The 65,155-nt window shown below is 33.3% G+C and overlaps 1 protein-coding gene across 1 annotated transcript; it reads left to right on the top strand.

Annotated features, from left to right (window-relative positions):
* The first annotated feature begins 7,004 nt into the window (after window positions 1-7,004).
* Window positions 7,005-56,140, top strand: LOC132719210 (uncharacterized). The gene is made up of 23 exons (XM_060702961.1): window positions 7,005-7,154; window positions 8,276-8,343; window positions 8,683-8,817; window positions 9,346-9,437; window positions 9,983-10,151; window positions 10,733-10,863; window positions 11,804-11,927; window positions 14,643-14,693; window positions 17,053-17,261; window positions 17,785-17,791; window positions 19,312-19,537; window positions 20,015-20,220; window positions 21,109-21,273; window positions 21,543-21,675; window positions 23,607-23,848; window positions 29,590-29,610; window positions 31,670-31,696; window positions 41,035-41,114; window positions 45,067-45,252; window positions 46,191-46,320; window positions 49,186-49,345; window positions 52,435-52,583; window positions 54,225-56,140. Exons 1-23 carry the CDS (start codon window positions 7,145-7,147, stop codon window positions 54,477-54,479), a joined length of 2,976 nt encoding a protein of 991 aa, XP_060558944.1. The 5' UTR covers window positions 7,005-7,144; the 3' UTR covers window positions 54,480-56,140.
* The last annotated feature ends 9,015 nt before the right edge of the window (window positions 56,141-65,155 follow it).

The following is a 65,155-nucleotide window of genomic DNA, read 5'->3' on the forward strand; positions in this document are numbered from 1 at the left end:
CAATATAATTTCATACAATGGTCAATCACACTTAGAGGAAGTGCAGCATACATGAACCATAATTCCATCTTGACTAATTACAGAGTTATCGCCCTTTGTTACTTTTCCTTGTGCGGACCATTACTTGAAAACTACTGGTTGTAATTCAATACAACTTCATACAGTTGTCAAGCACAATAAGAGGAAGTGCAGTGCACAAGAACCATAACACTATTTTGACAAATAACAGAGTTATTGCCCTTTGATACTTTTCCTTGTCCAGAGCATAACTTAAAACGTACTGGTTGGAATTTAAAAAAAAAACTTCATACAATGATCAAGCACAATAAGAAGAAGTGCCCTTTGTTCCTTTTCCTTGTCTTTCTGGACTTATTGCAGAGTTATTCAATAAAACTTCATCAATGGCCAACCACATTGAAAGGAAATGCAACATACAAGAACCACAACTATCTTTAATTGCCCACAACCATAACTGTATTTCAATTGTTTTACAAGGTATTCTGTTACTAGTAACATCCTCATTTCCGAAGCAGTCTTGAGATATTAATCACATTTAGTGATAGTTCTAGTTTAATTAGTTCTAATATCCATGCCATGTGTTGTATTAATGTAAATACATTTATCACATAAACCGTGGCGCAGGTGTGTTATAAAGCCGTTTAATAATCAAAGCACAGAAGGCCCTGAATTTGTTTGGGTCTCAGAATGTCAGAAAGGTAAAGGTTGTGAGATTATAAACCAATTTGTTTTTGTATAGTGCCACCAGTGCTTTCCAGCGTTTTAATTGTAGTTAATTGGCTTTAAGACTAATTGCAACACTGATATTCAATTCAATGTTTTTTTGACTTAAACAATTTGAAAAAAAAGAGTTGCCTTCCTGGATTTGAACTCCAGACCCCTCGGCCACGGTGAAGTTATATGTAAAAGACCTGAAGAAAACCATATTATTCTATATTAGGGTTTGTAACCCTTATTATTTCGACGCTAACTGTTGTTTAACACAGATGTTAATAATCATGGAGTTTATTATAAGCATGTATATCTATAAAGAATAAAACAATATTAGAAATCTTCGACCATTCGGGAATTTTTTTGCTTGAAAATTAATGCGCCTGTCATTTGACCATCTTTATGCAGTGATCTCCCCTAAATTTTTTCGGCGTTAGTGTACATAAAAAGGGAAGTAACCGCTTCAAAAAAGCGGCCTACTTTCGGCATTGGCAATTAACAGCATCAGACTCTGAAATTTCGCTACCATTATTTGTTATTACAATAAGCTATGAAAAAATGCCATATTGTTTCCAATTTTACGTGTCGTCTGCTAGAGAGATGTCATACCTGTAAAATTATGGGATAGTACATGTACATGTCAGAGGGAAAATACAATGTCGCCGTACGTAATAAAAAACACATAAATTGTATCTAAAATGAGTTATGTAATACTTTTATTGTCTGTATACAACATATTAAAATTAGTTAGTATTAAATACTATATTATAGCTGTGTTTAAAAATAGTCTAGCTCCGTGAATGAATTATATTTTAGAAATTAAAAAAAAAACTAGAATGAATCTCGCTGTTTCAGTAAGCAGACATTATTCCAAAAGGATCCGTCAATGATTCTTTCATATCCAGTTGTTGGTATCCATAACAATTGTCGTCTGCTGATTTTTTTTTGTATTTCTCCATGATGGATTTGTGCAGTTTGAAAACTTTTCTGCAGGTAAGTAAACATTATTGTTTGAACATTTGACAGGCACGGAAATATAAAATTTATAGATTAAGTCTATCCAGTGCATGAAAGGGTGTATTCCTTTAAATGGCAGAGACAATGTTGGCGTTCGTGAATGCATGTGCATAGTGGCTCTTGAATATCTTACATGCAGATGTCTTTCTTTTATGATCATTGACATGCCTTTTGTAACTATACGTCACAACTCGGGCTTAAATTTGACACATTCATATGGTTTCGGATCTGGACATGTCAATACATTGCTAGCAGTTGAAATATGGCGAAAACGTGCCATTATTGCGGTCGGTCTATTTACCCCAAGACACCCCAAGACATCCCAAGACTACTCCAAGACTACTCCAAGACACCCCAAGACACCCCAAGACTATCCCAAGACACCCCAAGACTACCCCAAGACACCCCAAGATTATCCGAAGACACCCCAAGACACCCCAAGACTTTATAAATATACGACCCTGTAGGAGATAATCTCAGGGGAGTAACTAGGTACAACCGATATCATTATTGGAATTAACTCTTGGGTGTCTTGGGGTAGTCTTTGGGTGTCTTGGTGTATTCTTGGGGTGTCTCGGGGTAGTTTTTGGGTGTCTTGGGGTAGTCTTTGGGTAGTCTTTGGGTGTCTTGGGGTAAATAGACCGACCGCAATAATGGCACGTTTCCGGCTTTTACATTTAATAGTTGCTGGTCTAACACCAAAACTGTAAAACCTCTCGCGTTGCACACCATCTCCCCTTTCGGAATATTTGATGTAAACTTTCGGTTTTTCTACATGTCTAAGGAAAGCGTCTACACTGTTGCAAAACTCGTAATATGAACGGGTTCGTTTCACCGCATGCTTTCTAGCTTTTTAATTAACTTAACAAGTTATCTACCTTACGTGCCATGTTTCCTTCATCGACTCTTACGGATTTCTTTACAATTAATTTCCCTTTCCTCTTCGGCCCGACGCTCCAGCTTTCTGTTTTTCTAGAACGCTGGCATACTAGTAGGTTACAATGCCGTGACACGAAGCATCAACTTCCGTTCCTTGATCAGCATCAACATCTGATTTATTAACATCTTTGTCATGACCGTCTCCAACGCCATCACTGTGTTTGAAGTGACAAAAGATTTCACTGCTGTCCTGACAATCTCTGACTGGTATAGCAATTCTGAGATTAGAAGAAAATTGATTTTCATTTTTAGAAAATTACTTTGCAGAAAGATATTACTTGCATGATTCGTTGAAATTAATTAAGATACATAAACGGAGTAAAACATTAATTTGAAAATCGATTTCGGTAAGCCTGTTGCATTAAATAGAGCTTCATGTCCACTATAATACTCTCAAACATCTTTGTTTCTTTTTTTAAAACAAATATTTCGTATACAATTTAAAGACAACATTGCCGTCTTCGTTTTTAAATAGCTGAAATCTGAATCAAATATTTTTTAATATTCCGCTGTTAAAAAGCAACTGTCTTTGTGGGTAATGTATAGCGTATTGAAAACCACAGAGCTAACGTCTTTTTTACGCTAATTTGACGTTATTCTCAAAATATGTGCAAGGGCGACAATTTTGTAAATGTTTCTTGTGCGTTGCGCATGAGTATCGAGAACGTAATTTTAAGTCATACAAAAAGTTTAACTCATTAATGCAGCATAAAATAATTTGTAAGAGGATGCATTGTAATGTGTAGGAGAAGGCACGGTTAAACAGAACTTAAGTATCTGAAATTTAACTTGAAAGTAAAAGAACTTAATGAATGTATATTACTATTTGTTTACATGTTTATAGAGGCTATATTGACAACATATTGGTGATGATTTAAAACTCTTTTTATTAAATTTAAAATATGTAAAATGAACAAGTACGTTATATATACCATAAGACTTTTCTAATATTTATAATTGATTTTTTTTTGCAGCACAAATTTGTTATTTTGCGACTTTCAAATCGATGCTATAGCAACAAATCTCCCGTGTTCAGTAAATTTTAAACTAAAAAAAAGCAACAAACAAACAAACCAACAAACAAAATCAAAGCACAGAAGGCGCTGAATTTGTTTGGGTCTCAGAATGTCAGAAAGGTGAAGGTTGTGATTATAAACCAATTTGTTTTTGTATAGTGCCACAAATGCTTTCCAGTGTTTTAACTGTAGTAAATTGGCTATAAGACTAATTGCAACACTGATAGTCAATTCAATGTTTATTTGACTTAAAATTAAAAATCGAGACCTCTCGATTCATAAGCGAGCATGCAAACCCCTCGGCCACGGTGAAATTATAAGTACACGACCTGAAGAATACCAGATTATTCTAAATTAGGGTTTGTAACTCTTATAATTCGACGCTAAACACAGATGTAAATAATCATGGAGCTTACTGTAAGCATGTATATCTATAAAGAATGAAACAATATTAGAAATCATCGACCATTCGGGAACTACTTTGCTTGAAAATTAATGCGCCTGTCATTTGACAATCTTTACGCATTGATCTCCCCTGAATTTTTCGGCGTTAGTGTACATATAAAGGGAAGTAACCGCTTCAAAAAAGTGGACTACTTTAGGCATTTGCAATTAACAGCATTAGGCTCTGAAATTTCGCTACCATTATTTGTTTGGTCTGACGACCCAAACAAATAAAAACGATATTACACTAGTGTAATAACATTGTTGACGTAAGGTCATTGCGTTATATATAAACTTATATAGCGTTAAAGCGCGCTAATGTTAGTGTTTCACTATAGTCGCATCATTGAAAAATTACTCTATGTAACAATTTACGTTTTTATTTTATATATGTGATATATAGAATATTATATTCATGTAGATTCAATACTAAATTTATTGAACTTGTTTAATTAAACCATATAATGCTCATTCAATATCCTCTATGTATGTAAGTTATGATGTTATTAAAAGATCACACAGGGGTCAAACTCAACCTGATATGGCTAAAACAGAGAGTTTTTTATCAATGGAAGTTCCATGCATAGCAAATGTTTTTCTTCATATTGAAGAAAGCCCTGACAATTTTTAATTTATTGAAATATATCCAGTCACTTGATGCCAAAAGATCTGTAATAGATTTGCGTCAGTTTATATCACTGAAATAATGCAAAAAATTGTGTACAGGAGCGTAGTTTGGCCGACTTTAAGGTGGCATTACATCATCAAGACATTTTCTTTGCTCTTGAGTGTCAGAGGTAAACTTTGGTAAATATTTAGTACAATAAATATATTCAGGAGATACATGTAATATGAATTGCAGGTAGACAAATATTTTCACTTTCTTGGGGAAAAAAGTACAGGCCAGGTTTTTAGCTCACCTGACCAGGAAGTGGTCAAGGTGAGGTATAGTGATGGGGCTTTGTCGTGCGTCGTCAACAATTGGGTTGTTAACAGTCTAGCAGTCACAGTTTTGATTGCATCATCACCAAATTTTGTCAGAATGTTTGTCTCAATAAAAAACAGATCGAGTTTGGTTTGAAGATGTTATGTCGGGTCTAAAACTAGGTCACAGGAGCTCAAAATAGAAAAATCTTGTTAACACTCTAATGGCCGCAAGTTTGATCTTAATATTCTAGAATTTTGTCAGGAATGTTGTTTTGATGATTGTTAGGTCGAGTTCGAGGATGCGTCATTTCCGGTAAAACAATTAGGTCACAGGAGCTGAAAATAGAAAAGACTTGTTAACATTCTAGTGGCTGCAATTTTGATCCAAATTTTCTGGAAATCGGTCAGGAAGGTTGTTTTGATGACTTCTAGGTCAAGTTTGAATATGGGTCGTCTCCGGTCAAAAAAAAAAAAAATAGGTCACACTGCCCAAATAGTGAAAAAGCTTTTTAATACACTAGAGGCCACACATTTGACTCAATTTTCATTAAACTTGACCAGGATGCTTGTCTAAGACATTGCTTGGATGCGGTTGATGGGTCAGGGGAGCGATCTAGGGCCATATCATGGCTATGCCACTGATGTTAAACATAACCAGATAAATGAAGGCATTTTAAAACTTTCAATTTTATCATAAAATATATCATTCAGTCAATCGAATTTTGTATTATTATTAATTTTAATCTATATGTGGCATGTTCAGTTGTTAAACTGATAAGTCTTTTAGTTCCATTGAATACAATACTTTAAGTGTTGAAGATTTAATAATGCTTAATCAAACGGAGTCAGCAATGGTCAATTTAAAATGTTTGATCGTGATATCATAAGTGAGTCGCTGTGTATAATCGTACGGAATTATAATCGAGATATCTATGCAATAAATAGTTGAGAATAAGATTTACATGGTTCATAACTTATATTAAAAATAGTATTAACTTTATTTTTAATGATTTTGCAAATAAATTTTAAGAATTAAATGTTCTCTTATAAGATAATAAATGTTTGTGGTGAAAAAGTATCAAAATAAAAGAAAGAACAAGTGCAAAAATAACCTGAAACAACGACAACGAAAATAAGATCTAAATCTATATAAGAATATGTACCGTACGAAAATAAAATCTAAACAGTACTCTACGAAAATAAGATCTGTAAGAAAATAAAAGCTGTATGAAAATAATGTTAATACGAAAATAAGATCTGTTAGTAAATAAGGTCTGTAAAACCAATTAAAACCTGTATGAATTGATTATCATTTATTTGAAAATAAAACCTGTATGGAAATACTATATATGTACGAAAATAAGATCATATTGAAAATAAATCTATACGAAAATAAGATCTGTATGAAAATAATGCCTGTATTCGTCTTAGATTTTACAAATGTAAGATCTGTGAAATGAAAATAATATCCTTACAAAAATAAGATACATATGAAAATAAGATGTATGAAAATACTATATGTACGAAAATAAGATCCTATAGAAAATGTGATCTATACGGGAAAAAAATATCTGTAAGGAAATAATACCACGAATATGAGATCAATACGAAAATAAGATCTGTATGAACATAATGCACTATTTCAAAAATAAATCTTATTTTCGTAGCGCGATCTTATTTTCGCGAAAATAGCTTATTTTCGGTATCCATCTATACCGGTAGCTTTGTGAGAATTTGAACTTTTAGTATTTAAAAAAATGATGACACATATCTTTAACATATGACAAATCTTTAATATTTATGTAAGATCTTCGAAATGTCCAGAAATAGACATCTGATTTCTTGTGTACATGTAAATGTTTAAAGTTTTTAATAGACGTTTTCCTTTATTATTTTGTTAAGCGACGAAGACGATTTCAATAAAAGTGGAAAATTAGACATGGCCAATTTGGTCACGTGACTAGCAACTTGACAGTTTACAAATGGCGGCCACCATCGTTCAACAGGAGTAAATAGTTTCAATTGTTGTTCGCGATTCTATTTTAGCGTGAAATAGACTTTTCACTGCAACAATGGATAGAGGTTAGAATTGTCTTTACATTTGAAACGGAAAAAAATGTCTGAGAAATGAAAATATCATGTTAATAAAGCAAAATATCAGATTAATTGAAGACAGGTGCCCTATTTACAATAGTAAATCTTTATATACCTCCATGAATATATTAAGTCCCCAACAATCTCCTGTCTGTTAGTATGTTTTTACATAAATAGAGAGAAAATACGTGCACGTGACCATTTCTCTGATAGTTAAAGACCTGATAGTCAAACTTTTAAAGGGGGTTACAACAGACAATTAACTTTACTGAATTAAAACTTTATTTTGTTTATTTGTTTTTAATTAATCACTGCAATAGAGAAAGACATATTGTAAATCACTAAATGCAATATCCTTAAATGCATATAAATCCTGCAAAGATTGGTGGGAAAACAAGTAACTATGAGAAAATCAAAAATGAACTTTACACTAAATGAAATATTTAATAAACCTTTTAAAATTATTTTATTAAAATAAGAATTTAGTAAATGTATCTTCCATTTCATCAAAACCCTCCATGTGACTTTTCGGGTCACCAAGAATTAGAGCAGGTTTAAAAAGCTGTTAAACGTTTAAAGATAGGTGAAAAAGGGCAGATCTGTGTTAAGGGTGACACATGATTTACTTACAGCCTGATTAGACCCAGACAAGGTGACAGAACCTAGGGTGGTGGGGGGCATTCTAGGAATAAATTGCTCCAGGGGAGAATTAATCTTTTGAGTTATTTATAACTTAGGCCAAATGAACACTTAATAATACAGTTAACAACAGCTTTTGAAATTGCCCTGTCCTCCCGTCTGTTGCTTTATACAATTTTACACCATGCACTCTCACACATGGACAGCTGATTAAAAATATATAGTATCGAGTGTCCTTAAATTCATATTTAGTAAATATATAAATCGTTTTGAAATGGATATATTAAAATTGCCAATACAATGTACCAACTTAGTGATTCAATTAACCACTTTTCAATGAATAACCTTTTTTCAAATTTTAGAGCTTTTATTTAAGCATGTTTGTTTTTTATAATTGTGGGCAGAAGATATATATTATTTGAGATTCTTAAAACATTTTTATTTATGTGATGTATCCTGGTTATTTTTAGGCCGTAACTTGGAAGCTTTGGCAGAGGAAGATGATGAGGAGGAGATGGAGGAAGAACACAGGAGGGATGTAAGAAACTTCAGTTATTGATAAGATAAAGATAAAAGTACTTTATTCTTTATTCATAAATCTTAGGAAACATAATTTAAAAGAAGCTAAAAGGTTTCTGAACTCTTAGAAAAATTTATATTCTTCTTTTGGTCATATATAATTATATAGTAGAATTGTTGAATTGAGGCTCGTCAGTTTCCTTTAAAGCTGCAGGTTGAGTCAGTCACTTGTATCTAGTGAAGTAAACTAAATGCTAAAATTATATATCATGTTTGCTTGAAATCAAATCAATATTAAGTATGTAATTTATTGTACAATGATCAGCTTTAGATATGACAATTTATTTTTTATTGTCAGAGTGACAGTGATTCCAGTACCAGTGATGATGATGCTCCAGATGAAGGCACTAAACGTGGTGAACCAAACAAGTTTGATATTCTCTGTGATGGCGTCAACAATTCAATGGCATTGGTCCACACTGCCATGGAAGAGGTAATTTTTGTATTTTAAAAACTCAGATAAAATCAGTAAACCAAACAACACATGATTAATATCTCATTAACAACCAGTCAGATTGATAATACATGAAAAGGATTTATGTATATTCACTTGTATCATAGATAAAACAATGTGTAGTTTACAGAATTCATTTTAGCTCGGTCTCTAATTAAGTGCTTCTTGCAATCAGGAAAGCCAACTAATATGAGCCAGGTCAGTCTGCACATCAGTCCCTTACACAATAATTGTAGCTGGATAATCTATTTGATTTGGTTCTAAGTCCTACTAACCCTGTAAAGGTCCTCTGGTGATTTGCAAGCTAACATGGTGGAGGAAGACTTTAGGTGCCTCTAAGTGCATTATTTCATTCACAAGCAACCAGAACTGATGACATTCCATAAGTTTCCTGGATAGTGTAGTAAAATAAAGGCTAATTAAAGACATTAGTTCTGTTATACCCAAGTATGAAGTTAATGAAATACAATGTGAATATATTAAACTATATGTTGTATTTTGTTACAGCTTCTGGAGATGAAGGATGAGATGTTAAGACATCAGTTACCACCAACATTGCTGATTAAACTAGCAACAACCACTGGCAAAGTCTTCAGAAGGTTTGATATAACTATATATTTTATCTATTTTGTTGTGTTCTATGTCATAGCAAACGATGGTCATTTTGAACTACTATGTAGTTGAAATCATCAGTTCAGAGACCTTTTTTATCTAGCAGTTATGGTTCCTGATTTGAATTTACTTGCGGATTGCATAAGAACTTTGAATGAAGAGGCTAAAATCCAGCAAGCTTATGGAAGGTCTGCAGTTTAACATAGGTGCTGGTCTGAGAAGCATAGAGGTCTCCCTCAACCATTAAATCTGGAAAGAATCGATATAACTTCTACAGTGTAGGTTTAAGTCAAAACTGTTTACAGATATAAATATTGGGAGATATCAAAATATTGTCCTTATATATGTATATGATAATTTCCTTATACTCCTGAACAAAATAAAAGGAATCTGTTTGTAGCTTGTAGCCTTATGTAAAACATTTTGTACTTTTGAAAACAGAATAAAATTATATTGTTTTTGACCTTGCAAATGTTAACACATAAAAGATCAAAGAATAATCCAAGTTAAATTAACTTTTTTTTTCAAACAGTGTCAGTGATTTAAACATGCCAGTAAATGAGCTTCTAAGACTTGTAAGAGTTTATTCTACACCATGGGAGGAAAAAAGTGCTGCACTGAAGAAACTTCATGAAGATTATGAAGCCAAACAAAGACAGCTGAATATAGCCATCAAACGTTTACAGCTTGTTGATGCCCATGTAAGATAAAAATTGTTACTTTTAATCTTTACACTGAACATGTGACCATTTCAGACCAAGATCAGCTGACAAGTGTCATGGTCTACACTGTTTGTTATTCAGTACTCAAAATTTTGAAATTTTCCCTAAAATTGATGAATGATTTTGTCCAGATTGAAAGATGGACAAGTCGATTTGAAATGTTCAGCATTGTATGGGTCAAAAAATGTTTTGCAGTATTCTCCCTTGGATCACACTTGTGGAAAATGTTTTAAAACAAAATAATAAATATATTAACAAAAACTAATAACAGAATTAATAATATTGAAAAAAAATACATAAAGGCGGTTTTCAAAAATTTTTGTTTGAAGTTGCTCATTTCTAGATAAAGAATACCCTCACCGAAAAATTGTGTACTTATACTTGACCATTAAAATATTTACAACAATTGAAATGAAACAGTCTGTGGGTTCATTTGCTTTACAACAAAACTCCATTCTTAACCTTTCATACTGATATTATTTCTATATTGAACTTCATAAATAGATTTTTAAGAGTGGATATAATAATTTATCATTAGTTGTATGTTTTATATCTTATAGTCAAAAAGAATTGCCAGGGAGAAGCGTGTAATGAATTGGGAAAAGTTGTTTGCCAAGGTCATGAGTAACAAAGGTCATGGAAGACGTTGGAAATTTCTTATCGAAACTATCAAACAGAAGGCAAAGCTTGGGTAAGAGACAAAAATGTGTGAAAAAATTCCCATGATACTTAGAGAAATATTGTTTTCTGCATACTTAAGGTCAGTTCTTAGTGATCTTATTTGATATTGTTCATTTACTGATAGTAGATCTAAATGCTAAATTTTTTTCTATTCATGACCAAGAAATATTAGTTTTAATTATGAAGTTTGTCTCTTTTATGATTAAAAACATTTCATGAGGTTTCCCGTTACAACCAACCAAATTATCACACTCGTTCAATATCCCCTATTATTCTATATCAATTATCAGTCAATTGCTGCGTTTAACTTTTAACACATGACCATCCAATATATTTCCATATTTTGGCTTGTCCAATATAGTTCCACCACTCTACTGTGTACTCGTCCAGTATATTCCCGCATTGTACAGTTCAATCGTCAATATCCTATATTTATAGTACATTTCAGTAAAACGTATAAAGACACTGAACAAAATTGAATAAAATTTTTTTACATATTCTGGTTCTGCACCAAGGTGATCAGTTGTTGTGATTGGAATAAGAATATAAAATCAATACAAATTCATGATTTAACGACTTGAGCAATGCAAAGTGGGAAACATAGAAAAATTGATCAGGGTGTTTGTAATTCTTAATGAGTTGAAAATGACCATACTTTTGTTAGAAACCTGGTAGGTGTACATTCAAGATTTAACAACTTGAGCAATGTACATAGCGTTAAACATAGAAAAATTGATCACGGTGTTTGAAATTCTTAATGAGATGAAAATGACCATACTTTCATTAGAAACCTTATAGGTGTACATTCATGATTATACAACTTGAGCAATGTATAGTGTGAAACGTACACAAATAAAATTTATCTTGGTGTTTGTAATTCTTAAATTGAAAATGACCATACTATCATTAGAAATCTTATATGTGCATAATGAATTAATATATTTATATAGATTGGAGCACGTTCAAGAGTTTACACGTCAGTTAGACGAGTCGGACGATGAAGAGGAAGATGATATGCCTACAATACAGTTTAAACATGGTGGCGAGAGTCCGTCTGCTAGTGACAAAGTCTCGGTAAGATGTTGCCTGTTCTTTTTATATCTCATGATCGAAATATAGACAATTCCATTCATTTATTTTTTTCTACTTCTTCCCTTAAGGATGTTTTCAGGAATTTTCATATAGACACATAATTATAGGCAGAATTAAAACTGTTCAATAGAAGTTTTTTAAACTTGACGTGTTGTCGAATTATTTTGAGCGAAAAAAAAGTTCGGTGTGAAGAAATTCTATTGAACAGTTTTAATTTTGCCCATAATGTCTTTGTGAAATTCCCAAAAACATCCTTAAGGGAAGAAGTAGCTAAAACTCCTGAAAACATCTTTAACCTATAACCTGCTGGATTCAAAACTGATTAATCTCTGCCACCAGTATAAAGCCAAGCCAGCTTGCACATCTGTGCAGTCTGACCAGGTTCAATACTGGTGGCTGACTATATAATATTATCACCTTAGTGCAATAACTGGTTAATGTCTATCAAACTTTGACGGATTTAACCAATTACTGCACTAAGGTGACAATATTTTTAAATTTTCATCTTTCAACACTAAAACTGGTAATGGACTGTCCCCAGAAATGATACCTGGGCAAGTTCTTTCAGAATTTTAGCAGAGTAAAGGTTAATGGAAGTTAATGATGCGTCTTTGATTGTGTTTTACCATTTGTGTTTGTTTGATTTTATGTTTGATTGTATGATAGTTAATATCAGAAGCAAATTGTTTTGATTTTATGATCACCTGATTGGAAATGCAAAATATTCAAAGGAACATTCATAAATTTGATATAAATATTGTTTGTAATAAAGCCCCATTTAAAAATTGTTTGTTTCTCACTTCTGATCTATTCTTTTTTTGTGCTTTACGTTTTGGTAGGGTTAATTGATGTACTTATATATAAACATATGACTTAAGTTGAAAGTATTTCAATATTAGTGATGGGAGACCAAAAAAATATTTGAATTTCTGCACAGTACTTTAAAACTGTTTAGGAGTGTTTTGATAATTGAAAAATACAATTGCAATTGTTGTTTATATTAACATCAAACTTCATGCAGGAAAATCATAATAATAATTCTGCTATTAATGTTTACAGAAAAAATCAGAGGTACTCCTAAGGGAAATAGAAAATAATGATTTTGCTACAGCTACTGTTAATGCATTCTGTTGCTTGCTTTTCATAAATTAAAAGCTTTAAAGATGTTTTATAAATGAGTTATAATGATTGTTTTATATAGTACACTTGGTGATTTACATAATTTATAGTGCACTTGGTGATTTACATTTACTGTACTGGTTTTGTACAAATGAATATGAATAATCATTAATTTATGGGTTGTTTTTTTTTAAACTAAATTTATGTGTTTATGTAAAGATTTATTCCATGCATTAATGAGATGTATTGCTCAAATGAATGTCAGATCAGTCATTAAATAAGACTTTCATTTCTATTATCTGTATAAACTTTTCAGTCATCAGTATTAACAGCAGAAATTTCTAGAATTGTAACAACTTGTATCAGGGTCTTTAAAAAAGAATGGTCTGGTAACGCGCTATGTAAACCCTTTCTTTTACAATTAAACATGTTTCGGTATAACTCGGTATAGTTTGCTATTCAATTTGAAAGACCCTGCTTGCATAAATATATTTAATCAGGTTTTATATTGATCATATTTAATGTCAACTTAGGTTTATGCAATATATTTAGCCAAGAATTTAAGTGTTCTACCACTGAAGGAAGCATTCCTTTGGTGTGAGATGACAAAACATTTTAGAGCTTCTTTTTGGCTAAATTATCTTATATGACCTATGCAATATGCATAATTGAGTTGTTAAAATATTGTCATATTTAATAACTTCATGGTGTGAAGAATATTTTGGGTATATATGTCATACACACCTGGCATGTGTGTGTATTTGCGTTTATTTCTACTCGCCACCGGTTGCCCATATTGGCAAATCCTCCAGAAGAGTATTAGTCATTTTATATTTTGGAGGATAGTGCAAAATACAGAAAGATGCCCCAATTCCAGAAGCTTCTCCTAGTTCTTTAACATGCCAAGTGTTTAAGCACTCATACACAGGAATTGGATTAAAAGTCTCATCCAAAAGACTGATTAGTTATTTTAGTTGGCCAGCCTGAGAATCAAACCCACAATGTCGAGATTACAAGTCCCGCGCACTGACTGATAGAGCTATGCGGGTTGGCTTGCACCTGACATAATACTGGGTTAAAGTTTTATACTTATCTTCTTATTTCATTTACCACTGAGAAAATTGACACTGATGGACCTTCATATATATTTTGGTGGTCGTAATTGTACGTTAATGCAAAGGTTAATAACTGAAGCATAAATTTTGACTGAATTATTGCCCTTTTTGAACTTAAATATTCCTGGTTAACAATTATGTGTGCAAGATCAGTCTTGACATTTGACAACTACTGTAGGATTCATTATTCTCTTGAAACTGCCTTCCGAATCATAATTAAAGTACCATTCAAGGCCCATGATTCTACCATGGATTTTTAGTTTAAAATATTTACCATGCTTCGTACACTATCTTGGCCCTTGTTATACTATCAAGCTCTGAGAATTGTCGAGAGTGCTCTCTAATTGGTAGATTTTGCTTTTATGAAGCTATCATGGATATATGACATTTAGAAAATATTATGTCTTCATGATTATTATAATTGATTATTGTTTATTAAATTTGGAAAATGTCTTTTTACTAGAAAAAGAAAGCTTCAAAATTGAAAAAAGCTTCAAAGGCAAAACCAGTGAAAGTAAGTTCAAATAGAGCAGGCCTTACTAGTACTTATATTGTATCTAGACAGGTAGTTAGCCCCCTCCTATTTTATTTATTATTATTCTATTTTTATTCAATCATTTTTATTGTCTAGTCTATAGCTGCACTTAGGTTTAATTTTATATTATGCATGTGATTGGCTAGAGTAATTATGTTTTTGTATTTTTTTTTTTTTTGTAGAAAATTTTGTTTTCTTTTTTTATATTGTTTGTAGTACAGCTTTTGATAAGTTTGACAAGTTATATTATTAGTTACTGGTTACATCATTCTGGCAGCAACAGACTTACCGTCAATGTGACCAGCCAGCACAGACCAAAATCATGGTCTTTGGTCATTACTGTTGATGTCCCCCTATAAATGATCAATGGCTTTGTCCAAATTGAAACATGGACAAGTCCATTTAAGATACCAAGTGTGGTTAGGAATAAGCAGTTACAAATTAAATAAGCTCTTACATGTATAACCTAAGCCATTTTAGAATGTACAGCATATAACCTGTTAATAAACTATATATGTATAGTCATATTTTAAATTTATACATGATGATGAACAACAGTCATGTATTTAAAGATGATATGAGCATCACAAACATCCAATGAAAAATGATGTAACAAGCATAATGTCTTATAAATATTCCATAATATTATTTTTTATAATCATAATAATTATTAAAAAAATTGCTTGATTTTATTTTTGCCTATTACCTCATATTATGCATTCACAAAGTATTGTCAAATTTGGAAATAATGAGCCGAGAACTTAAATTTTTAGAATGAATGTTATGTTAGGAGTGATTTTTGTAAATAAGAAATCTGCTTTAATACCTTCTCATTGAAGATAATATATACTCCAACTTTTAAAGCTTTGTTTTAATTTACATTTATTAGATTTTTTCTTTACTTTATTAGATTTTTTCTTTACTTTATTAAAAGATCAAAGTTTTGTATACATTAACTGTAAAGATTTCTTGTGATTATTATTTTAAGACTTGTACATGTATATAGACAGATTGTCTTATTTTAGCTAGTTATATATTTTGCTAAAATTTTCAATGAGAGTCAAATGATACATCAACATCACGGTAATTTGTAGATAGCATTTTAGTTATGTTAGCTTTTTATAATTACTGCAATTCAAAAAGATATAATGATTGAGAAATGAAATTTCTTTAATTTTTATATTTAACCTTTAGCCGCACAGCTGTGGGCAACTGAATATACCCATGCAACTAGTGCAGACCAAGATCAGCTGGCACAGTTGTGCCATGTTGTCTGCACTGGTAGCCATTCAGTCTGTTCTTATTTTGAAATTTTCTCTAATAATAATGAATGGTTTTGTCCAGATTGGAAGATGGACAAGTTAATTTATGATATTTAGAGTGGTAATGCCGGAGAATACTGTGAATGCAAAAAATGTGTTTGCATCTCATTGTGCTTAATATTTAAGTCATGTTATTATTTATTGAATTATAAAGGATATTGAATGAGTGTATTAAGTTCAATACTGGTTTTATTGCACAAGTTGAATAAAATTATATTATGGGAGCCAGTGTATATAAAAACGGAGTTACAGCTATGACTTTCATTATGAAATATCTCAAATGACCTTATTGACCTATTGCTGAAACTATCACAAGTGCTTAATTAATCTTTTGCACAAGATCTTTTTGCAATTGATCTATCAATTTAGATAAATGTTCAGTTGAGTTTATAATTGCATGTAAATAATTAATTTTTCAATCTATGAAAATGAGATCAGAATGTTGATATACATTTTCAGAAATAGATAAGTTGCTATAGGGAAAATAGTAAGTTGTTTAAAAGATCAAGTTTATTTGTTTTTGCAGTTTGAGAGAATTGATCCGGAGGATAACTTTAATTTCTCAGTTTTGTCTCAAATCTCAGGATTTTTATTGGACAGTGTACATTCTGTTAAATCATGTCCAGACAGGGACTTTGAGTGAGGAAGCTATCCACCTAGCTTACTCACTCAGGATGTCAGTGGTTCTACTCTGGTGCCCATTTGTGCCTGAAATAATGCACAGAAGGGCACCTGAGGTCTTCGCTTTAAAGTCACCTCATGACCTATACTGCGTCAGTGTGATGTAAAACCTAAACAAACAAAATTCCTGAGATTTGAGTTTGAGGTGAGAAAATTTCTTTATAAACACCGGCCCAACTTTGGTCTGTACCTGTTGGTATAATAGATTATAGTGCACATTAAAAAAGTCTGTGTGCTTATTATAAAACATACTATATAATAACTTAAGAGGGTTAAAGATAAAAATCAATAGATGAGTTATGATAATAATCGCCTCAACTTTTATGTTAATATAGGAAGCAGAAGATACTGAGGTTGAGGAGGAGGAAGGGGGCGGAGCTGAGAAGGCGGAGTCAGAGTCTGTTGCTGGAAGTGAGGCAGAGAAAGAAATTCCCAGTATTAAGATAGAGAGTGGAGTACAGGAAGAGGATGAGGATGAAGAAGAGAAGAAGGAGAAGAAGAAGAGGAAGGGGAGGACACTGAAGCTGATTCACAAGCTGCAAAGGTCGGAATTTAGGATGTTCTTAAAATAGATCAAATAAAATTTGTGTACCGTATTCCAAATCAGTTTCAAATCTGGTATTATATTTCATCCTCTTTTATTATACCCCCACAAACGAAGTTTAGGGAGGTATATAGGAGTCAGCTTGTCAGACGGTCCATCCGTCGGTTGGTCCACATCATGGTTTCGCGACGATATCTAGAGTTTGGAATGAGAAATTTTAATCAAACTTGGTATATAGGAACCTTATAATTGAAGACCCCGGTTGGTATTGCATTTGGACCCCCTGGAGTCAAGGTCACCATTACTTAAAATAGAAAAATGGTTTCTGGACAATAACAAGAGTTAGGATTGAGATATTGTAATCAAACTTGGTGTATAGCAAGCTTATATGAAGACCATGATTGGTTGTGCATTTGGACCCCCTGGAGGTCAAGGTCACCATTACTAAAAATAGAAAAATGGTTTCCGGACAATAACTAGAGATAGGAATGGGATATTGTAATCAAACTTGATGTATTATAAGCAAGCTTGTATGAAGAGCCTGGTTGGTATTGCATTTGGACCCCCTTGGGTCAAGATGAAGGTCACCATTATTAGAAATAGAAAAATTGTTTCCAGACAATAACTAGAGTTAGGAATGAGATTTTGTAATCAAACCTGGTGTATTGCAAGCTTATATGAAGACCCCGATTGGGATTGCAATTAATTGAAATATTTCTTGTACACAGTTGATACTTCATTTACTATTATCAGTTTTGACTGTAGTCAGTATCAGTTGATAAACCATAGGCGGCGGACTCCCGGACTCAACTATAGGTTGAGTTCAAATTTTTCTTCAGACCACTTATTTTTCAAAAAGTCAAAGTTGCTGGTGGGGGTATTAATCACCTTCGGTGATAGGTCAGTGTAAACTTTTTATGCCACCGCAGCATCTGCGATGCGGTGGCATATAGCGATTCACCTGTGTGTTTGTTTGTGTGTGTGTGTGTGTGTGTGTGTTATATAGATTATATAGTGAACTTAAAAAATCTTCTTGTGAAAAACCACTAGTCCAATTTCAACCAAACTTGGCAGGATTGTTCCTTGGGTGAAGGCCTTCCAAAGTTGTTCAAGGAATTTCATTCCATGCAGAATTCTGGTTGCCATGGCAACCAAAAGGAATTATAAGAATAAATTTAAAAAATCTTCTTGTAAAGACCCAAAAGGCCTAGAGCTTAGATATTTTGCATAAGGCATTGTCTGGTAGACCTCTACCAAGATTGTTCAAATTATATCCCTGGGGTCCAAATCGGCCCCGCCCCGGGGGTCATTGATTTTCACTATATGTACATATAGTAAAAACCTAAAATACCTTCTTGTCTGAAGGTACCAGGCTTAGAGGTTTGATATTTGGTATGTGTTTTTATCTATATTAGGTACTTTACCAAAGTTGTTCAAATTTTGCCTCTAGTGTCAAAATTAGCCCTGCCCCGGGGGTCATAGGTTTTCCTCATATGTATTAAATTAGTAAAAACTTAAAAAATCATCTTCTCTAAATTGACAAAGGCTAGAGGTTAGATATTTTGCGTGAAACATTGTGTAGTGAACCTCTAGCAAGATTGAACAAATTATAGCCCTGGGGTCAAAATTGGCCCCACCCCCGGGGGTCATTGATTTTCACTATGTACATATAGTAAAAAATTAAAAAATCTTATTGTCTGAAGGTACAAGGCTTAGAGCTTTGATATTTGGTATATGATATCATCTATAGGTACTCTACCAAAGTTGTTCAAATTTTGCCTCTAGTGTCAAAACTAGCCCTGCCCCGGGGTCATAGGTTTTCCTTACATGTATATAGTAAAAACTTTAAAAAATCACCTTCTCGAATTGACAAAGGCTAGAGGTGAGACATTTTGCAGTAAACATTGTGTAGTGAACCTTTAGCAAGATTATTCAAATTAAAGCCCTTGGGTCAAAACAAAAAAAATGTGTTCCTACATTACTATTTTAGTGTTGTATTTATGCGGTGGCATAGCATTTTTAACAAATGCAATCTTGTTTATGTCTACAGAAAGTCAGATTTGCTGAGGAGACTCAGGTACCAGTAGTAAAGAAAGAGACAAAAGATGCTGAAGTGTCAACACAGGACCCAGAGTATGATCACTTTATGTTCGTCCGTCTGTACAGTCCGATAGGAATGACTCAAAGTGACATAAAATGTTCAGTGACATTTGGCAAACAATTTTTCAAAACAAAGAGGCTGGATAATGAAGCTGATGCAGAAAAAGATAAGAAAGGTAATTTTCATGTAAGAAAATCTTTCACTACAGAGAATGTAATGGTACTTTTTAACAATGCCAGAGTGAGAAGTTTCTTAGAATTGACCTTTTTGCACTAAATATGCATTGTTGATTGATATAGTTGTTTATTCACATTGCATGCTGGATTTAGAATCGTGAATTTTGACAGTCATAGTAATTTTATGATAAAGTGAAATTTATTGAATGGCATTGTTACTTATATATTAGATAATGGGCAGTGACTGTTCTAACCTGCCTTTTTGAATTAACCTATAACTATCTTAAGTTACTTACCAACACAAGGAACATATGGTTTGTGATTTCAGATAATATTATTTTTTTTTAAATAATCGCCTGTATTTCACAGGTAATTTGAGCGATATACACCTTTTATGAATTTTCTGAAAAATGATACATGTATTTTCTTTGAAAATGCACATCCTAATTAATTTTATTCCAATTTTTTCTTTACAGTTGAGCCAAAACTAAGTGATATCAAGAAAAGACAGTATGAAGAAGCTATGTTTAGTCTCCCAGACCCTATTCCTGAGGGTATATGGATAAAAAACAAAAGTTCCCTGCCAACCCCACCACCAAATTTCCAAATCTCAATACACACTGGAGCAACGGACACTATGACTGCCATGGCAACAATAGAACTTGCAGATTTAAAAGATATCGTAAGTGCATGGTATATACCTAAAAATTTTAAATTCCTGATGATATTTCAGTAGAGCATAATAGTTGCTGGTTTGACATTCTGTCCGTTTGCTTGTCAGTCACATGTTTTTTGTAACTTACTTTTTCTTATAGCATCTTCATTTACTGACTGATAGCTGGAATATTTTGAGTCTGTCTGTTTAGCTCATTGGGAGAGCTATGGATTTATAATCCTGGGGACATTAGTGTGATTCTCGGGCGATTGACAATTGATTTCAGACATTCAATCCAATGGTCATTTGTCTTTCAAGGCTGGCTCCAAAATCATATTGGATAATAGTAGTAGACTCTCTGTCACTTGCCGAGAAATTGTTATTACTTGGGAGAGCTATGGATTTATAATCCTGGGGACATTAGTGCGATTCTCGGGCGATTGACAATTGATTTCAGACATTCAATCCAATGGTCATTTGTCTTTCAAGGCTGGCTCCAAAATCATATTAGATAATAGTAGTAGACTCTCTGTCACTTGCCGAGAAATTGTTATTACTTGTAAGTTACCAAGGATAGCCGGTTAGGTGGACTGAGTGCCATGATAAGATAAAAAATGTATCAAACAAACATGTAAATATATTCTTTTGATTGTTTGTCCATTACATGAACCTCAACATGTGTAGAATTGTGTAGAATATTGAAAGGTTTATGATTACGTCTATAGATGAAGCTCAGTGTTTTTGAATGCATCAACTGGTAGGCTGCTTCTGGTCTCCCAAGATGGCTGCTCATTTTAAGTCCCTGTTTGTATACATCCTATACAAGTCAACCTTTCAATGCTTCCATATTGATTGTAAAAGTCATTATTTGTAAAATTTACTTTTTTCTGTAAAAAAAATTACCTTTTTTTCCAGAATCTTAAGGAGGTCATCCTGCCAGGTCCTCATGGCGATGATGATGTTCCAAAAACACCTGAGCCCCCAGATGATGATGACCTTGACTCTCTATCATCAGAGATTGATATACCCCTCCCAGGGGATGAGAAGAAACCAGACCCACCCCAGGAAGATAGAGTTAAGGTAAGGCTTAATGGATCCTACATTATCTTTCTTTAGTTTATACAGAATTTATTTCATTTCAATTATGTAGGGAGCTTTATACAAATAAACACACTTTCAAATCTGTTCCTGGAACCAACAAGTACTGAGCAAACAGTGTAAAGTTTCTTGACTAAGGAAAGAATGGCTGCCCCTCCCCTCCGCCCATTAATTTTGCATTTAATCAAAACATTGTTTTCTCACTTCATATGCTTGTACTTCTTAAATCAGTTGAACTATGACTTTTACAGGATGTTGACCCTATGATGTACCCGCTTTACTCACTAGATGGCAGTTCAGCTGTTCATAAACCATGTGGTAGTCTGCCATTGATCATATACTGGGGCAAGAAGGTTAGGCCTCAGACTTTCAATAGGCAATCAGGTATTTATATTATATGATATTGGCCACATGGCAGCATGACAAATGTGTATTAGTAACAGCATTCCAGGGATTATTTCAGGCTACTACCAACAGTCTAAATATACTGTCTTTTGTTTACTGTTCCATTCTGGAATGCTGTACTTTGTGATCCCTTTAATAAACTGGTTTTATTTTGGAAAAATGTTCATCATATTATTATTGATGATGGACAGTTATGCTAGGAATGAAATTGTTCTTTTCTCATGTTGCATTATTATCAAATAAATTGTTGTTGTTGTTTTATATAATACAAAAAAGGGTGGCAATGGTCTTCTTTAAGGCAATTCTGACTGTCATTAAGACATTTTGACCTCAAACTCAAACAAAAATGATGAATTATCATGGAATAAGACTACTTTCATGCATTTTCTTCGACATTTAATAGTTATTTAATATTCCATATAATTATGCCCCCACTTCGAAGAAGAGGGGGTATATTGCTTTGCACTTGTCGGTCTGTCGGTCCGTAGACCAAATGGTTTCCGAGTGATAACTAAAGAACCCTTAGGCCTAGGAACTTCAAACTTGGTATGGTGATTGGTCATGACCAGTAGATGACCCCTATTGATTTTGGGGTCAAGGGGTCAAAGGTCAAGGTCACATTGACCTTGTATGTTAAAACGGTTTCCGATCAATAACTAAAGAACGCTTAGGCCTAGGAACTTCAAACTTGATATGGTGATTGGTCATGACCAGCAGATGACCCCTATTGATTTTGGGGTCAAGGGGTCAAAGGTCAAGGTCACATTGACCTTGTAGGTAAAAACGGTTTCCGATCAATAACTAAAGAACCCTTAGGCCTAGGAACTTCAAACTTGGTATGGTGATTGGTCATGACCAGCAGATGACCCCTATTGATTTTGGGGTCAAGGGGTCAAAGGTCAAGGTCACATTGACCTTTTAGGTAAAAACCGTTTCCGATCAATAACTAAAGAACGCTTAGGCCTAGGTACTTCAAACTTGGTATGATGATTGGTCATGACCAGCAGATGACCCCTATTGATTTTGGGGTCAAGGGGTCAAAGGTCAAGGTCACATTGACCTTGTAGGTAAACACGGTTTCCGATCAATAACTAAAGAACGCTTAGGCCTAGGAGCTTCAAACTTGGATTGATGATTGGTCATGACCAGCAGATGACCCTTATTGATTTAGGGGTCAAAGGTCAAGGTCACATTGATCTTGTAGGTAAAAACGGTTTCCGATCAATAACTAAAGAACCCTTAGGCCTAGAGACTTCAAACTTGGTAAGATGATTGGTCATGACCAGCAGATGACCCCTATTGATATTGGGGTTAAGGGGGAAGGTCAAGGTCACATTGACCTTGTAGGTAAAAACGGTTTCTGAACGCTAAGGCCTAGGAATTTCAAACTTGGTATGATGATTGGTCATGACCAGCAGATGACCCCTATTGATTTTGGGGTCAAGGGGTTAATGTCATAGTGACCTTGTACTTAATGACCGTTTCTGACCAATAACTCAACAACTCAAGTTGCCTTGGTTGATATTTTTATGTGCTTTTGGTATACACATTTGAAGGTCTTATGTAATATAACAACTTGGCTGTCATTAATGAGGCCTATGTGATTCATAAAATTTATGTATATATTATTTGGTAAGATTTTTAATAAATTTAATTGCTGCACACAACCTATGGGGTCACAATAATTATTACCATGTGACTAGTCATGACCAGTAGATACTAGATAACCCTTATTAATTGCTTGTTCACTGGGTCAGAAGTCATGCATAATAACCTGATCACATGACAAATTGGCTGCCGATATGGGGGCATACATGTTTTACAAACATATCTTGTTTTATATAAGATTGACAAAAATATTGAACTTTTATTTTAGAATTGTTGTTAAATTTAAAGAAAAAAAATTCCAGGTACACATGGTGTCACTGAGCTAGTGTTTGAGCTGACTGGCATTGACCTTGAAACTACATCAAAGGCTGACCTTAATAAAGAAACCAAAGATCGGGCTACTTCGGTCATCAACTTTGCCCCTGATGTTCAAGACCGTGCACTGTCGGCTCTCAGGCTCACACCAGAGGTAGAGCCGCCCAACCCACCAGCATCGCCAGAGCAAGACGATATTCAGGAGGAGATTATCACTGATGTAAAAGAGGTGAGGGAACTTTTCATTGACAATTTGCCTACATATAAGGCATTTAGGCAGATAGACCTTTATTAACCCTTTAGCTGTCAGTTGTTTTCCTATAGCTAGTAATATAAGTACTGTATGTTTGCCAAGAATTTTACAGTAATCTATTTACCAAAAATTGGTTGAATTCTTGTTGTTTTTTTTCACTATACACATACTTTATAAAGTTTGTATGTTCTGAATGTGGAAGGAAATGAACAAAGTCAAAAAGTTAAACATTGAACTGTGTATAGAATAGAATGATATACCCATCTTGTAGGAAGCCAAAGGTTTAATCAGTAATTGTCAGAGGAAATACTTATATGCAGCAATATATAATATGTGGTTTCATGTTTTCATCCTTAAATATAATATAACATTTTGAGCAAAAATGCAGCAGTAATAAGAAAATGCATTTACTTTGTTTATGTTATAGAATCAGCTACAAGCAGCCAAAATTATAGTTCTAGTTAGAAAACGAAAACAAAATATTGCTTCATGTATTAATTATCAGTTTTATCAGTTGCAAATTATTTAAAAAAACCAAACAAACAAACAAACAAACATAAGACAGATCGCCATGTTATTTGCTGAAAAAAGATGACAAAAATTGATTTTTCCTATAAATTCTTTTGTGATATAATGAGAGTCTTTTGTTTTATAGATAAAAAAAATATGTAAGAAAGGCAAAACAAAATATACTAGTAAACATACAGTGTCTGGTGAAACTGAATCAGGTGAGGCATAATTTGAGGTTCTGTCATGTTATAGAACACGTGTTCTAAGTTCATTAGAGAGAAATCTATATCGTGATATAGAGTATGATACTATTACAACATTCTCAAAACAATTCATTACATTAATATTTACTAGGACTTGACTAAATTGTTATTTGTAAAAACCAAACATTCTAGTGCACTCAAGATTTTTAAAAAAAACTTTTTTTCTCAATAAGTTGGTGCAGTTATCTTTTAATCAATTAATTTATATTTTCCTGCCTTCCTTTTACTTTATTGTGTTAATTTTTAAACCTTGACACTCTTAAATGAATGAATAATAGTTTAATTCATTGCTGTAGCTGCATAAATTTGTCAATAAACCTCATTTTTAGCTCGACTTTTCTATGAAAAGGGGAGCTATCCTACTCGCCCCGGCGTCGGCGTTAGCGTTAGCGTCGGCGTTGGCGTCACACCTTGGTTAAGTTTTTCGTACCACCCCACTTTATTTCAGAAGTATTACAAGTATGGCTTTGAAACTTACCATACTTGTTCACCATCATAACCTCCATCTACAGACAAGAGTACATAACTCTGTCAAGGTTTTTGACAGAATTATGGCCCTTTTTTGACTTAGAAAGTGTATTGAGCTTGGTTAAGTTTTTTGTACCACCTCACTTTATTTCAAAACCATTGGAGGTATTGCTTTGAAACTGACCATACTTGTTTACCATCACGACCTTCATCAACAGACAAGAGGACATAACTCTGTCAAGGTTTTTGACAGAATTATGCCCCTTTTTGACTTAGAAAATACATTGAATATGGGTAAAATCCACTTATTGCCTTAACCCTTTGAGATATTGCTTTGAAACTTTTAATGCTATTTCACATCATTACCCCCATCTGTACGCAAGAGAAGGTAACTCTGTCAAGGATTTGTTTTAAAAATTAAGGCCTTTTATCGACTTAGAATCTTGGTTAAGTTTTTAGTACCAGTCCACTTTTTGACTGAACTGTTTGAGATATTAATTTGAAAGTTGGAATACTTGTTTACAATCATGATTCCCAAACATGTCCAGGAGAAGGTAATTCTGTCAAAGATTTTATTTGAATTATGGCCCTTAACTGTCAATGTTTTGTATTATAGGCAAGCACTAAAAAACTTAAAAAATCTAAAAAAATTCATTCCTATCCACTTGTTCACTTTACCATAAATTATGTCATATAAACATTGCTGTAATATTCAAGGGTATCAAACAACTAGTTTTTTTTTCTTTCTTACCAGCCCTCTTTTGACTTAAACATTTCAAACTTTGCTGCAGTGTTCAAGGGTATCACACAATTCAGTAAAATAATTCTTCACTAAATATCTTAATGCTCATGGCCATTGTTCACTTTAAAAATACAGAGATTCTTGTATTGCCTTTTACTGCAAAAACTTTTTTTATTGGCAAGCAATAAAAAAGTCGAGCGCGCTGTCTTACGGACAGCTCTTGTTTAGCTCACCTGTCACATAGTGACAGGGTGAGCTTTTGTGATCTCTTTTCGTCCGGCGTCCGTCCGTCCGTAAACTTTTACTTTAAACGACATCTCCTCATAAACCGCTGAGCCAATTTCATCCAAACTTCACAGGAATGTTCCTTTGGTGGTCACCTTTAAAAATTGTTCAAAGAATTTAATTCCATGCAGAACTCTGGTTGCCATGGCAACCAAAAGAAAAAACTTTAAATATCTTCTTCTAAAACACCAAAGAGCTAGAGCTTAGATATTTGGCATGAAACATCTTCTAGTGAGTGTCTACCAAGTTTGTTCAAATAAAATCCCTGGGGTCAAAATTGGCCCCGCCCCAGGGGGTCATTGATTTTCCCTATATGCATATAGTAAAACCTTAAAAAATCTTCTCTAAAAGAACCCAAAGACCTATAGCTAAGATATTTAGCATGAAACATCCTCTAATGGGTGTCTACCAAGTTTGTTCAAATAAAAGCCCTGGGGTCAAAATTGGCCCCGCCCCAGGGGGTCATTGATTTTCCCTATATGCATATAGTAAAAACTTAAAAATCTTCTTTTAAAGAACCCAAAGAGCTAGAGCTAAGATATTTAGCATGAAACATGTTCTAATGAATGTCTACCAAGTTTGTTCAAATAAGAGCCCTGGGGTCAAAATTGGCCCCGCCCCGGGGGTCATTGATTTTCCCTATATGCATATAGTAAAAACTTAAAAAATCTTCTTTTAAAGAACCCAAAGACCTAGAGCTAAGATATTTAGCATGAAACATCCTCTAATGGGTGTCTACCAAGTTTGTTCAAATAAAAGCCCTGGGGTCAAAATTGGCCCCGCCCCAGGGGGTCATTGATTTTCCCTATATGCATATAGTAAAAACTTAAAAAATCTTCTTTTAAAGAACCCAAAGACCTAGAGCTAAGATATTTAGCATGAAACATCCTCTAATGGGTGTCTACCAAGTTTGTTCAAATAAAAGCCCTGGGGTCAAAATTGGCCCCGCCCCAGGGGGTCATTGATTTTCCCTATATGCATATAGTAAAAACTTAAAGAATCTTCTTTTAAAGAACCCAAAGAGCTAGAGCTAAGATATTTAGCATGAAACATGTTCTAATGGATGTCTACCAAGTTTGTTCAAATAAGAGCCCTGGGGTCAAAATTGGCCCTGCCCCGGGGGTCATTGATTTTTCTTATATGTGTATAGCAAAAACTTAAAAAAATCTTCTTTGAAAAAAAAACAATTAGCTAGAGTTTAGGTACTAAGCTTGAAACATCTTCTAGTGAGTGTCTACCAATTTTGTGGGGGCGTCCGTGGCCGAGTGGTTAAGGTCGTTGACTTCAAACCACTTGCCCCTCACCGCTGTGGGTTCGAATCCCGACAGGGACTTTGGATTCTTTCATGTGAGGAAGCTATCCAGCTAGCTTACGGAACGTCGGTGGTTCTACTCAGGTGCCCGTTCGTGGCTGAAATAATGCACGGAAGGGCACCTGAGGTCTTCCTCCACCAGTAAAGCTGGAACGTCGCGATATGACCTATACTGTGTCGATGTGACGTAAAACCCAAAACAAACAAACAAAAACCAAGTTTGTTGTAATAAAAGCCCTGGGGTCAAAATTGGCCCCGCTCCGGGGGTCATTCATTTTCCTCATATGTGTATAACAAAAACTTAAAAAATCTTCTTTGAAAAAACTCAAATAGCTAGAGTTTAGATATTAAGCACGAAGCATCTTCTAGTGAGTGTCTACAAAGTTTGTTCAAATAAAAGCCCTGGGGTCAAAATTGGCCCCGCCCCGGTGACATTGATTTTTCTTATATGTGAACAGCAAAAACTTAAAAATCTTCTTTGAAAAAACCGGAATAGCTAGAGTTTAGATATTAAGCATGAAACATTTTCTAGTAAGTGTCTACAAAGATTGTTCAAATAAAAGCCCTTGGGTCAAAACTGGCCCTGCCCCAGGTGTGTCATTGTTTTTAACTATATGTGTAAAGAAAAATCTTGACCAGCTAGACCTTAGATGTTTAGCATGAAACATCTTCTAATGGGTGTCTACCAAGTTTGTTCAAATAAAAGCCCTTGGGTTTAAACTGGCCCCGCTCCGGGGGCCTATAAACATGTGAGCGACTTCAGGGCCTTCATGGCCCTCTTGTTTATGCCTACTTGATCCATTTGCAGCCTCATATTTCTACAGAACTTTTTATGCCCCCACAAAGTGGGAGCATATAGCGTTGCACTTGTCAGTCTCCGTCCGTACGTCCCGAAATCTTGTGAACGCAACTCCTCTTAAACCGGATGGCAGATTTTGCTTAAACTTCAAGGGATGAACAACCCTAATGTGTAGATGGTAGTAAAAGAAGGAATTTATGCTGCGACCAAATTTGACAGAATTATGGCCCTTTGTTGATTTTTTCACTATATACCATATAGAAATTTTGTGAACGCAACTCCTCTTAAACCGGATGGCAGATTTTGCTTAAACTTCCAGGGATGAACAACCTTAATGTGCAGATGGAAGTAAAGGAAGGAATATTTGCTGCAACCAAATTTAACAGAATTATGGCCCTTTGTTGATTTTTTCACTATATACCATATATATGTTGTCAGTGGGGGCATCCGTGTCCTTTGGACACAGTTCTAGTTTTTTGGTATCATGATATCTATTTTATATGTGATCTTTGAGGTCAAGATATGTGCACATAGTTTTTTAAGTTGATATTTATATCATGTGAATTTTAGGTCTGTAGTATAAATCTCTTTATAAAGACCACCTTTTGTAAATGAATAAAAGAAGTTTTTGTCATCAGGACTGGTGGTCTGTTAATAAAAAGATCAATCTTGTGCTGGCATTGATATAAAGATAAAAATGAAATATTGACCTTTATTTGACAGATTTTTTTTTCAATGTGGTATTTTTATCAAGGTTAAAGTCTTTACCAAAGATATGACTTTAACTCCTACCCTGCTGAAACCAAAAGAGACAAGCCTTAATGCCACCAATATAGAGCCAAGCCAACCTGCAATTCCATGCATTCTGACCAGGCTCTATACTGTTGGTTGACTAACTTTAAATTTTCATATTGATATCCCCTAAATTGTTAATGAAAGCTGGGCGAATCTCTGAAAGAAATTCAGCATGTTAGGGGTTGATATTCTGTCTTAAAGCTGCACACCTGGAGAAATGTAAAAAATAGTCTCATCTTGTGATATACATTTTGTTCACAATGCATACTGAGAATTCAATTAATTTCAAGGGCATGAAATTTCATGGTTCTGTCAAAAATTGTCATGTTCATTTGTTCGTTGGATCTTAAATTCATGGATTGTTTTATCCCCCCCCCCAAAAAAAAATTGAAAATTAATGATGATTTTGCAGTGTAAAACACTTTCCAAATTTTATGTAGAATAAAAACTAGCATGAACCTGATATTGAGCAGCTTTAAAGGAAATAAATATGAATCTGAATGTAAGTTTTTTTCTCCATTGATGTGATTTCTCTTAATACAGGAACCCAAGGAAGCAGAAGAGGTAGAGATTTTTATTTTTGCTGTTGTTGTTTTTATTATTACTCTGTCCTTTTGTTGGTCAAATTTTTTTCACTTTGTTATGTTAAGACATTTATCATTGACACTAACTTCATATCCATTTCTAATTTCTTACAATTGATGTTTTCCTAATATTATCTGTTATATGTTGCGGTTCACATTGGACTATCCGTCCCGAGGGGACCTTCCCATTGGACAGTAACGGGGCGGTGTATTCATAAAATGCTGCCATTGTATAGCATGCAACACATCTGGCAACCCCATGCCAGATAAAAATTTTGTATTGGTTGTAACAAAAAAAACAAAAAAAAACAGTCTGATATGCAAGACTTTTAACGTTATAGCTACACAATGCAATTCTGTTCATAATAGTGTTATCAAAGTGTAATGCAATTATTATCAATAAATTTACCAAGTTGTAACAGTAAAGTTTGTATCCTGAAGTTTATTACATCGGGAAAACACACATTTGCCGAGTCCGGGTGAAATTCTATTGGACAGCATTAATTCTATTAACTACATGATACATGTAAATAAGCCATAACCTACATGCCTAAATTGTAATACTGCCCTCATATATTTTTTCAAATTTGCTTCTGGGTTAAATTTACACACAACATAATTCATAACAGTGAAATGACGTCATCGTCCAAAGCAGACAACTCATTCATAGTAGGACCATTGGAATGGCATCATTTATGTTTTCTACTAATGTCTAAATACATGAGGGTTGTAAGATTTATAATAGTTTTTCTAGCTCTGGTGTAAACAGTAGAAAATCTGGTATGATATGCAAGAAATGAAATCTAAATATTACTTTTGTTTTATGCTTTGCAATGATTACTGAAAGTTTTAATAACTCCAATTTCCATTTTGATAACGTTTGTCTCCATACAGCTTCCATTCTAGTAACATCCTCTTCATACTAAATTGGACTACCTTATTGTTATGTGTACCTTTTTTATAGTAACACAGTAATACATACCTTTTCAAATATTGTATATAATATACCTTGTAAATTGTTGTAATAAGTTACAAATGTGTAATGTTTCAGTTATTGCAATACTGTTTGCTATGCTTTATATATGTTAGATATACATATTTAGCATTACAATTGCATAGTTTTCATAATTTTTTTTGAAACGTTTATACTATAGATGAATGTAACAATTTTAAGCATATATGCAAGTTGTTATTAAAGTTTAAGTGGCCTTCACCTTTTATTTTCTGTTGGAAAAACAATTCTCACAGTGTTGTGTTTCAAACTACCGTAAAATTCCTATTAAACGCCCCCGGGGGCTAAACATTTTCCAAAAGGGGGGCTATTATTACAACACAGTTTTTCCTAAATCCAAAAATCACTGTAAATACATTTAGTGATAGCAAGTGTTGGAAAAAACTTTAAAAAGTGTTAAGATTTTAAAGTTCATATTATACATATTTGTGTTTACTATAAAATAAAATGGATTCTGAATGATTTGAATAAAATAATGGCTTTAATTATGAGTTCAGCACTGATGAGTAGATTGTTTTCCTTATCAAAAGGCCTGGGGGCCTTTATTAGGGGAGGGGCATTTATTAGGAATTTTACGGTAAGTTGACAATTTCAGTAATTTTATCTTGGAAAAGTGCATCATATCACTGTTAAGCCTTTTCCAAACAGTGACCTATAAATAGTAAAGTATAACACTGAACACAATGATGGCATAAGATATCATGTTATTTTATTTTTTACCTTTTCACTGACCATTTACTCTTGAACTGGCATAATGTCACTTTTACCGTCAGATCGGTATTTTTTTCACATGGAATAAGTGTAACTATATTAATCCTTAGCCTGGGCAGAAAATATGTAATGGATTTGTCCTGCTTTGAATTTAAAATTTAATTTTAATTTAATTAAAAATTTAATGTATTACAGCAGTTTAAGGGTTAACACAAAATGTTAAGAATTAGAACTTTCAGACTTTCAAAAGCATAATTTTGTTTCTCATTAATTTGATGTAGTACAATATTATATTATGCATTATTGATTTATTCAGGAACAGGAACCTAAAGAACCAGAAGAGGTACAGCTCACTGTTGTTGTTGTTTTTTGTTGTTTTAATTATTATTGTTGTTGCCATGGTCATTGCAAGTTTTCCAGTTTTCAGTTCCAGTTAACAGACAACTTGTTAATGTAACATTTCTGTTATTATTTCTGATTTCATAATATGAGCCGTGCCATGACAAAACCAACATAATGGGTTTGCGACCATCATGTATCCAGAACAGCCTGCGCATCCGCGCAGTCTGATCAGGATCCATGCTGTTCTCTTACCAACGCTATTACAAGTAGAGAAACTGATAGCGAACAACATGGATCCTGATCAGACTGCGCGGATTCGCAGGCTGGTCTGGATCCATGCTGGTCGCAAACCCATTATGTTGGTTTTGTCATGACGTGGCTCATATCTAAGTGTTAAATTGTCATGATATTATTAACATATTTGTCACCTCACACAGAGTACAGGGTGTTTTCAATCTGCTTAATTTTAAACCTCTTCACTTGTCACAGCAGTTGACTTTAAGCAGGCACAGTGTTAAGCACTCATTCAGTTTAAGGAAGGTCTATTGTCCTTACTACGTCTAAAATGATGAATGCAGGGGCACAGCAGCATTTGATTTTTGACACTAGTCTTCTGTTCTCACAAACATTTTGTACATTGTATTCTGGTTTTGTTTACAAACAGGCTTAGTCAGAGTGGCTTAAAATCATTTAATTAAGACACTTTTATGTAAGTCAATTAAATAATTATACATATGTACCTACCTTCGAAGAAGTGGGTGGGTATATTGCTTTTCAAATGTCTGTCTGTTAGAAGGTCCATCAGTCACACAGTAGGCCTAATCATTTCTGATCAACAATTTAAGAACTCCTGGGCCTAGGAGCGTCAAATTTGGGATGTAGATTGGTTATGGCCAGTTGGTATGCCCTATTGATTCTGGGGTTACTAGGTTAAATGTCAAGGTCACACTGACCTTTTATATCAAAATGATTTCCAACCAATAACTCAACAATCCATAAGCCCTTTGTCCTTAAACTTTCACAGGTGCATTGGTCTTGGCAAGTAAATGAGTTCTATTAGTTTTGGGAGCAGGGGGTCAAAGGTCAAGGTCATGTTCACCCTGTTTTATATCATATAGCACAAGAAATGACTATGATTGTTAAAAATTGTTGTTAACTTACTATTTTTAAAAGATAATTATGTCCTTTTTTCCTTATTCATAAACACATACCATTACATAATCAGTTTCTCTTTGATTTTCATAATGGTTACTTTTTATTACTACCCATTTACAGTAAGAAGGAGGATCCATATGTGTGTCATTTTGATATCTCTTGTTTAGATACTGATGCATTGCTCAAGTTAATTGAGTAAAGACTGAGTTTTATATTGCTTAATAGCTTAATTGAAATTAATTAATTGAAATAATTTAAGATAGCTGTTACATTGCTAAATGAAGATAATTGAATTACGATGAAGTTTAACATTGCTTAGATTAGTTGAAAAACAACACAGATTGAGAGACTTTTTTTTTCATTTCTTATTAAGTAAATTAATTTAGGTTTTTAGATTTCTTAAGATAGTTTTACAACATGAAGGTTAATTGCTCAAATTAATGTAATAAAGATACTGTTATATTGCTTAAATTATTTGAATCAATTAATAAGAATATATTATTATATACCTTGTATTCATCGAGTATAATTATTTGAAGAAGTTTATGTTTTATATTTTATTGAAGAATCCAGTTACAGTAGATGTTATCCAAAACCCGGCATATTTGGTTTTTCCCAGCTAATCTGTAGGTACAGACAAACTTTTACTGTTATAGCTTCATAGTGCACTGCCTGTCACAATAGACTAGTTAACCTGTTGTGCTTATTTTCGAAGTTGTATTGTAAGATTGTTTGTACCTACGAATTAGCTGGGGAAAACCCAAATATTCTTAATTCTGGAGTTATAGTCTATTGTTGTGCAGTTTCTGTTTTTTCTCTGCAGACATATAATAGTAATGGATATCAGGTTTTAATTCAAATCACATTTTTCTATTAATAAAATGATTTAGATTTTGTTATACCTCACATTGTGGTATTCATGTATAATACAGAGTGTTATTTTGTGTCTCAAGTTGGTGAAAAAAACATCATGTAAAACTACCATATTTCTTTCAAAGAAAAGAAACCTGTTATTCAAGCATGTTAACTTCAAACAATGATGAAAAAGATTGCAATAACGTCTAGGTAATGATCATGACCTGTATATTGTATTAGAAGCCATCATGCAATTTAATCATTTTCTTTGATGGTATGTTATGTTTTGAAAGCTGCAGCAAATTAATGCTGATGTGTAGCATCATTCCCTGCATCATTAAATTATGTCATCATCTCCTTTTGCAAAATTATGCCCAAAAACAACAATTTCCAATTTTTCTTTAACAACTTTGACTTAAATTTTGTCTTCTAAGGATAAAGATAAAAAGTATTCATATAATATACTGTATTATCATAAATAAAATATAAATGCCCCTAATCCCCCTGCCTTCCCAACCACTTCTATCTTTTGACAGATGTTATAGAAAGATGACTAACTGTTTTTTATAAAATCCATTTGGATGACCAACTGATTAATAGCAAATTAACCCGAGTTTTAACACAACAGGTGCATCCTGTATCATCGTTGGATGCCCAAGGTTGATTAACATCTAATATACCAGTAACATATAATCAACTGTGGGTAAAATGAATCAAATTGGGTCAATAAACAGCAACAAGTGTGTTTAATATCAACCAATAAAATTGAATTTTGTATAGCAAAATTTATATTCTTGGACAGCAAAGGTACAACAACTATCAGAAACAAAATAGCAGTGCCCACGGTGTAAACCTGTTTCATATGTCTTGCCTATATAAAAGGCAAAACTATTCCCAAACTAAATTTTCCACAAGCAGAGAGCACAATAGTAATATATTTTCTAGAATTAACATTTCACCAAGCTTCGTTTAGAAGGAGTGTTTTGATTGGTTTTAATTGCCTCATGAAATATTGAGGCAACTAATGAAAAAGCTGTCTTTAACACACCTTTTATCAACTGGGGAAAAATCTCAAGGCTGATAAATGTTAATGGTTTGGCCATGGGTGTCCGACAATGATACTGTATAAGTAGAGAATAATGCACCAAAAAAGTGAACATTCTTTAAATTATAACTGCTAAACTTTTGTCTACCTTAATTAATACAAAACTTTCTTCTACTTAAATTAATACCGCCTTATTTCAAAATTAAATGCAAAGGGGCCTTTTAATTGGCGTTCATTAAAGAATGTTATGTAATAACTTAATAGCCTTTAATCAGTAGGTACTTTAAATACTCTGATTATAAATATGCGAACAAACACATTTATTGTCAGCTCAATTTAGCTTTATACCCTTTAAACTAATTTTAAGCATGACAATTTTTTCATATAGATGGGAGAAATGAGGATTACCATCCTTTTTGAGGTATCTGCCCCTGAAAGTTGAATTTCTTTAAGAAGGACTATTATTGTAAATAATATTCAGCAAGATCAGGTTTTAAGTGTAAAAGTTTGAGAGTCATTTTACTTTTTAAAATGTCACTGTAAAAATGTTTCAGAAAATATTTACTATATATAACACCGTAAAAATGTTTTAAAACTACTTTTTCTATTATATGTCACTGTAAAAAAAAATTCAGAAAACATTACTATGTATAACATTGTAAAAATGTTTTTAAAAAAATTTACTCTTTATGTCAAAGTAAAAATGTTTCAGAAAAAAAATTACTATGTGGGACATTGTAAAATTATGTCGCAAAAAAAAATTTACTATTTATGTCAAATTAAGAATGTTTTTCTGAAAAAAAAAAAAAAATAATGAATTTTATGACATTGTAAAAACATTAAAAAAAGTATTACTATTTATGTCACTGTAAAATTATTTCAGAAAAAAAATTTACTATTTATGACACTGCAAAAAATTGTTTCAAAACAATTTTACTATTTATGTCACTTGTTCAGTAAAAATGTTTCAAAACAATAATTATTTTACTATTTATATCACTGTGAAAAATCTTTCAATTTTTGTTTTATTATTTATGTAGCAGTGAAAAAAAAAGTTTTAGAACCTGTCTTATATAGATAATGGAAACATGTTAATATTGTAATTCCCTCAGTCTTGATATAAAAATTTATTTGAGCCGTGTCATCACAAAACCAACATAATGGGTTTGCGACCAGCATGGATCCAGACCAGTCTGCAGGATCCATGCTGTTTGCTATCAGTTTCTCTACTTGTAATAGGGTTTGTAAGTGAACAGCATGGATCCTGGTCAGCCTGCGCAGATGTGCAGGCTGATCTGGATCCATGCTGGTCGCAAATTCATTATGTTGGTTTTGTCATGACACGGCTCATTTGGGTTATACATGTGTATCGATCATGTGCCAAAGAAATTAGAGACAGGATGACTTGGCATTATATACTCAAGTGTTCTTTTGCTTATCTTCTGATAAGAAATCTATTTGAAATATCTTTAGTTTCAAAACAGCTGAGAAATTATGATATCTCAGTAAATGTAGTTTTTTTTTTTTTAAATTTCTATTTAAACAAGTAGAACAGACGTAGAGAGATATTTATTTCTTTAAAAAAATAAAGTAAAAATAAGGTATATTCACTAACAGAAATAAATAAATTTGAGCTTGTAACAATATTTGAAAGTGTGTATCAATATTGTATCGGATGATGAATATCGATGATATATCAATATTGCGATATTCAATGACAGCCCTCGTCACCTTTAAGTGCAATAACTAAATAACAGCTATTAAATTTAGAAGCACTTATTATGTTATTGCACTAAGGGGACGCCCTACTTTTTGGAGGGACTTGTCACTTTCGTGTGACAGCTGTTGTTAAAAAATAAGAACTTCTAAATCTTCTTAGTTTATAGGTCAAGACCAATTTCCTTTGTATTTTCAAAACGAGATTAAAAACCAGTCTGAACCGGTATAAAGATCAATTCCACACCTTTTTTCCTGCTATCATTTAGTCTTAAACCTTATTAATTCACATTTTAGAGGTATCAATGACAGCAAGCTCAGATTAAAACTAGACAAAAATTCTTGATCAAATACAAAAAATGTCAGCCATTCTCAGATATATTTACGTGACATCAGAACATATCAAATTATGTGAATACTAATAATTTACAGAAATATTTTTTTTCCTTGTCATTTAGTATGACACATGAAAATATTTGTTTAAATTTTGTTCTGAAAAAAGAAAAGAAATTATAGTGATTGGGAAACTGAGACTGAGCACCTGTGACTAAATGATAATATAGCAGTCCATCCTGCCTCATTAAAGTTACATTAAATAAATTTCATAAAAAAAGAAATAGCGATATTTCATTAATAAATTGGGTTTCATATCGACTCCAGATCTTATTTTGGTGTCCAGACAACCAAAATGAGTTTAATGAGCATACAATTTGTGCAACCAAATTGTGGCGAGTTCGGAAGTCCAATTTCTGTTTGTATGAGAAACTCCGCCTTCAGATCATCCGTACATCAATATTAAATCAACAAACATGACCATAAGTAGCAGTCCTTATTTAACGGTATATTTCCGCATTGTAACGGATATTTTCATACAAATTTAATCTTTTTTATAAGATGATTACTTTTTTCTTAACCACAGGCCTAGTGCACCGTGAAGCTTAAACGGTAAAAGTGTGTTTGCACAAGAAAATCTTAAATTTGCTGTGTTTCGGGTAGCAACTATAACACCGTGACGTAGCGCATACACGACTGATTATAGTCTTCATTTGCATGTTAAAATTTGTATACGAACTTTAGTGTTACCGTGGGGTTTTCCATTTAAAATCCTAATTTATGAACAATATTTGATGAGATTTACAACGATACTGTTAAAAAGGTTAATGAAACTGTAGAATGCTTGGTTTTTAGGCCGACGGCAAAAATATTTTAACACATTTATTTAATGTAGCTTTAAATAACTGTATATAGCCCTTTATAACCACTATATGTACTGAGGAATTTTAGAGGTACAAAATTTACCATCACCCATCTGATCATCCCCTGTTATTATACTTGTGGGTATTTTTATCATCCTGCAATTTATTTATTCAAATATTTAAAATCTGCTTCAGAATATTTTTATTACATCTGAAAACTTTAAAGATAGGATTTTTTTTTTCTGATTCAATTGTTCTGAATATTAAGAAAAGCCTCATGCATAATTACATGTATAGTTCTTAACTTTTTGTGATTTAATTAATTGTGAAACAGCAGTGTCTTGTCTGTTTTGATGAGTTTGAAATTCTGTTTTTTATATATAATTTAAATAATTTTATGTGCCTTAAAAAAGTCTTTCCTCACTACCTTTTTTACAGTCATCCCTTAAATTAGTCTTTAGAAGTATGGTACAAAATTATTTGAAGATTTTAAATTTCCATTAAACAAAACACTTTCATTTTTTGTTTCAAGACCCATAACATTACCATTTATTATGCCCCCGCCATGTAATGGCCGGGGCATATAGTGTTACCCTGTTCCGTCATTCCGTCATCTGTATTCCTGCATCATCATTTGACACATTCAACAAATTGACTTATGCATCATGCCCTGAGAAAAACGGTCAAGTTCATTTGTCATGGGTTTATGTTTTGGCAAAGTTGTGCACCTTATATGAAATTTCAGTTTCCGTTATATCCCCACGTACAACAATTAATAAATGACATATGGATATGTCATGGAATACAGGTTAGTTTAATTTGGTCATGTCGTGTTTTGGCAAGTATGCCCCTTTACTTTGAAAATAATATGAATTTCATTTGTTATTCCCAACGTACAACATTCACTCAACTGACATATGCATATGTCATGAGAAAATCACGGTCACATTTGAATTTGTCAGGTTATGATTTTGGAGAGTTATGCCTTTTACTTTGAAAATTATCTTATGAAATTTTCTTTCCGTTCATTATCCAAGGTCAACACATTAACTCAACTTGAAATGAATACTTTCATGACGAAAATACAGGTCACTTCAAATTTGTCATGGTCAAGTATTTTGACGAGTATGCCCTTTCACTTTGAAGTAATTGAATTTCAGTTCGTTAATCTGCCCATGGTAAACCTTCAATCAATTTGACATATGGTATGTTTTTGGGAATGCCCAGGCCAAGTTCGAATTTGGTCCACTGGTTCAATGATTTTTTGGGAGAGTATGCCTTTTACTATCTGAATATAATATGAAATTTACGTTTCTGTTCATTACTTACCCTAACAGTTTTCACATTTTCAACTTAAATTTGACAATCAGGATATGTATCAAGGAATGGGCAGGTCAGTTGGCAATTTGGTCATGGTTGGGTTTTGTGACTTTGTAAATAATTTGACCTAATATGGCTCTTTGTTTTTTTTCTTATACAGAATATATAGTGAACAATTTCTTCTGTGCCGCAAAATTACCTCCTACATTATTCATGATTTACATTGCACATAGTAACATTGTTTGTTGCTTGTATTTGTATTTCAACTACAACATATTTATCTACAATGGTGATAATTGAAAACCTGGTTTCGTGGCATTGCCATGTTTCTTGTTTTACAGTCATCCCTTAAATTAGTCTTTAGATGTATGGTACTAAATTATTTGAAGATTTTAAATTTCCATTAAACAAAACACTTTCATTTTTTGTTTCAAGACCCATAACATTACCATTTATTATGCCCCCGCCATGTAATGGCCGGGGCATATAGTGTTACCCTGTTCCGTCATTCCGTCATTCTGTCATTCCGTCATCATCAGTTTGCACACATTCAACTCAAATTTGACTTATGGATATGTCATGAGAAAATACAGGTCAAGTTCAAATTTGGTCATGGTTTGATGATTTTTGGCAGAGTTGTGCCCCTTTTACTATGAAATTTCAGTTTCCGTTCATTATCTCCCCAACGGTACAACACATTCAACTCAAACTTGACATATGGATATGTCATGAGAAAATACAGGTTAAGTTTGAATTTGGTCATGGTTCGATGATTTTTGGCAGAGTTATGCCCCTTTTACTTTGAAAATAATATGAAATTTTCAGTTTCCGTTCATTATCTCCCCAACGGTACAACACATTCAACTCAAACTTGACATATGGATATGTCATGAGAAAATACAGGTCAAGTTTGAATTTGGTCATGGTTCGATGATTTTTGGCAGAGTTATGCCCCTTTTACTTTGAAAATAATATGAAATTTTCAGTTTCCGTTCATTATCTCCACAACGGTACAACACATTCAACTCAAACTTGACATATGAATATTTCATGAGAAAATACAGGTCAAGTTCAAATTTGGTCATGGTTCAATGATTTTTGGCAGAGTTATGCCCCTTTCACTTTGAAAGTAATATGAAATTTTCAGTTTCCGTTTATTATCTCCCCAATGGTACAACACATTCAACTCAAATTTGACATATGGATATGTTTTTGGAATGCCCAGGCCAAGTTCGAATTTGGTCATGGTTCAATGATTTTTTGGGAGAGTAATGCCCCTTTTACTTTGAAAATAATATGAAATTTACAGTTTCTGTTCATTATTTACCCTGTAACAGTGTTACATATTCAACTTAAATTTGACATATGGATATGTCAAAGGAATGGGCAGGTCAAGTTGGAATTTGGTCATGGTTTGATGATTTTTTGGCAGAGTTATGTCCCTTTCACTTTGAAAATAATATAGATACATCTTAGGAATAAGCAGTTTAAGTTTGAATTTGGTTGTGGTTCAATGATTTTAGACAAACTTATCTTTCCTGAATGTTGGAAAAATTTTGAACTTTCAGTTTCAGCACTCATACTAATAATTTCAGTGCCTTGAACATTGTATGAAAATGGTTTGTGTTAATATTGAAAAGTTTTAAGGGCTTTGAACTTAAAATGAAAAAAATAATTAATGCACCATCTGAAATTTTGGCTGCATGTGGGGGCATCCGTGGCATGATGACACATTTCTAGTTTTTATTGAATTATTCACAGTGAAATTCTTTGTTAAAATTTGTGTGTAAATTCTGTCTTCTTGTTCTTGATTTTATGTCACTGACCAAGACCCATTACTCAAGCATGGACTTTTATTGATTATAATAAGCCATTTGTTCTTCATTAGCTGCTTGTTCGGTAGTGGTAGTACATGGTAGTGTATTGCCACTCAATTGTTTCATATTTTTAGCATAAGCAATATTTAACGTTTATATACAAAAAATATGGTCTTTATTTGAAGGTGCTCTCTAACAAAGATTGGTCTTTAATTTGTTGGGTATTTATTTACAGGAGATGATACCCAAGGTGGAGTATGACAAGGTCGTGGAGAAACATAGTAAAGATATGCTGTTTATACAGGAAGAATATGAGTAAGTCAATTTGAAAAGTTTAGAGATTATTTCTCTTGAAGAATATCTTTGGGTTTGAGATTATAAAACTAAATATAATTTATAACAGGGTCAAATTTCCAAATAAAAATGTTTGAAGTGTTGATATTGAATTAATGCTTAAATTCTACTTAACATTCAATGTTGGTTTTCCAATTTTTTTATGCAGACAAATATTAAACTTATAACTGTTTGTTTTGTATTTGTTTTTTTGTTTTAAATGATTTCATTTGGATATTTGAATAAAAATTGCACAACTTCCTGTAAAGAAAACCAAGAAATTTTTTAGTGGGAGGTAATTTCATGTCCACACATTTTGAAAGCCAAAATGTATTTGTATCTATTCTAAATAAAAAAAATATATATTAAACCTATTAGAAATGCTGTTGGTAAGTTTCATAGAGTATAAATATTATTGTTTCGATATTGTTTTTGTGGATATCACTTAAACATTTAAAGAGCCTGTGAGGGACACATCATTGTAAATTACCATCCTATATATCTGAAACAGACTTGTCCATCTTTGAATCTTGACATGACCATTGAGTATTTTAGGGAAATATGAAATATGTACCAACTTAATAACAAACAGTGCAGACCAATATCAGACAATTGTCAGCTCAGAACCTGCACTGGTGGCAAGGGTAGAATTGTTGCTTACAGCAGGCGGAAGAATTTGTAAATTTTTCTGAGTTTAGATTTTTATGCCCCCCTTCGAATTAGAGGGGGTATATTGTTTTGCTAATGTTGGTCGGTCGGTCTGTCTATAGGTAGACCACATGGTTTCCACAGATTTTCTTAAAAACTATTTATCACAAAGTTTTCATATTTCACATACTGACTGGTCATTATAACTAGTAGATTACCCTTATTGATTGTAGGGTCACTAGGTCAAGGTCACAGGTGCCTTAAATGTTTGAATGCATTCAACTCATTATCTTGAAAAGAAAGCTCAGATTGATCACAAAGTCTTAATGTTTTACATACTGCTTGGTCATAACTAGTAGATGACCCTTACTGATTTTAGGGTCACTAGGTCAAAGGACAAGGTCACAGGGCCTTGAATGGTTGTACGGTTTCCGCTCATTATCTTGAAAGCTATTGATATCAAAGTCTTCATATTTCACATAGTGATTGGTAAACTAGTAAATGACCCCTATTGATTTTGGGGCTACTTATTGAAAGGTCAAGGTTAGAGGTGCCTTAAATGTCAGAATAGTTTCGCTCATTATCTTGAAAACTTTTTATCACAAAGTCTTCATATTTCACATAGTGATTGGTCATAACTAGTAGGTGTCCCCTCTTGATTTTATGGTCAGAATGTCAGAGGTCAAGGTCACAGGTGCCTTAAATGTCAAAATGGTTTCCACTCATTATCTTGAAAATTATGTATCATAAAGTCTTCATATTTCACATATTCATTGGTTATATATAGTAGATGTCATCTATTGATTTTGGGGTCACTATGTGAAAGGTCAAGGTCGCAAAAGGGCCTTAAATGTAAGCATGATTTTCATTCATTATATTGAAAAGTATCTGTCACTAAGTCTTCATATTTCACCTATTGAATAACCATTTGTAGTTGATGACCCATATTGATTTTGGGGTCACTAGTTCAAAGATCAAGGTCAAAGCGGCTTAAAATGTAAGAGTGGTTTCAGCTTATTACCATGAAAACTTTTTTATCACAAAGTCTTCATATTTCAAATATTGATTAGTCATTATGGGGTCACTAATTCAAAGGTCAAGCTATTTATAATACACATATTGGTTGGTTATAACTAGTAGGTCATTATTTTTCTTTTTTCCATAACTGAACACTTCCATGTACCAATTATTGGCTAGTTTCTATAACAAAATTGCCAATAATATGAGTCAAGGGCAAGAAAGGGGGGCAAATGTGTTGTTCGATATTTCTTGTTATGCCCCCCTTCAAAGAAGAGGGGGTATATTGTTTTGCTACTGTCGGTCTGTCTGTCTGTCTGTCGGTCGGTCGGTCTGTCTGTCGGTCTGTCCGTCAGTAGACCACATCGTTTCCGCTGATTATCTTGAAAAGTATTCATCACAAAGTCTTAATATTTCACATATTGATTGTTCATAAGTGGTAGATGACCCTTATTGATTTTGGGGTCATTAGGTTAAAGGTCAAGGTCACAGAACCCTTGAATGGTAATATGATTTAGACTTACAATGTATTATCTTGGTTACTATTTATCACAAAGTCTACATATTTCACATATTGATTGGTCATAACTAGTAGATGACCCCTATTGATTTTGGGGTCACTAGGTCAAAGTCACAGGGTCTTTGAATGGTAGAATGGTTTCAGCTCATTATCTTGAAAGATAATAATCCCAAAGTCTTCATATTTCACAAAGTGATTTGTCATAACCAACAGATGATCCATATTGCTTTTGGGGTCACTACATCAAAGGTCAAGGTCACAGGGGCCTTAAGGGTCAGAATGGTTTTCGCATATTATCTTGAAGATTTTTTATCACAAGTAAGTGAACTAATTGATTTTGGGGTGAGTAGGTTAAAGGTAAAGTTCACAGGGTTCTTGAATGTCAGTTTGGTTTCCGCTTATTATCTTGAAAACTATTTATCACAAAGTCTTCATATTTGTAGTATTGATTGGTAATACCTATTAGATGACCCCTATTGATTTTGGGTCACTAGTTCAAAGTTCTAGGTCACAGGGGCCTTAAATATCTCATTATCTTGAAAACTATTTATCACAAAGTCTTCATTATTTTTCTTTTTTCCATAATTGAACACTTCCATGTACCCATTTATGGCAAGTTTCTGTAACAAAATTACCAATTATGTGAGTCAAGGGCTAGAAAGGGGGCATATTTGTCGTTCGACATTCTTGTTATTAATTTGTATTCAATTTGTCAATTCTCACATCTGCACAACAGGTTTGTTATATTTTGGTCTCATTGTGTGAAATAAACCCTGGTTTTCATGGGGAGAAGGATAAATTTGGTTATAGTTTGGTATTGTAGGAAGAGACAAACATTATTTTTATAAGCTGTTAATTAGCATTTTTATATATTAACAAATTTAGGTTGAATGTTATGAAACAAAGTTTTCGAGTACACAACATTTTTCAACCAGCCTTGTTTTGAGTTTTACATGTACTTGTTTTTATGAAAAGTTTATAAAGTGATGTAGATATTATATTGTTTATAGTCCTTTTTTATGTGAAAAATATATCATGATGTATATAAAGTTGGGGGTGGGGCAGATATAGTGTTGCCTGTGTGTGTGCATACATGATGCATGTGTGTAAGAAAAAATAATGTACTTTTGTGTTAGGTCCATATCTTCTGCATGCATGATAGGAACTAATTAGTATTCATGACCACCATAGGAAGACAATGCGTCACATACAGGGCCCTAGTTGAAAGGTCAAGGTCACAACCGGTCATTGCACCTAGCATATTTGTTATATAATTTCTGTATGCATGATAGAATTTAAAAAAAAAATGGTGCACATCAAATCCTAGCAGTAATTTTGGATTCTCCATCCAGCTAGCTTACGGAACATCAATGGTTCTACTGTAGTGCCTATTTGGTCCTGGAAAAAAATGCACGGAAGGGCTCAATCCTCCGAAGGGCTCAATCTTCCACCATTAAAGCTGGAACATCACCTTTACTTTGTTGATGCGCAGTAGAATGTAACCAAAAAATAATTAATGTAATAAAACAAATAAATAAGATAGACGGTTGTTCTCAGGTGAAAACTTGTGCCTTAAATTGATAATGCGAAAAACGACACTTATGGCTTTTACATAGCAAAAAAATAATGACTTAATGGCATTAACACTGAGCAGACCATAATCAGACAGCACACAACAAATGTATTGTTCTATTGTGTAGTTTTAGGCACTGCCAGCACTGACTAAGGGTAAATGTTTTATTTTGACAGGAAGCGTCTGCAAGCATTGGTTGATAACTTACAGCAAATGGAACAAAATCAACAAGTTCATCAGCAACAACTTCTGAAACAACAACAACAAATCTCTGATCAGCAGAAGTTGTTAACTCAGAGACGGCAGCAAAGTCCAGGTTTATCGCCACAAGCCACTATGGTACCACCTGGTACACCTAAAAAGTGAGTACATTATCCCTGTTTTTTTGTTGTTTTTTTTTGTATAACATTATACATGTACATAGCAGTTTTAATACAGATTTTAATTATAATGGGTTAGATGTTTTATTATAATTATTGAAGTAATAAAATAGATAAACTGATTCAAAAACATCTGTAATTGAAGTAATAGAATAGATAAACTAAATAAAATTATCTGTAATTGAAGTAATAGAATAGATTAACTGATTCAAAATCATCTGTAATTGAAGGAATAGAATAGATTAACTGATTCAAAATCATCTGTAATTGAAGGAACAGAATAGATTATCTGATTCAAAATCATCAGTAATTGAAGTAATAGAATAGATTATCTGATTCAAAATCATCTGTAATTGAAGTAAAAGAATAGATAAACTGATTCAAAATCATCTTTAATTGTAGCAATAAGAAAGATAAACTGATTCAAAATCATCTGTAATTGAAGTAATAGAATAGATAAACTGATTCAAAATCATCTGTTTTTGTAGTAATAGAATAGATAAACTGATTCAAAATCATCTGTAATTGAAGTAATAGAATAGATAAACTAATACAAAATCATCATCTATAATTTAAGTAATAGAATAGATAAACTGATTCAAAAGCATCTGTACTTGAATTAATAGAATAGATAAACTGATACAAAATCATTTGTAATTGAAGTAATAAAATAGATTAAGTGATTCACAATCATCTTTACTTGAAGTAATAGAATAGATAAACTGATACAAAATCATCTATAATTGAAGTAATAGAATAGATTAAGTGATTCAAAATCATCTTTACTTGAAGTAATAAAATAGATAAACTGATTCAAAATCATCAGTTATTGAAGTAATTAAAAAGATTTACTGATTCAAAATCATCCGCATTTTAATTGAAATGACATGAAGGTCATGTTCAAGGTGATATATTTTTAGATCTGGTGAGTCATCGGAAGTTAACAGACCAATTATACATGCTCCTATGCCTCCACAAAAACCACGGACAAAGGGACCAAGAAAAAAGCAAACACCAGCACCGAAATCATGGGATGGTATTCCATCAGAGGTATATGCACTACTTTCTTTGGTTTTTTGTTATATCACAATGTACACATACTTGACTTCTGCTGCAGTCATGTGATAGTCAGGTTAAAGGTTAAGGGGCAATAACCTGGTGTTGAGTAAAACACGCCTCTGTTAGTAAATGGTAAATATTACTTACTTGAACATGCTTGCCTGAAGGTGGAAATATGCTGGAATCCACGAGAAGCACTGACACTTTTCATTATGAGAAAAGCCATGCATTCAGCTTTACATGCAGAAGAAGAAAAATTTCCCTTGTAATAGGTGTTTTTTTTTTTTTTGTAAAACCGAAACAAATGGCTGTAATGGAAATTATAGCCTGATTAAAGTCTGTATGATCAAAGGTACTGGCAATTACAAATTCTTTAATTTTCAAGACAAAAAAATAAAGATATAAACAGTATCCATATATCAACTATATCTAAAATGTATTTGTCTTTTGATTACCAATGAATGCCTCTAACTCTTTGTTTTTTGTGTGTTTGTTTAATATTCAAGGAAAGACAATCTGTTGAATGAATAAACAAAGAAACAAATGCATTTCCAAGCTTTAGACAATTAGTCTTCTTCAGATAATTATTGATGTTTATGTAATAACAAATATAACGTAATATTTGTTTGACTGTACACCAAACGGAAAGCAACGTTATTTGAGCCGTGTCATGACAAAACCAACATAGTGGGTTTGCGACCAGCATGGATCCAGACCAGCCTGCGCATCTGCGCAGTCTGATCAGGATCCATGCTGTTCGCTATCAGTTTCTATACTTGTTATAGGGTTTGTAAGCGAACAGCATGGATCCTGATCTAAGACTGCGCGGATGCGCAGGCTGGTCTGGATCCATGCTGGTCGCAAACACATAACGTTGGTTTTGTCGTGACGCGGCTCATTTATTTTGTTCCTGCATTTCATTCATTATGTTATATTTTCGATAATTTTCTGCAATTTTCTGTGTAAAACCTAAGAGTGAATTACTATATTGTTGAAAAGTCAACACAAATATAGCATTGAGTTTGTTATAGAAATGGGGAATCAAAAGTTTATGAATTTGTTGATTCTAAAAAAACAACCTCAAATATAGCAAAAAGTAAACATGTGCAAATCTGAATTTTGCCCATACACAGTTAAACCTTTATCATCAGTATACTTCACACTCCTTCCAAGTACTATTCTCTATACTGTTTGTGTATTTTGTTATTGAAATTTCTTACTTCTGAATGCACTGTTTTAACACAGGGCACATCTGTTGCTCAAATTTTGTTAAGAAATTAAGAAATAATGACCATTTTCCTAACAGGTAACTTGTAATTATTTTCCACACTCAATGAATTATTACAAACTAGCTAACTCTTCTCCTGAAGGGAACCATTCCTTTTAAATATCTGCTGTTTTCTGAACAAAACAAGCCGTATTAATGTTAGGTGAGACTTTCCCTGTGTGGTAGTGATTAACCGTTACAATAATTATTGTGTATCATGTCTGAAGTTAATGTCTAAGTGTCAGTGAATTATGTTTTATGTTAGAATGTATGAAACTTAACCCTGCGACAATCCTTTTCTCCTTACCACAAGAGAAGATTCTTCTAATTAAATGCCTGGTTGTCAGGCAATTGCGTCTTTTTTGTCTAACTTAATACTTTTTGTTGTCTTCTGAACAACATCCTCATTATAAGATGCAATGCTGGTATTGTTTACATTATATCATCATAATCAATTGTATCACATTAAAATTTATATCATGGCTTTAACAATAACATCAGATGTTATAATGTCTTGCTGATTTGAATTAAGTTGTGACAATGACTTGCCTATGGCACCCGAGCTAAGCACGCCTTCTCACCTGTTAAGTCTTTACAGGCTAAACACTTGCTCACCTGTAAATCAAGTCTTGCAAGGCTAGGCACACTAGCTTACCTGTTAAGACTTGCCAGGCTAGGCACTCTTACTCACCTGTTAAGTCTTGCCAGGCTAGGCATACTTGCTCACCTGTTAAGTCTTGCCAGGCTAGGCACACTTGCTTACCTGTTTAGTCTTGCCAGGGTTGGCACGCTTACTCACCTGTTAAATCTTGCCAGCTAGGCACGCTTGCTTACCTGTTAAGTCTTGCCAGGCTAGGCACATTAATGCTCACCTGTTAAGTCTTGCCAGGCTAGGCAGACTTGCTCACCTGTTCAGTCTTGCTGGGCCAGGCACGTTTGTTTACCTGTAAAGTTTTGCCGGGCTAGAAAAACTTGCTTATCAGTTAAGTCTTGCCAGGCTAGACATGCTTGCTCACCTGTTGAGTCTTCCCAGGCCAGGTATGTTTGTTTACCTGTTAAGTCTTGCCAGGCAAGACACACTTGCTCACCTGTTAAGTCTTGCTAGGCTAAGCACACTTGTACACATGCTAAGTATTGCAAGGCTAGGCAGGCTTGCTCACCTGTTAAGTCTTGCCAGGCCTAGCACACTTCCACATGTTAAGGCTTGCAAGGCAAGACACACTAGCTCACCTGTTAAGTCTTGCTAGGCTAAGCACTCTTGTACACATGTTAAGTCTTGCCAGGCTAGGCATGCTTGCTCACCTGTTAAGTCTTGCAAGGCCAGGCACCCTTGCTCACCTGTTAATTAAGTCTTGCCAGGCCAGGCACATTGCTCAGATGTTAAGTCTTGCCAGGCCAGGCATGCTTGCTCACCTGTTAAGTCTTTCCAGACTAGACACGCTTGCTAACCTGTTAAGTCTTGCAAGTATCAAAACTGTGCAACCTCTGCTCACAATAATTTGGGGTGTTTTTTTACTGACAACTTGCAAAATGTCCACTAATGTTACCAATATGCATAAATTTATATATTGTAAAGTATTTCTTTTCAGTTTTTGGATAGGCTGGCATATTTTGAGGATGAAAGTAATCGTCATAAGTTTGAGTTGATTGAGAAAACTCGTAAAGAGATACAAGATGATATTGAGAAAAAGTTGGCGGGACAACATAAACTTAGCAGACGTGATCAAGAGATGTATGAAGCTCTGAATGGTGAGTTAACAAATGAGCCGCGTCATGACAAAACCAACATAATGGGTTTGCGACCAGCATGGATCCAGACCAGCCTGCACATCCGCTCAGTCTGATCAGGATCCATGCTGTTCGCTTACAGACCCTATAACAAGTAGAGAAACTGATAGCGAACAGCATGGATCCTGATCAGACTGCGCGGATGCGCAGGCTTGTCTAGATCCATGCTGGTCGCAAACCCATTATGTTGGTTTTGTCGTGACGGGGCTCATTAATATTTATATACAGATACATATTATCATGGTTGCAAGGAAACATGGAATTTAGTACTTGTATTATTTCACAGTTTTATACAGAAAAAAAAGAAAGCTATCAAGAGTAGAAGAAAACCTGGACTTCAGGCAAATGTTTGAAAACTTGTACCCATGATATTATTTATGATATAACAATTGGGATAGGTCTTCCTGGTATATTGTTGATAAATTTTTCTAGGAAATGTTTATTATAAAACAATAAACAGCATGTATGGATGGATAGGATAGACCTAGGTGGCAAATTAACACATTTTTTGATAAGTGCAGTATCCATATTGGTTCAGTACCAGCAGGTTTTCTGCCCCGGTCATCAGTCATGTAAGTCTGTTAGTCTGTCCATAATTCCGTATAAACAGCCAATGGTTTATAATTCCTTCTGTTATTTAAAACCACCTGTTATAATTCCTTCTGTTTAAAGTGCATATGTTCCCTAGTTTTTAGCTCACCTGATCTAGCTCAGGGTGAGCTTTTTGGATCGTTGAATGTCCGTCGTCCGTCCACACTTGTTCGTTAACACTCTAGCGGTCACATTTTTGCCTCAATCATCATCAAACTTTGTCAGGATGCTTATCTAGGTAATAGCTCGGATGAGTTCGAACATGGGTCATCTCGGATGAAAAACTAGGTCACAGGAGCTAAAAATAGAAAAAAACCTTGTTAACACTCTAGTTATTTCATTTTTTACTCAATTATCATCAAACTGAAAGTTTGTTTTGATGATTTCTAGTTCAAGTTTGAATATGGGTCACCTGGGATCAAAAACTAGGTCACACTGATCAAATATGGATAATCCTTCACATTTTTGACTCACCTGTCATGAAACTTGGTCAGAAAGCTTGTCTAGGTAATTGTTCGGATGAGTTTGATGGGTCAGGTGAGCAATCTAGGGCCATCTTGGCCCTCTTGTTTAGAAATAATACCAAATAAGACCAGAGAAAAGGCCCATATACCCCAAATATTGGTACAGACAACCATCAGTCCAACATAATCTCAAAAGAATAACAATAACTTAAAATATTCTAAAGAAATTTGATTAAAACTATACAAAGATGAGAGAAAGTGCAGTGAACAAGAACCGTAACTCTACCTCTTTAAACTTTTTTAATTTTCTCCCTTTGTATTACTTAATATTGCTTGTCCAGAGAACGACTTGCAAAGTATTGAAAAAAATGATAAACACATTTCACATTGGAAGAGACTGGAAAGAAAAAGTCTTTGAACTATTTTTATAATCATATTCTATTTTCTCAAATGATATCATATTGATTGCTGATATATACATTTAATGGAATTCCAATTACAACAGAATTTAGGCACATCTTTTTACTACAAGTGAGACGATATGGGAAGGGCCAATTCTCTAATGTTGTAAAAACTTGTGGCCCGACCCTTTTGCTTTTTAATAATAACTATAACATCCATGTAATAACTGTAAATTTATTCGTTACTGTTTTGTAGTATGTTTACATGTGACAATGTATCTGTTTTTTAGCTCGACTTTTCTATGAAAAGGGGAGCTATCCTACTCGCCCCGGCGTCGGCGTCGGCGTTGGCGTCACACCTTGGTTAAGTTTTTCGTACCACCCCACTTTATTTCAGAAGTATTACAAGTATGGCTTTGAAACTTACCATACTTGTTCACCATCATAACCTCCATCTACAGACAAGAGTACATAACTCTGTCAAGGTTTTTGACAGAATTATGGCCCTTTTTTGACTTAGAAAGTGTATTGAGCTTGGTTAAGTTTTTTGTACCACCTCACTTTATTTCAAAACCATTGGAGGTATTGCTTTGAAACTGACCATACTTGTTTACCATCACGACCTTCATCAACAGACAAGAGGACATAACTCTGTCAAGGTTTTTGACAGAATTATGCCCCTTTTTGACTTAGAAAATACATTGAATATGGGTAAAATCCACTTATTGCCTTAACCCTTTGAGATATTGCTTTGAAACTTTTAATGCTATTTCACATCATTACCCCCATCTGTACGCAAGAGAAGGTAACTCTGTCAAGGATTTGTTTTAAAAATTAAGGCCTTTTATCGACTTAGAATCTTGGTTAAGTTTTTAGTACCAGTCCACTTTTTGACTGAACTGTTTTGAGATATTAATTTGAAAGTTGGAATACTTGTTTACAATCATGATTCCCAAACATGTCCAGGAGAAGGTAATTCTGTCAAAGATTTTATTTGAATTATGGCCCTTAACTGTCAATGTTTTGACTTAAACATTTCAAACTTTGCTGCAGTGTTCAAGGGTATCACACAATTCAGTAAAATAATTCTTCACTAAATATCTTAATGCTCATGGCCATTGTTCACTTTAAAAATACAGAGATTCTTGTATTGCCTTTTACTGCAAAAACTTTTTTTATTGGCAAGCAATAAAAAAGTCGAGCGCGCTGTCTTACGGACAGCTCTTGTGTATAAAATGTAAAAGCAATAAAATATGATTAAACTTAAGAAAAAGGTGCAGTTTTCAACAAGCATAATTTCACATAATTTTTAAATTATCTCCCTTTATAAAACTTAATAATACTTGATACATTTTTGCTTATACATACTTTTTTATGCTAAACAATGTCATTTATATTTGTTGGGAACATACTTTTGATTGTCTAAAGGGTATACAGAAGGAATTTTAAGAATTTTCAGTTGACTCTGTTAATATTTTTTTCTATTTGCAGTTGACTTCTTATTTTTTAATATTCGGTATAATTTGAACACTTTTGAATTGATTAAGAGACATAATATGTTAATTCATAAGAGAACATTATTCTTTTGTTTCAGATGTAAGTCTGCCAGCATTATTCATGCCATTTCAACGTGGAAGTGTGTTTAATCCAAGGGCGCACCAATATTTCCATCCAACTGGGTCTAACGAGCTTCGACTAACACAGCCACCATCAGTCTTTCAGTTGCCTCCCCTTAGTAAAAATGTATCCTTTCAATTTAATATCTGCTTGTAATGCTGATATTGATTAGCAAGAAATTTGAAGAAAAGTATTTACACAATATAATTTCATTTGATAGAAGAATATGTGTATTTTATCACATAAAACGCGGCGCAGGGGTGTAATAAAGCCATTTAATAAAAACAATATTACACTTGTGTAATAACACTTTGACGTGACGTCATTTGCGCTATATAGAAACATAGCGTTAAAGCGCGCTAATGTTAGCGTTACACTATAGGCGCGTCATTGAAAAATTACTCATTTTAACAGTTTACTGTTCTTGTTTTTTATATGTGATAAAAAGAATATTATATTCGTGCAGATTTAATACTAAATTTATTGAACTCGTTGAATAAAACAATATTATTCAACTCGTTCAATAAATTTAGTATTAAACTACACTCATTTAATATCCTCTATGTATCAGGCAGTTATAATATCTAAACTGAGGGAAAGTGTGGATGTGTGCCAATATTTTTACTTCCGTCGGTCCCTGCAATGGTGAGTCAATGTGGTTTATATGTGGAGCTTTACTTACTTAATGGTTATATAACATCTGTTTGCACAAGGTCATATATTTTACCATGACCTGAACATAAAAGCTCTCTATAATAAATTTGTTCATAATACTTTGAATTTCTTTCTGTGATAAAAGTGAAAATTGATTGATAAATATGCAGCAGACATGTATGTAGGAAATATAAAATCCAATGAAAATCAATGTAACAAACATGCTTTATTGCATTTAATTACAGATTTATTATGAACATTGTATAAGGGTTATATTTAAAGCTGCTTTAACTACACTGTTGCATACAGTTTATATTTCGAGGTTTGACCGCAACATTGTTGTAAGTCCATCTTTATTTCATTTAAGTTACTCCAGTTTTGCGGTCAACCCTTGATTTGCAGTCATCTTTAGAATTTAATGGCGTAATTTTATTCAAGAATGAAGTAAAACCTAGGCATTAACTGTTTCTTTGATGTAATGTTTTCTTCTGCGTAATCAGAAATTAGAGCCTAGAAATCAATGTAAAAGGAATATATTTAGAAATTTTACGATCATTTGATTTAGTTGAAACATATTTATTTTCACCGTATTAATGTAATAAAAGCTTAAAACTTATTTGACTCTCCCTCATTTAGACATGTCTGTTTCTTGAAACATGTCATATAAGGAAATCTGGTTGAGAGACAGACAACCACTTCCATCATTTGTTTAAAGGCCCCTTATACCTGATAAATACTCTTACATTTTAACATTTCTCAAAAGCTTTTTATGTTTAGAATACATTTACATTTTTCAGAAAGTTACTCATTGGCCAATATCCTAAACCATATTTTTCTTCGGTTGTTTTTTTTGGCTATTACAGCAATTATTGTGATTTAGTATTTGGTATGGAAGTCAAAATACTACTTTGTTTACATTTTGCTACCTATATGACAAATAATTTCACAATTAACATTAATTACTTCAGGTAACAAACATCCAATATGCTAAAAAAAAAACGGTTATTCAAACATTATAAAACTCATGTTTTCCCTTTCTAAAAAAGTAAGAACTTATTAGTTTCTTAGGCATAAGATGACGAAAAGAATAGATCCTTAACTTACTGTTCTCAGAGCTCTTCAATTTTAAATTTGTTTGAATTGAGTAAAAACTTTAATAGTCGAAATCAAGGCTGGTTAATGGACAAGTATTTACAACAACAAGAACCTGTAAAAAATGTTCACGGAATGATTCCGCAAACAACAATGCCCACATCACAAATGAGATCTCCGTCGGCACCTTTCACGCCTCAGCCGACATACGACGTTCCACCAACACGCGAGGAAGAATACAGACAAAGGACGATGGAAGCAGAGGCTGAATGCTAGCTTTTGCAATATATAATGTTATATATCTGTGATATTTATATGTACACGTATAATATCTATCGAAATTTCGTGAACATTTGGCATGCAACTGTATCCCAGTCTTTCAAAACGCTCCTTGAAGTGTTTTAAAGAGCATAATAATTAATAGGTGTTGCCCTCAATCTACTAGAACTAAAAGTTATCAGCATTTCTCACCAGTATAGAGACAGACCAGCCTGCACTTGAGGGTGCATTCTGACCTGGCGCTATACTGTTGGTAGCTCAGTATTTGTATTTTTGTTTTGAAATTTCCTGAGGACTAAAATTCTTTGATTCATGCTCACTGTTTCTCTTAGTATAAGCTACTTTAAATAAGAAGTATCTTTGATATTTAGTGAGTAGAACTTAGTATAAGCCATATTACCTCCCTACTTGGCATTGTTATCAATGTCAAGGTCACACAGGTTAAACTAGATTGTACTGCTTTTCCATATGATCAAGATTTTAGCTTTTGGAATCAAAACATTTGAGGAGCATTATAAATCAGGAGACATATTTTAATATTGAGCATTGACCGCAAAACAGCTGTAAGTTTTATGAAATAAAGAAGGACAAACAACAGTTTTGCGATCAGCCCTCAATAAATCTAAAAAGTAAATAAGAGTCAGTATGAAATGGTGACAACAATAAATTTTGTCTAATAAACATTTTTACGGAAAAAAAAATCAGTTTAATGTGACAATGTATGCCAAATGTACATGAACTTTTGATAGATTATGTTCCTTCAAATGCATTTCTGATATTGTTTTATTGACTGCTTACTTATATCTTTAAAATTGGTTAAAAATATATTATAATTATGTATTACCTAATAAGAAACATTTTACCATATTTGGTAAGTTAAGCAACTAGCTTGAACATTTTTACTATATTTGAAAAATGAGTGAAATGTTGTTCACTTTTTCAGTACAGTTTAGAATATATTATTATTATATATCTGTTCTTGGAATAGGTACAACTAAACTGTTTTTTTTTATCATTTTTATATGTATTTCAAGTTTTGTGTAATATGAAACATTTGCCAGCAAGTTGATGGTATGTTACATAAATTAGAAAATAATGACCTATTAAAAGTATTTTTTATGTACTTCCTTTATCCTCTTAATGTTAAAGGGCCATAAATGATTTAGATAAATATAGATATAAAGGAAACTGTAAATAATGCACCAAACTATAAAAAAAAAAGCAGATTTGGTTTGGGTGAGCCTGTTCAGAGACTTCTGTGGTATATGCTAGCTACTGTACACCTTCTAATCAGCATTTTAGCATCAGGTTGGCATTTTCATAGACCAGTCTGACCCGACTCGGCCAGTCTGACCAAACTCTAAACTGTTATCTGCTGACTCTTTTTTAACGAAAACCCTAAAACCAACAATGAACTCTTCCAGATTTAAAGATGGACAGGTCTGTTACATAAATTGAGGGGGAAAAAGTTGACAATTTTATAATAAGTGAAAATAAATGATAGAAAATTGAGGAATGGAAATATTGCATAAGTAAACAAAAAAAATAAAATCTTTTATTTAGATTTGTAATGAAATAAATTGTTGATATATATGTATGTTTTAAGATTGATAAGCTTGTTTTACACACTTCAATAAAATGAGTAAAATACCCATCAATGTTGTTTTATTTACTATGATCTTGACTTATATGAATATATATTTAATTCATAAGAAAAATCCTCTTAAATGATAGACACAATTATCTTTCTTTGACACTTTCTGATTGGAAAAAAATATATCTTCCTTTCACACTGTTTTTATGCTCCCACCAGCTAACACTATGAAAGCCTCTGTCATGCTTTCACAATGTCTGTAGACTGTTTTTTTTTTGTATAACTCCAAAAGTGAGTGAAAATCTGCTACTTAAGAATAGATGTAAGCATGTAATGTTAGACATGCAATTTCTTTTACATCAACCGAGTTGTGCCCCCTGATTAAACAAAGAAAATAATTATCCTTTTTAAACATGTGTTGTATATATGGGTATTTTCTCGAAAATCTTTAAAAGATTAGCAGAGTTGTGAACCCTGATTTAGCACAAAAAGGAAAATAATTTTTAGACCTGTTGTATGTAACTCCAAAAGCGTAATTTGTGTTTCTATGCACTAATAACTGTGCAGATTTTTTGTGATAAATAAAACAGTGACATATAGGGGAATCCGTGTTCTATAAGAACACTTTTCTAGTTATGAAATCTTTTTACATTTTTTTATAATTAAATACATCACTCTTTAGTTACCTCTATTCTATTTTCATGAAATAATTAAGATTTGAATTTTCAACCCCAAGCTTCAATACCTACCATGCAGGGGCAGTCATATGGTAAAAACACACCTCGCTATGTGCCTCTATTCTACCAGTTAGACATATTCTCAACTGTTTGGATGCCAAACACTGGTAGGCATTTTCCCTTAATGAAACATAACCAACGTTAGCTCGTCTGGTGGGGCCGTGGCTATGACTGACTCGTGGATTATACTTTTTCACTCCAAACCCAGTTCACACCACGATAAAAATGTATAAAACAAGTATTCTTATTTTGCAACTATTCGGAAAAAAACAAAACATTCACTCCGGCGTCACGCTTTGGTTAGTTTCAGCATGCAGGTTGGTATGTCCAACAGTACTGTAGGAAATTGGTATAAACTTCACACACTTATTTGAAACCATAATAAGAGGTCACTATCCATGCAAGGCCCTCATGATTCTAACATTTTGACAAAATTAAGGCCCTTTTCGAACTTAGAAAATTGTACATTATCAAGACTTGTTTACTATCAAGCACTGAAAACAGTCGAGCACACTGTCCTGCCGACAGCTCTTGTTCACACAGACACATGGGGTGTGAAGCTCTAAACTTGTATGTTGAGCCATGGCCAACTATATATGCATCTTTGTTTACTCCTACTGCTATGTTATTGTTCATCCACTTCTTCTGTTCTTTTTAATAACTCGGACAGGACATTCATAAGCTTTCATAACTTTCTGCCCAATCCCTAAATGCATTGTGTAAATATTGTTCATAATTATGTAAATATATTAAATAAATATGTTTAAACCAAAGGCCCATTATTCGTCAGAAATGCTATAATTTTTATATCTCAAATACTTTGATTTTTGGTATCTTGTTATACATTTTCAAAAAAAAAAATACTTATCTGCCATAAAGATGCACTATTTTTGCCCCGTATGGCAATGCATGTGTTTTATTATAGTAAATTAGTATTTTGTATTAATGGATTATCAAATCTTTTAACACACGTTTGACATTTCTGAAGAATTTAAAAAATATGGATTTCATGTACGTCATAATACATGTATTTTTTTCGGAACATTTTATTCTGTTTACGTATAAAATCTATATGTGTTGAATACAAAAGACATTATATAACACAACTAATTCGAGGATCAACCAAAACAAGTTTGAAAAACAACATAATTTTACCGTTACATTAGATATAGTTTATATACTTTATTGTTTCATTTCTACATCTCACATTACAATATACATATTTAAATAATATGTAGTTACTAATTATAATGGCATATCAGAAGACAGTATCCAAGCGTTTGGTCTAAAACAAGAGGGCCATGATGGCCCTGAGATCGCTCACCTGTATATAGGCCCCCCACAACCCCAACACCCCCCAACGTTGCAGGGCCAATTTAACCCAAGGGCTTTTATTTGCACAAACTTGGTAGACACCCATAAGAAGATGTTTCATGCTAAACATCTAAGCTCTAGCTCATTGGGCTGTTTAAAAGAAGATTTTTTTTAAGTTTTTACTATACACATATAGTTAAAAACAATGACACCCCTTGGACCAGGCCAGTTTTGACCCCAGGGCTTTTATTTGAACAAACTTTGTAGACACTTACTAGAAGATGTTTCATGCTTAATATCTAAACTCTAGCTATTTGTTTTTTTTCAAAGAAGATTTTAAGTTTTTGCTATACACATATAAAGAAAATCAATGACCCCCGGGGCGGGGCCAATTTTGACCCCAGGGCTTTTATTTGAACAAACTTGGTAGACACCTATTAGAACATGTTTGATGCTCAATATCTTAGCCATAGCTATTTGGGTTCTTTCAAAGAAGATTTTTTAAGTTTTTGCTATACACATATAAGGAAAATCAAAGGGCGGTGCCAATTTTGACCCCAGGGCTTTTATTTGAACAAACTTGGTAGACACTTATTAGAACATGTTTTATGCCAAATATCTTAGCCATAGCTCTTTGAGTTCTTTAAAAGAAGATTTTTTAAATTTTTACTATATGCATATAGGGAAAATCAATGACCCCCCGGGGCGGGGCCAATTTTGACCCCAGGGCTTTTATTTGAACAAACTTGGTAGACACTTATTAGAACATGTTTCATGCTAAATATCTTAGCTCTAACTCTTTTGGTTCTTTAAAAGAAGATTTTTTAAGTTTTTACTATATGCATATAGGGAAAATCAATGACCCCCCCGGGGCGGGGCCAATTTTGACCCGAGGGCTTTTATTTGAACAAACTTGGTAGACACCCATTAGAACATGTTTCATGCTAAATATCTTAGCTCTAGCTTTTTGGGTTCTTTAAAAGAAGATTTTTTAAGTTTTTACTATATGCATATAGGGAAAATCAATGACCCCCCCGGGGCGGGGCCAATTTTGACCCAAGGGCTTTTATTTGAACAAACTTGGTAGACACCCAATCTCCACACAGTGATCTCCCCTTAATTCTTCGGCGTAGATCTCTGCCACCAAGGTCCCAATATATCAGAATTTCTGATATATTATATTTTTTCAAAAATTGTTTTATTTACTGCTTTTATCTATCAGTTAAGTTTTTTCTCATTGATTAAACAATGTTTATGGATAAATAAATAAATAATATGAATATTAAGAAATAATCTTAAAAAATATGAGAATATTTTCTACCGAGACAATATTTTGATATTTTATATTTTTTAGCTTTTGAATTTATTTTTCGTTATTTTGTATACTTTTGATAATTTTTTGATAAACTATATCGATCGTAGGCACTAAAAGTTAAAAATAAAACAGAAAGAGAAAAATGACGTTAGATTTTCTATGTAACGGTCGATATTTACATTTGAATTTCGACGTTACGTCATGTGACTTTCATCATCATGTGACGTCTTTGAGTTTGAAGGCAGTGATTACAATTCTGCCAAGGGAGGTAATCACTGTGAGGAGTTTGGTAGACACCCATTAGAACATGTTTCATGCTAAATATCTTAGCTCTAGTTCTTTGGGTTCTTTAAAAGAAGATTTTTTAAGTTTTTACAATATGCATATAGGGAAAATCAATGACCCCCCGGGGCGGGGCCAATTTTGACCCCAGGGCTTTTATTTGAACAAACTTGGTAGACACTCACTAGAAGATGTTTCATGCCAAATATCTAAGCTCTAGCTCTTTTGTTTTTTTAAAAGAAGATATTTAAAGTTTTTTCTTTCGGTTGCCATGGCAACCAGAGTTCTGCATGGAATTAAATTCTTTGAACAATTTTTAAAGGTGACCACCAAAGGAACATTCCTGTGAAGTTTGGATGAAATTGGCTTAGTGGTTTATGAGGAGATGTCATTTAACGTAAAAGTTTACGGACGACGGACGGACGGACGCCGGACGAAAAGCGATCACAAAAGCTCACCCTGTCACTTTGTGACAGGTGAGCTAAAAAGGTTTGCGCTGGATGGGTACGCTATTTGCTCACTAAGGAGCAAAAAGGACAGTGCCTTAAGTGTACATAAGAACTTCTGAAAACATACAAAGACTATGATAGCCGTATTATATCTAACTTGCTGACAGGTGATGTAACTTGGTGCATATGTTTGAGCCTCAAAGAAGGGCCGTTGCGAAAAGGACCATCAGAAGAAAGAAGACTTTATTAATTTCCAGTGGACCAGTCGTTAAAGTGCTTTGTCCATCTGGTCACACTGTCACTGGGTAGTTCTAAAAGAAATCAATACTGTAAAGGTAAGAGCGTTTTTACATTAAGAACCGCCCAAGCCTAGGATGGCCAGGAGTCCATCTTACACGTGACAATGCCTCCTGTCACAAGAAAGCTAGATGGCGTCTGAAATTGTTACAGTTGTAAACCATTCGCTTTTTTCTTCTGACTGAAGGTTTTGCGACTTTCTTTCTGTTTTAACCAGATTTACGAAAATGCCATCTTGTAAAAGATATACGTCCATGAGTTCTCTAGTAGCGCAATTTATCAGTATCTGCAACAGATTCAAAAAGAAGATTATTCTAAGCTCTTTCAAACTGGGCTGTAATTACAAATATATATATGCATTTCGATAGACAGGGAATACTTTGAAGGTTTGAAATAGAAAACTTTTTCATAGCAGTTACAAAATTTGAACTCAGCGACAGAATTTATGAATGACCCGTGTAAAATCATTAATGAGCCGCGTCATGACATAACCAACATAATGGGTTTGCGACCAGCATGAATCCAGACCAGCCTGCGCATCCGCGCAGTCTGATCAGGATCCATGCTGGTCTCTACTTGTTAAAGAGTTGGTAAGCGATTAATTTTATACATGAGATTCTGGTAAATTTTTAACTCTGAATATTAAACAAATTGAGCAAGATATTTTATAAGCGTTTTTATTTGTGTTTGGCTTTTGAATAAACTGGCATAAACTGGCATAAATTGGTTGCACGTACAGACTGTAGTTCCTAACTCGCGATGAAATTAACAATTGACAAAATTTAATGATATTCTTCTGGTAAATCGTGCAGTTTCGCACTGAAAGATTATTATTGATTATCAAGTCCAAATTATTTTTACCTATCTAGTGTTAAAAATCAGCGTCTGGTGTAAATCCTCTACTTTAACTTCCCCAACTCAATTACACGATTTTCAGGTTTTATATAACTATAAAACATGTTGGTGGAAATATCAAACTGTTAAACATTAAATTGATACAAGCAACCATTTGTTCAACTTAAAGTCACGTCTACTACTTTTTTAATCAAATGTTGTATGTATACATATGATAAACATGTACTCTTAAAAGTTTGTCCAAAATATTTTTTTATAAGTCATGGCCCTGTGGTCAAAAAGGGTCTCACCCTTTGGGCCACTTAGCTTATAAAGACATGTAAAGAAAAATATATTTAATTATTGAAACTAAAATGCCTACAACGTAGATATTTAGCAGTAAAATTGCCTAGTGGACATCTCTGCAAAAGTTATATATTATACATGCTCCTAGGGTCAGAAATGACCCCTCCCTGGTGGATACTTAGTGTACATAGACTTGTATAAAAAAAAATGTGGTTAGAATCGTCTTCTCTTAAAGTGCAATGCCCAAAGATACTTTGCACGTAACATCACCTTTTTGCCTTTTACAAAAAAATATATATCATGCCCTCGGATCAAACGGCCCCATCCTAGGAGCACTTATCTAATATAGACTTTCGATGGAAAATACATTTAAGTCTTCTTTTCTGAAGCTATAATTCCCACAACTTATATATTTAACATGGGGGCATCTATGAAAATTCAATAAAGCATGTCAGTGGGGCAAAATTGACGCTGCCTGGGGGATAATTAGTTTATATAGACTTACATTAAGTTTTCCTCTTAGAAACCGTAGTGCAGACAGCGTAGACTTCGGCATGTAGCAGTACCTACTGGACCACTCCAAATATATATGTCATGCCCGTGTGGTAAAAATAGCCCTATCCTGGATGACACTTAAATAACATATATTTTTTTGTTAAAAATGTCTTTAAGGAATCTTCGTCTCTAAACAACAATGCCCAGAGCATATATATTTGGCACTACCTTGTGGTCCTCTAAAGAATTTATATTAATCATGCTCCTAGGTTCAAAATTGGTTCCCGCCCCGGGAATCATTTGGTTTATGTAGACTTACATCGGAAAATTACATTTAAGTCCTCTCGTGTGAATTGTTTTGTTATGCAGCATTTCATAAAAGACATCACCATACATGTATATACAACCATTGTCTTAATCACTGACTTACCGTAAGCATTGAAGAATAAAAACTTTTCTTGGTGAAAAATCCAGGGACATCAGTAATATTTTACTTAAATAAAGGCAAATCTGAATTGTATAAAAATGAAAATCTTTGATGATGCTAAGCCTTTAATTATTTGAAAATTGTCGTCTGCTAAAATGTCGTCTGCTCCATTTTTTTCTCTTGAAATAAGTATCTGGCAAACAGCTTTATACAGTTTAAACAATAATGTAGACTTCTAACACGTTTGATGAGACGCCCACAGACAATCAAGAAAGGAAAAATGATTTGAACAGCTGTCGTTCCTGATAGTTTTCAGCAACGTCAAGTTTCCACTTAAATCTTATCTAAGTCACATTAAGTCTCATAGATAAATAATAATTTACTTCCGAAGAAAAGGCAAAATATCCGTGTTATAATGTTTAAACATGAATTTAGAGCAAGGTAGATGCTTTACTCTTGAAGAATCAGCGTTGAATTAACATGTATTGCATTGAAGACAGCTTAAACAGAAACTGAAACGTCTTTGAGTACATTTTAGCATTTTGTGGCTTTTAAATTTAGTTAAATCCTGTATCCAGAAACAATTCTGAATTTCCTTTATTTTTCAAAATAAGATTCGATTCTATCCTGTCCTGTCATATATTCATGAAATCATGTATATTACATATTAATAAAGTATTTATAATAAATATAAGTCAAAGTTTTTTTTAGATTAGATAGCTTTCTTTCGGTTCTTTTTTTCTCTCGGATTTTAGGTTTCTTTCGTTATTTCCAAAGGTGTTGCAAATCTGTTGATTTTGGTATTTCGTATCAACAAAACGTGGTCATTTATAAACTTTCTAATAAAATTTCGATTTGATTAAACTTTAATTACTTAAATGTTTTTCTTTAAGCTAAAACGACATTTACAATAAAAGAAATAAAGAATTATTTGACGGTCGGAAAAAAATGAGTATGAAATATTTTGTTTGTTTGTAGTTCTTACTGACTTCTTTCAGTCTTTACTTTTTAAAGGATTTTAATTAAGACTTTACATTTTGTTTCTATTTAAAATACTCCGTATGTGCAAACATCTGCATATAATTTCAAACTTTCAAAAAATTAAGCGTAAAATTAAAAAATATGCTAAATATCATAATTCTTATGATTCTATTTTCATGTTTCCTAAGATACGATATGCAAATAAATCAGTTTAAGTTTGGCCGAGTATCTTGTATCTTTTTTAAAGATACTTCTTGTTAATTATATTTTTCGCCTACGCAGTATTCTATACTTTTCTGTAATAATTACATTGTTAATGAGGGTAAAACATATCGTAAATTATCATTAATTTTGTACCTCTCTAAGCTTTTAGTGTCCTTGTCAACCAAGGCCTGCCTGTTTGAGAAAATCAAATATGATCGGATAAATGAATAAGTTTTCTATTTTGTCAGATGTATAAAATCATCCAATAGCAGCTAAAATTTCAAATTTCCGCGGAAAACATTTTTCTTGACATTGTTAAGGCGAAATATCAAGAATAGTTTTGACATATATTCAAAACAAAACCCCTTTTCTCGTTTTTTTTTCTTGTTATTTTTTCAGCAGAAGAATTTGAAAAGAGAATTTTATAAGTTCAAAATTAAAATTTATAAATTCAAGCTGTAGCACTTAAGCTTTTGGAAAAAAAAATATAACATATTTTTTGTCGTTTTTGTTCCAGTTCGATTTTCCTTTATTTTTTTGAAAACAGCCTGGTTAAAAAAGGAATTGTTTTGTCGTGTAATTGATATATTTGATTCTGTCCAAGGCAAAACAATATCTGGTCATCTTTCAATGTTACGATTTTTGTGTTTTTCTTATACATGACGTGTTCTTCTCATACATGGCATCACGGATGCTATCATAATGACAATAAAAACACATACATTGTTGTCACTGCCATGACACAATCCTTTTCATTCGGTGTATGCTGTGATTGATAGGTCTAGTTTGTAAGTAATAATGCTATTTTTTATCTGAAAATTGTGTCCGAATCGATGAATTTTGCTACTGTCAGTACCTTAGAAGTCACGTGATTCCCAACCGCCATATCTACACCACCGGAACACGCATTTGTTGACGTAATCAACTATCAATTCTTAATCTAAACACACCTGTTAACTGATAAAAAAATTACAACAACATCTAATTAATGCTTTTGATGATGTATGTACTTGTATGTTAATCATAGCATTTTAGTAGTTTAGCTGTTATCAGCAATTAGACTTTACTTCATACACTTCCATTTACGTGTAAGACAGCTTTTAGCACGCAGAATCAGTTTCCGGCGGAAACGGAAGTTAATACTTTTTAAGAGTTATCGTTCTCTCACTTAAAGCAGCTGCTAATTGAGAAAGGTTTTTTTCATGACTTTTCGAATTTAAATGATTTGCGGCACGCATTTTAATAGGACAAACGTTAAATCAGTTGGAAAGCTTACCTAATCAACCAGACCTGGTCCGTGAGTCCGCGAAAATTTTTGTAACATATTTCAGTAAAATTTACGTTATATGCTGTACCTTAAACTTTAAAGATACAGGTACTTATGTTTCTGTATAAAAATACCATAAGTGATATTTTAATATGAAATAAGGCAAAGTCT

Source organism: Ruditapes philippinarum, unplaced genomic scaffold (assembly GCF_026571515.1).
Source record: "Ruditapes philippinarum isolate M1 unplaced genomic scaffold, ASM2657151v2 ctg69_1_1_1_1, whole genome shotgun sequence".
NCBI classification, from domain to species: domain Eukaryota; kingdom Metazoa; phylum Mollusca; class Bivalvia; order Venerida; family Veneridae; genus Ruditapes; species Ruditapes philippinarum.

Excerpts from the sequence above, each read along its gene's own strand:
- LOC132719210 (XM_060702961.1), top strand. Across the intron at positions 9,438-9,982 it reads ACTGGCAAAGTCTTCAGAAG|TGTCAGTGATTTAAACATGC; the intron begins GTTTGATATAAC and ends TTTTTCAAACAG. Across the intron at positions 52,584-54,224 it reads TGCCTCCCCTTAGTAAAAAT|AGCTCTTCAATTTTAAATTT; the intron begins GTATCCTTTCAA and ends TACTGTTCTCAG.